Below are 72,089 nucleotides of genomic sequence, written 5' to 3'. Positions count from 1 at the left end.
GTGCAGTGACCCAGTGATGGCAACCTCGCCAGCCACCACGGTGCAGTGACCCAGTGATGGCAGCCTCGTCAGCCACCACGGTGCAGTGACCCAGTGATGGCAGCCTCGCCAGCCACCACGGTGCAGTGACCCAGTGATGTCAGCCTCGCCAGCCACCACGGTGCAGTGACCCAGTGATGGCAGCCTCGCCAGCCACCACAGTGTAGTGACCCAGTGATGGTAGCCTCGCCAGCCACCACGGTGCAGTGACCCAGTGATGGCAGCCTCACCAGCCAACACAGTGCAGTGACCCAGTGAAGGTAACCTCGCCAGCCACCACGGTGCCGTGACCCAGTTCTGGCAGCCTCGCCAGCCACCACGGTGCAGTGACCCAGTGATGGCAGCCTCGCCAGCCACCACGGTGCAGTGACCCAGTGATGTCAGCCTCGCCAGCCACCACGGTGCAGTGATCCAGTGATGGCAGCCTCGCCAGCCACCACGGTGCAGTGACCCAGTGATGGCAGCCTCGCCTGCTACCACAGTGCAGTGACCCAGTGATGGCAGCCTCGCCAGCCACCACAGTGCAGTGACCCAGTGATGGCAACCTCGCCAGCCACCACGGTGCAGTGACCCAGTGATGACAGCCTCGCCAGCCACCACAGTGCAGTGATACAGTTCTGGCAGCCTCGCCAGCCACCACAGTGCAGTGACCCAGTGATGGCAGCCTCGCCAGCCACCACAGTGCAGTGATCCAGTGATGGCAGCCTCGCCAGCCACCAAAGTGCAGTGACCCAGTGATGGCAGCCTCGCCAGCCACCACAGTGCAGTGACCCAGTGATGGCAGCCTCGCCAGCCACCACGGTGCAGTGACCCAGTTCTGGCAGCCTCGCCAGCCACCACAGTGCAGTGACCCAGTGATGACAGCTTCGCCAGCCACCACAGTGCAGTGACCCAGTGATGACAGCCTCGCCAGCCACCACAGTGCAGTGACCCAGTGACGACAGCCTCGCCAGCCACCACAGTGCAGTGACCCAGTGATGGCAGCCTTGCCAGCCATCACGGTGCAGTGACCCAGTGATGGCAACCTCGCCAGCCACCACGGTGCAGTGACCAAGTGATGGCAGCCTCGCCAGCCACCACGGTGCAGTGACCCAGTGATGGCAGCCTCGCCAGCCACCACGGTGCAGTGACCCAGTGATGGCAGCCTCGCCAGCCGCCACGGTGCAGTGACCCAGTGATGACAACCTCACCAGCCACCACAGTGCAGTGACCCAATGATGGCAGCCTCGCCAGCCACCACGGTGCAGTGACCCACTGATGGCAGCCTCGCCAGCCACCACAGTGCAGTGACCCAGTGATGGCAACTTCGCCAGCCACCACGGTGCAGTGACCCAGTGATGGCAGCCTCGCCAGCCACCACAGTGCAGTGATCCAGTGATGGCAGCCTCGCCAGCCACCAAAGTGCAGTGACCCAGTGATGGCAGCCTCGCCAGCCACCACAGTGCAGTGACCCAGTGATGGCAGCCTCGCCAGCCACCACGGTGCAGTGACCCAGTTCTGGCAGCCTCGCCAGCCACCACAGTGCAGTGACCCAGTAATGACAGCTTCGCCAGCCACCACAGTGCAGTGACCCAGTGATGACAGCCTCGCCAGCCACCACAGTGCAGTGACCCAGTGACGACAGCCTCGCCAGCCACCACAGTGCAGTGACCCAGTGATGGCAGCCTCGCCAGCCATCACGGTGCAGTGACCTAGTGATGGCAACCTCGCCAGCCACCACGGTGCAGTGACCAAGTGATGGCAGCCTCGCCAGCCACCACGGTGCAGTGACCCAGTGATGGCAGCCTCGCCAGCCACCACGGTGCAGTGACCCAGTGATGGCAGCCTCGCCAGCCGCCACGGTGCAGTGACCCAGTGATGACAACCTCACCAGCCACCACAGTGCAGTGACCCAGTGATGGCAGCCTCGCCAGCCACCACGGTGCAGTGACCCACTGATGGCAGCCTCGCCAGCCACCACAGTGCAGTGACCCAGTGATGGCAACCTCGCCAGCCACCACGGTGCAGTGACCCAGTGATGGCAACCTCGCCAGCCACCACGGTGCAGTGACCCAGTGATGACAGCCTCGCCAGCCACCACGGTGCAGTGACCCACTGCTGGCAGCCTGGCCAGCCACCACGGTGCAGTGACCCAGTGATGACAGCCTGGCCAGCCACCACGGTGCAGTGACCCAGTGCTGGCACCCTGGCCAGCCACCACGGTGCAGTGACCCAGTGATGGCAACTTCGCCAGCCACCAAGGTGCAGTGACCCAGTGATGACAACCCCAGGTGGTGTTGGTATTATATTAGCCTCGAAAATGGACAAAAATGTCGTGACAAGAATCTTCGTTATACGATGACCAGCTACCTGGATTTTTTTGGTCATTAGACCAAAATCTCCCACGCCATAAAAATTTTCAATACCACATCATGTGATGTCGATATTTTGGCATGTGGAAATATGAGAAGGAACGGTATGATGGGATACGACAAAAATAAATGAATCTGATTCATAATTCAAGGTAACATGACTATTGTTATTACCGATTCACAGATTCGTTCACATGTAGTGAAGGCTATTTTTTTTTAGTTTTTTTATCACTGTTCAATCAGGCTGTCGCTGACTGTGCTCTCTTCACCTGAGGGACATCAAACTATTACCAGCATTGAAACGGGTCCCGAAGCCCCGTCCAAGAGTCAGGTCCTGGAGTCAGGTCCAAGAATCAGGTCCATGAGTGAAATCCTGGGGTCAGGTTCAAAAGTCACGTCCTGGAGTCAGGTCCAAAAGTCAAGTCCTGGAGTCAGGTCCAAAATTCAGGCCTGGAGTAGGTCCAAAATTCAGGCCTGGAGTCAGGTCCAATATTCAAGTCCTGGAGTCAGGTCCATGAGTCAAGTTCTGGAGTCAGATCCAAGGGTCAGGTCCTAGAGTCAGGTCCGGGAATCAAGGCCAGGAATCTCATCCAGGAGTCTTAGTCCATGAGCCAGGCCGAGAACAGTCATCACCAGAAAATGCTATGTTATCCTACCCGGAAGGATAATTAGCGGGTCACCACCAGTCGAAGCTACTCCTCCTACTGCTGCTGCTGCTGCTGCTGCTGCTGCTGCTGTTGCTACTCCTCCTGCTGATGCTTCTCCTCCTCTTGCTGATCCCCCTACTGCTCCTCCTCCTACTGCTGCTGCTGCTGTTCCTCCTCCTCCTGTTGATGCTCCTCCTGCTGCTTCTACTGCTGCTCCTTCTGCTCCTCCTGCTGCTCCTTCTGTACCTCCTGATGCTCCTCCTGTTCCTCCTGCTGCTCCTCCTGTTCCTCCTGCTGCTCCTCCTGTTCCTCCTGCTACTGCTGCTGCTCCTCCTGCTACTGCTGCTGCTTCTCCTGCTATTGCTGCTGCTCCTCCTGCTACTCCTGCTGCTCCTCATGCTACTCCTGCTGCTGCTCCTGCTACTCCTCCTGCTGCTACTGCTGCTCCTGCTGCTACTGCTGCTCCTCCTGCTGCTGCTGCTGCTGCTGTTCCTCCTCCCGCCGACGTAGCATCACTTAAGTACACTGGTGATCTACTATTAAAAAGTTCACTTAGCCAGATAAGTAAAATGGTCGTCGCCAGAGTCGTGCCTCGCGGCTGCGGCCAATTTCGACTATAATTATTTGTGGAGGATGTTTGTTTTTTGTGGACAAAAGAATCATTGTGTGTGTTTATTATTCTTGCTTATTATAAATGTTTTATAGATTTTGGTGTCCTTTGTCATTATTAATCTTTTTCAGGTGTGGTTGATGGGTATCTTTTTGAGGTGTCTTTGAAGGGGTATCTTTTTGAGGTGTCTTTGAAGGGGTATCTTTTTGAGGTGTCTTTGAAGGGGTATCTTTCTGAAGTGCTTTTGAAGGGGTATCTTTTTGAGGTGTTTTTGAAGGGGTATCTTTCTGAAGTGCTTTTGAAGGGGTATCTTTTTGAGGTGTCTTTGAAGGGGTATCTTTCTGAAGTGCTTTTGAAGGGGTATCTTTTTGAGGTGTCTTTTAAGGGGTATCTTTTTGAGGTGTCTTTGAAGGGGTATCTTTTTGAGGTGTCTTTGAAGGGGTATCTTTTTGAGGTGTCTTTGAAGGGGTATCTTTTTGAGGTGTCTTTGAAGGGGTATCTTTTTGAAGTGCTTTTGAAGGGGTATCTTTTTGAGGTGTCTTTGAAGGGGTATCTTTCTGAAGTGCTTTTGAAGGGGTATCTTTTTGAGGTGTCTTTGAAGGGGTATCTTTCTGAAGTGTTTTTGAAGGGGTATCTTTTTGAGGTGTCTTTGAAGGGGTATCTTTCTGAAGTGCTTTTGAAGGGGTATCTTTTTGAGGTGTCTTTGAAGGGGTATCTTTCTGAAGTGCTTTTGAAGGGGTATCTTTTTGAGGTGTCTTTGAAGGGGTATCTTTCTGAAGTGTTTTTGAAGGGGTATCTTTTTGAGGTGTCTTTGAAGGGGTATCTTTCTGAAGTGCTTTTGAAGGGGTATCTTTTTGAGGTGTCTTTGAAGGGGTATCTTTCTGAAGTGCTTTTGAAGGGGTATCTTTTTGAGGTGTCTTTGAAGGAGTATCTTTTTGAAGTGCTTTTGAAGGGGTATCTTTTTGAGGTGTCTTTGAAGGGGTATCTTTCTGAAGTGCTTTTGAAGGGGTATCTTTTTGAGGTGTCTTTGAAGGGGTATCTTTCTGAAGTGCTTTTGAAGGGGTATCTTTTTGAGGTGTCTTTGAAGGGGTATCTTTCTGAAGTGCTTTTGAAGGGGTATCTTTTTGAGGTGTCTTTGAAGGGGTATCTTTTTGAAGTGCTTTTGAAGGGGTATCCTTTTGAAGTGTCTTTGAAGGGGTATCTTTTTGAGGTGTCTTTGAAGGGGTATCTTTCTGAAGTGCTTTTGAAGGGGTATCTTTTTGAGGTGTCTTTGAAGGGGTATCTTTTTGAAGTGCTTTTGAAGGGGTATCTTTTTGAAGTGTCTTTGAAGGGGTATCTTTTTGAGGTGTCTTTGAAGGGGTATCTTTCTGAAGTGCTTTTGAAGGGGTATCTTTTTGAGGTGTCTTTGAAGGGGTATCTTTTTGAACTGTCTTTGACGTGGTATCTTTTTGAAGTATCCTTGAAGTGGTTGCCTGATTTTTTCTCTCTTTTTACCTTCAATCATTCGATTTTATTTCATTCATTGTGTGAAGACTCGTTTGATCTGCTTCAGGTAATATCACTACCAGTATCACCATCACCCATCACCACCACCATCACTCGTCACCATCAATATCACTATCACCTACCAATGCCATCCACCAGCACACGCCAACAGCAGTGTCACCACTCACCACCATCCATCAGTCACCACCACCAATAACCCCACTATCCATCACCACACACTACCACCATCACCACTAATAACACCACCACAATCACGACTAACACCACAATCATCACTACTAATAACACCACCACCATCACCACTAAAAACACGAACACCATCACCCTAACACCACCACCATCACCACTAACACCATCACCATCACCACTAATAACATAACCCATCACAACTAATAACACCACCACCATCACCACTAATAACACCATCACCATCACCGCTAATAACATAACCCATCACCACTAATAGCACCACCACCATCACCACTAATAACACCACCACCATCACCACTAATAACACCACCACCATCACCACTAATAACACCACCACCATCACCACTAAAAACATGAACACCATCACCACTAACACCACCACCATCACTACTAACACCACCTCCATCACCACTAATAACACCACCACCATCACCACTAATAACATAACCCATCACCACTAATAACACCACCACCATCACAACTAATAACATAACCCATCACCACTAATAACACCACCACCATCACCACTAATAACATAACCCATCACCACTAATAACACCACCACCATCACCACTAATAACATAACCCATCACCACTAATAACACCACCACCATCACCACTAATACCACCACCATCACCACTAATAACATAACCCATCACCACTAATAACACCAACACCATCACCACTAATAACACCACCACCATCACCACTAATACCACCACCAACACCACTAATAACATAACCCATCACCACTAATAACACCACCACCTTCACCACTAATAACACCATCACCACTAATAACACCACCACCATCACCACTAATAACATAACCCATCACCACTAATAACACCACCACCTTCACCACTAATAACACCATCACCACTAATAACACCATCACCACTAATAACACCACCACCATCACCACTAATAACATAACCCATCAACACTAATAACACCACCACCTTCACCACTAATAACCCCATCACCACTAATAACATAACCCATCACCACTAATAACACCACCACCATCAACAATAATAACACCACCACCATGACCACTAATAACACCACCACCATCACCACTAACACCACCACCATCACCACTAACACCATCATCACCACTAACACCACCACCATCACCACTAACACTACCACCACCACCACTAACACCACCACCATCACCACTAACACCACCACCGTCACCACTAACACCACCACCACCATCACCACTAACACCGCCACCATCACCACTAACACCACCACCATCACCACTAACACCACCACCATCACCACTAACACCGCCACCATCACCACTTACACCACCACCATCACCACTAACACCACCACCATCACCACTAACACCACCACCATCACCACTAACACCGCCACCATCACCACTTACACCACCACCATCACCACTAACACCACCACCATCACCACTAACACCGCCACCATCACCACTAACACCACCACCATCACCACTAACACCACCACCATCACTAACACCACCACCATCACCACTAACACCGCCACCATCACCACTAACACCGCCACCATCACCACTAACACCACCACCATCACCACTAACACCGCCACCATCACCACTAACACCGCCACCATCACCACTAACACCGCCACCATCACCACTAACACCACCACCATCGCCACTAACACCGCCACCATCACCACCTACACCACCACCATCACCAGTAACACCACCACCACCACTAACACCGCCACCATCACCACTAACACCACCACCATCACCACTAACACCGCCACCATCACCACTAACACCGCCACCATCACCACTAACACCACCACCATCGCCACTAACACCGCCACAATCACCACTAACACCGCCACCATCAAAACTAACACCACCACCATCACCACTAACACCACCACCATCACCACTAACACCACCACCATCACCACTAACACCACCACCATCACCACTAACACCACCACAATCACTACTAACACCACCATCACCACTAACACCACCACCATCACCACTAACACCGCAATCACCACTAACACCGCCACCATCACCACTAACACCACCACCATCACCACTACACCGCCACCATCACCACTAACACCACCACTATCACCACTAACACCATCACCACTAACACCACCACCATCACCACTAACACCACCACAATCACCACTAACACCGCCACCATCACCACTAACACCACCACCATCACCACTACACCGCCACCATCACCACTAACACCATCACCACTAACACCACCACCATCACCACTAACACCACCATCATCACCACTAACACCGCCACCATCACCACTAATACCACCTCCATCACCACTAACACCACCACCATCACCAATAACACCACCACCATCACCACTAACACCACCACCATCCCCACTAACACCACCACCATCACCACTAACACCGCCACCATCACCACTAACACCACCACCATCACCACTAACACCACCACCATCACCAATAACAACGCCATCACCACTAATACCACCTCCATCACCACTAACACCACCATTATCACCACTAACACCACCATCACCACTAACACCACCATCACCACTAACACCACCACCATCACCACTAACACCACCACCATCACCACTAACACCGCCACCATCACCACTAACACAACCACCATCACCACTAACACAACCATCACCACTAACACCACCACCATCACCACTAACACCACCACCATCACCACTAACACCACAACCAACACTACCACCATCACCACTAACACCACCACCATCACCAATAACACCACCACCATCACCACTAACACCACCACCATCACCACTAACACCACCATCATCACCACTAACACCACCACCATCACCACTAACACCACCACCATCACCACTAACACCACCACCATCACCACTAACACCACCACTATCACCACTGTTACAAAAAACGCGATTCTAAAAGCTTAGAGATCTCCAGTGAATACTAGAAAGGACTGCCCTTCTAGCATCCAGCCTGTTACTGGGTTTTCGTAACAAGTAGTCAGTATCCTTGTCCAATTATCCATTAAAATTCAGCATGGTTCAATAGTGCTTTAGGATTACAACTGGTAGGCTACTAACTAGAGAAATTAAAATTTAATAAATTTATTAAGTAGTAAGTTGTCTAGAGGTATATTATCAAAGTAAATTAAATCACAGCAATCAAAATAAAATCAATCTCTCGAGTTCAATATTATTGTGCTGAAAGCACATATCACATTTATAATTCTTAAGTACCGTCAGGTACATTAACATTTAATAAGATATTACAAATATGTACAAGTAAGTGTGTGTATGCGTGTAAGTGCTCTTAAGTAGTTAGCTATGTCTCAAGACTCGAATAAGACTTAAACAAGTGACTGACAAAGTCCTCAAATAAACTAACTTCTTGACCGACTGGCAACTCGAACAGTCTGCTTGAACAACAAAGAATGCTAAGCCCAATAGCAATGCAATATCAAGCGACTGCGACACAGAATCAGGAACTGGAAAATAATATAACGACACTAAGTAGGGACCATCTGCAGATCCTCCACAAGTTACAAAACTCCCATAATACTGAATCTTTGTTCAGCATAGGTAAAACTGTGACTGTGACAATACACAGGAACCAGTACAAAATTAGGTCAGAAGCTATAGCTAAGGACCTGAGATGTTCAGAGTGTCTATGTGACACACAACCTCAGTACAACGTCGAAAATCACTAAGTCTTTATAATGTTCTGTGAACAAAGTTCTACAGAACTAACAAGAATAATGAGACAGACAATCTGTCCAACTACCAAGCGAGTCTCCAGCAGACTGACAATTTCACGAGATGTGAGGACACCCCCCCCTCGATCACGTGATAGCTACGTGGACAACTGCAGCTCAGAAGCCGGCAGTATAACGAGCGACAAGCGATAATTACAGTAGTTTGACAATCAAGACTAACTGAGCACATTTTATATACATCCTAACAACATAAGTCAAATAAGAATATAAAGCAATATATTTACGATTTAGCTATTATCGCAAATATAAGCAATATAAAATTATATGAAAAGGTAATATACATTACATATATACATAATAATCATTGTAACCCATTCAGGGGTTGCAACAACCACTAACACCGCCACCATCACCACTAACACCACCACTATCACCACTAACACCACCACCATCACCACTAACACCACCATCATCACCACACACCACCACCGTCACCACTAACACCGCCACTATCACCAGTAACACCGCCACCATCACCACTAACACCACCACCATCACCAATAACACCACCACCATCACCACTAACACCACCACCATCACCACTAACACCACCACCATCACCAATAACACCACCACCATCACCACTAACACAACCACCATCACCACTATCATGTGGAGTTCGATACGTGGATTAGGTAAGAAATACTCACGTAGGCTGTTATTACGTATAATTGCGATATGTGGAGAGAGCCCGCAGCCGTTACCTTGCCTCCTTGGTCACACCCGTAATACTGACTAGCCGCCCACAGTACCCTATGTGAGGGGGCCTTTGATACTGCTGAGGTCAGCACAATATGAATTCAGATAGTGACTCAGGCAGAGACGGTTGGTCGTTGAGTCAATGATACACTGGTTACTGGTAACTGGTTACTACTACTGAGAGCTCGGCGACGCTAGCGTATGTCGTCCCGACATACAACTAATACAAACTAGAGATGGCAGGTATACGGCTTGGGCTGATTCTATACAATGTCAAAGTACACAACAATTAAACATTATAACCTACATAAGTATAACATTGGAATGGAAGCTTACGTAACTAAAACTGTAATGCAATACAAAGTATACTATAGTACAACTTAAAACTCAACAAATGAACAACGAACTCAACATTGAGAGTACAAGTGATAAAAATAAAAAAAAATTTTGATCGATCGATCTGTATTCATGTGATCTACGAATTCTGAGGAAGGAATATATACAAAGAAAGAGTTTTAACAGAAAGGCAGATTCGGTGCACGCAAATCTAGACTGGTAACTCTCAGAATGCGGAGAGAACATGAACACAAAAAAAAAATTCTTGAATACTTCAACAACAAGGAAGGAAGCAGTGAAGTCTCTACCTTGGATAGAAAAGGTTAGGGAAGTCCGACCTCGGACACGCATGTGAGAACCAGATACTCCACTAAGGGAGGACACAGGAGTCGGTTCTACGAGAAGGACATGTCGTAACTTCTTATCCTTAAACAAACTAGACCTAATAATATTGACTTGCGCACCAGAGTCCATGAACAAATGAACAGGCGCATTATAAACAGATGCTTGCACTATAGGGCCTATGGTTGCATTGGAAGTTATGTGCAAACAAAAAGGTGGATTGTCATCAGAAAAGACTTTTTCTACTCCATCCCCAAAAGCATCTATGTCAGAGACATGTGAAGCAACATCATCAGCAGGGTTGTCATTCTCGAGACTGCTTAAGGCTTCAAAGGAATTGTGAACGGGGATGGTGTACTCATTATCACCTACTGTCACCATGGGACGGTTTGACTGGGGCGCTCGAATTCCCCCGAATTGGAAGAACGAGCCTGGTTCTGGTTAGTTTGAGTGAAAGAATGAGCCTGGTTCTGGTTATTTTGAAAACCACGAGATCTGTTTCCTCTACGGGTTCTGCGGTTGGAACGACCACGGAAAGACCTAGAGTACTGAAGGTTATAGAGAGCATTACACTCAGATGTGTCATGTCCATGTATTCTATGATAAGTACAGTAGGGAAGATCTGAGTACTCATCATCAGTACGACGTCTCTTAGGGTAACTATCAGGACAATTAATTGCAATATGGCCACGGAAACCACAGTTGTAACAATTCCGCCGACTATGGTTACTGAATGTACTATGAATACTACGAGGTGTATAACGACTCTGTACACTGGTTCTTGGTGATCTCTGAGATGGTTGACGACCACGATTTGTCTCTGTGGCGCAAACAAGAGGTGGTGCAGACTGAGGCATATTTGTGACATTACTTTTAATACAAGGGAAAGTACCCTGGGGGCACAAGGAACGTACATGATTTAAGGCTGTAAGTGGTTCCATCGTTACAGTTGGAGGATGAGCCTCATAAGCACACACAGAAGCAGGCGGCAAAAGCTGCTATTTTAGCTATTGATTCTGTAAATGGTTTAGCCTCTTCAGGGAGAAAAGATGATGATTGGACAGCATTGATAAATGATGATAAAAGTTTGTCTAATCTAACAGCAAATGCACTCAACGATTCATTACTCATGGGTGTAGCATTCACTAGTTCTCTAAGAACGACATATGGATCAGCTGTTTTTACTGGGACAAGGAAAGAACGAATCAGTTCCTCATATTGTGACCACTTAGTAAGATTCCTGAAGTCTCGTATATCAAGGAGATCAACAACGTGAACAGCAGCAGGAGATCGATAAAGAGCTTCTTTAGCAAGTCTGATAAGGCTTTCCTCTGAAGGAGGACCTTCACCTAGAGCACTAGCACGAGAACGAATGGCTGCAAACCATGCTTCAAGACTATGTACATGGCCATTGAATAAAGGTAACGCATCAAGGGAATCACGAGTATAACTATAATATCTCGGTGTCTGAGTCGGTCTGTCAGTCGGTAAGGAACTGTGAGGACTGATGACAGGGCCAGCAGTAGCCTGAGAGGTCTGAGTGTCGACATTCACTAAAGTATCACTTGACGGTATGTGAGACATAATGGCAAAGTAGCACGAGAACAAATAAGGCAAAAATAATGAACAATAAAAATGATATAAAATTCTAGAATTGAAATAAAAAAAATATACAACTAATTCTGCAGAAGTAAAAAAAAATGTCTAAGATACACTGCAAGAGGAAGGAAAACTCAATTTAAAGGACTATTGGCCAAAATAAAAAATTTACATTGAAATATACAAGTAAAAATATTACTGGAGACTGAATTAAATGCAAAATGAGCTGTCTTTACTCTTGCTAATAAAGAAATTAATTAAATTTTTAAATCAATGTGAAAGTATAAAATAAAATTATTAAATTGTTAACTGGGAAATTTAAGTATTTTCTAAGAATGCATAGACAAAATTAAAATATAATTCATAAAAATATCAATAAAAGAAAATAATTCACTGCAGAACAAGTTTAACAAATAAAGTGTAAAAATAATCACTGCAGTAATAAAGTGTCACTGGGAAAACTCAGGTTAAATGATAAAATTAAATTATGAAGATCAAAAAAAAAATAAACTGATTGAACACTTTAACTCTTAATTGTAAATTAGACAAAACAATTTACTCAAGCAGAGTAAAGAAAACACTTTACGTTAAAGGTAAGTAAAATTTCATCAAGAGTGAATTTGTTCAAAGAAATATAAAAAATAATAATAAAATAAAACACAGGTAGGTTAACACTTACAGTGGTGGGGCACACAACAGTATTAGTTTATTCTTACAACAAAATCCTGCTGTGACTGATACAACAAAATCTTGCTGTGACTGATACGACAAAAATTTGCTGGCAAAAATAATGGTACACAGTCTGCGAAAAAATTAGAGGAATGAGACACTGCTTGCATACGAAAAAAAAAAAACACACATAGAAATAAATGGATAATTTAGTATACTGGGGTGAATATCACTGCATGAAATACAATGATAATTACTGGAGAATACAACGCTGAAAGAATACAATAAAAAAATGAATCACTTCACACAGGGTGACTGACTGGTACACTACACAATAATACTTACTACAGACAGGAGTAGCATAAAGAAAAACACAGAATAAAAAAATATAAGATAAATGAAAACACTGAAAAATATTGTAAAAATAATGAGTCAAAGAAATACTGCGTTTACACTGAAAAACACAAGGTTTAGAGTACACAAGAAATTTACTATAAAGGTCTCACACACGCAAATGTCTTTAAATGCAAGAAAATGTCTCAAGAAAATTATCACTGGAGTCTGGAGTAGTAGACGGGATGACGAGTGATGAGGAGAAGGTTTTATCCTTTGGGCGGGTGGTGTTTCCTCCTCCACTCACACTGTTGTCGTGAAGAAATGTGCTTTCTAGGCGAACTCACATAACTGGCTTTATCGTTGGCACCAGCTACAATCTCTTGACCAATTATGTGAGCCAAAACAGTACTAGGACCCGGTACAAGGGTGCAAACAACCACAAGTAGATGGGTGGATGGCTGGTGGTGGTGGTGGTGGTGGTGGTGGTGGTGGTGGGAGAGAGTGGTGGTGGGAGAGAGTGGTGGGTGGACGCTGGGGCTCTGCCGCGCACCCCACTCACCCACGAAGGTGGCTTAACCCACTCTATGCCACAGGAATGGTGAAAACCACTCTTAGCATCCAACAGGGAGCACAAAGCGATATAGACAATACTTCAGAGGAACTTGGGTTACTTCTTACTGCGTGGCTTACTTCTCTCTCTCAGCTGGGGTAGAAGCTGGGTTGGCTGACTGGCTTACCCCACGAGAATGGCTGACTGGAAGACGTGTAACGATGCACAAAGCACGGAGGAGCAGTTGGATGACAGGAGACAGGCTGGATGATAGGCTGACTGGCGTTCACTTCCACAGTCTGGCTTACTGACTGGCTTAATTGCAAAATCCGGGTCAACCCCTCGGAGATTGAAGCAATTAGCACACGAACTAAGCCAGGAAGCTTGAAACGGCTGCAACAGGCTTGCAGGCTGGTGGTTTGAGGGGAGTGAGGCTGCTGGCTGGAGGTGGTGCGAGAGGGTAGTGGCTGGTGGGTGACGATTCACCTTTGACCCTGCCGCTACTCACAAACAGCCTTCTAACGCCTTGAATTACCCTTAAAAACGTAAATCCACGCTCCACACCGCTGTCACCATTTATCATGTGGGAGTTCGATACGTGGATTAGGTAAGAAATACTCACGTAGGCTGTTATTACGTATAATTGCGATATGTGGAGAGAGCCCGCAGCCGTTACCTTGCCTCCTTGGTCACACCCGTAATACTGACTAGCCGCCCACAGTACCCTATGTGAGGGGGCCTTTGATACTGCTGAGGTCAGCACAATATGAATTCAGATAGTGACTCAGGCAGAGACGGTTGGTCGTTGAGTCAACGATACACTGGTTACTGGTAACTGGTTACTACTACTGAGACCACTAACACAACCATCACCACTAACACCACCACCATCACCACTAACACCACCACCATCACCACTAACACCACCACCAACACCACCACCATCACCACTAACACCACCACCATCACCACTAACACCACCACCATCACCACTAACACCACCATCAACACCACTAACACCACCACCATCACCACTAACACCACCACCATCACCACTAACACCACCACCATCACCACTAACACCACCACCATCACCACTAACACCGCCACCATCACCACTAATACCACCTCCATCACCACTAACACCACCACCATCACCAATAACACCACCACCATCACCACTAACACCACCACCATCCCCACTAACACCACCACCATCACCACTAACACCGCCACCATCACCACTAACACCACCACCATCACCACTAACACCGCCACCATCACCACTAATACCACCTCCATCACCACTAACACCACCACCATCACCACTAACACCACCACCATCACCACTAACACCACCATCATCACCACTAACACCACCACCATCACCACTAACACCACCACCATCACCACTAACACCACCACCATCACCACTAACACCGCCACCATCACCACTAACACAACCACCATCACCACTAACACAACCATCACCACTAACACCACCACCATCACCACTAACACCACCACCATCACCACTAACACCACCATCACCACTAACACCACCACCAACACCACCACCATCACGACTAACACCACCACCATCACCACTAACACCACCACCATCACCACTAACACCACCATCATCACCACTAACACCACCACCATCACCACTAACACCACCACCATCACCACTAACACCACCACCATCACCACGAACACCGCCACCATCACCACTAACACCACCACCACTAACACCGCCACCATCACCACTAACACCACCACCATCACCACTAACACCACCACCATCACCACTAACACCACCATCATCACCACACACCACCACCGTCACCACTAACACCGCCACTATCACCACTAACACCGCCACCATCACCACTAACACCACCACCATCACCACTAACACCACCACCATCACCACTAACACCACCACCATCACCACTAACACCACCACCATCACCACTAACACCACCATCATCACCACTAACACCACCACCATCACCACTAACACCACCACCATCACCACTAACACCACCACCATCACCACGAACACCGCCACCATCACCACTAACACCACCACCACTAACACCGCCACCATCACCACTAACACCACCACCATCACCACTAACACCACCACCATCACCACTAACACCACCATCATCACCACACACCACCACCGTCACCACTAACACCGCCACTATCACCACTAACACCGCCACCATCACCACTAACACCACCACCATCACCACTAACACCACCACCATCACCACTAACACCACCACCATCACCACTAACACCACCACTATCACCACTAACACCGCCACCATCACCACTAACACCACCACTATCACCACTAACACCACCACCATCACCAATAACACCACCACTATCACCACTAACACCACCATCATCACCAATAACACCACCACCATCACCACTAACACCACCACTATCACCACTAACACCACCACCATCACCACTAACACCACCATCACCACTAACAACACCACCATCACCACTAACACCACCACCATCACCACTAACACCACCACCATCACCACTAACACCGCCACCATCACCACTAACACCACCATCACCACTAACACCACCACCATCACCACTAACACTACCACCATCACCACCAACACCACCACCAACACCACCACCATCACCACTAACACCACCACCATCACCACAAACACCACCATCACCACTAACACCACCACCAACACCACCACCATCACCACTAACACCACCACAATCACCACTAACACCACCACCATCACCACTAACACCACCATCACCACTAACACCACCACCATCACCACCAACACCACCACCACCACCACCATCGCCACTAACACCACCACCATCACCACTAACACCACCACCATCACCACTAACACCACCACCATCACCACCAACACCACCACCACCACCACCATCACCACTAACACCACCACCATCACCACTAACACCACCACTAACACCACCACCATCACCACTAACACCACCATCATCACCACTAACACCACCACCATCACCACTAACACCACCACCATCACCACTAACACCACCACCATCACCACTAACACCGCCACCATCACCACTAACACCACCACCATCACCACTAACACCGCCACCATCACCACTAACACCACCACCATCACCACTAACACCACCACCATCACCACTAACACCACCACCATCACCACTAACACCACCACCATCACCACTAACACCACCATCACCACTAACACCGCCACCATCACCACTAACACCACCACTATCACCACTAACACCACCACCATCACCAATAACACCACCACTATCACCACTAACACCACCATCATCACCAATAACACCACCACCATCACTAACACCACCACTATCATCACTAAAACCACCACCATCACCACTAACACCACCACCATCACCACTAACACCACCACCATCACCACTAACACCACCACTATCACGACTAACACCACCACCATCACCAATAACACCACCACCATCACCACTAACACCACCACCATCACCACTAACACCACCACCATCCCCACTAACACCACCACCATCACCACTAACACCGCCACCATCACCACTAACACCACCACCATCACCACTAACACCGCCACCATCACCACTAATACCACCTCCATCACCACTAACACCACCACCATCACCACTAACACCACCACCATCACCACTAACACCACCATCATCACCACTAACACCACCACCATCACCACTAACACCACCACCATCACCACTAACACCACCACCATCACCACTAACACCGCCACCATCACCACTAACACAACCACCATCACCACTAACACAACCATCACCACTAACACCACCACCATCACCACTAACACCACCACCATCACCACTAACACCACCATCACCACTAACACCACCACCAACACCACCACCATCACCACTAACACCACCACCATCACCACTAACACCACCACCATCACCACTAACACCACCATCATCACCACTAACACCACCACTATCACCACTAACACCACCACCATCACCACTAACACCACCACCATCACCACGAACACCGCCACCATCACCACTAACACCACCACCACTAACACCGCCACCATCACCACTAACACCACCACCATCACCACTAACACCACCACCATCACCACTAACACCACCATCATCACCACACACCACCACCGTCACCCCTAACACCGCCACTATCACCACTAACACCGCCACCATCACCACTAACACCACCACCATCACCACTAACACCACCACCATCACCACTAACACCACCACCATCACCACTAACACCACCACTATCACCACTAACACCGCCACCATCACCACTAACACCACCACTATCACCACTAACACCACCACCATCACCAATAACACCACCACTATCACCACTAACACCACCATCATCACCAATAACACCACCACCATCACCACTAACACCACCACTATCACCACTAACACCACCACCATCACCACTAACACCACCATCACCACTAACAACACCATAATCACCACTAACACCACCACCATCACCACTAACACCACCACCATCACCACTAACACCGCCACCATCACCACTAACACCACCATCACCACTAACACCACCACCATCACCACTAACACCACCACCATCACCACCAACACCACCACCAACACCACCACCATCACCACTAACACCACCACCATCACCATTAACACCACCATCACCACTAACACCACCACCAACACCACCACCATCACCACTAACACCACCACCATCACCACTAACACCACCACCATCACCACTAACACCACCATCACCACTAACACCATCACCACCAACACCACCACCACCACCACCATCACCACTAACACCACCACCATCACCACTAACACCACCACCATCACCACTAACACCACCACCATCACCACCAACACCACCACCACCACCACCATCACCACTAACACCACCACCATCACCACTAACACCACCACTAACACCACCACCATCACCACTAACACCACCAACATCACCACTAACACCACCACCATCACCACTAACACCGCCACCATCACCACTAACACCACCACCATCACCACTAACACCGCCACCATCACCACTAACACCACCACCATCACCACTAACACCACCACCATCACCACTAACACCACCACCACCACCATCACCACTAACACCACCACCATCACCACTAACACCACCACTATCACCAATAACACCACCACCATCACCACTAACACCACCACTATCACCACTAACACCACCACCATCACCACTAACACCACCACCATCACCACTAACACCACCACCATCACCACTCACACCACCATCATCACCACACACCACCACCGTCACCACTAACACCACCACTATCACCACTAACACCGCCACCATCACCACTAACACCACCACTATCACCACTAACACCGCCACCATCACCAATAACACCACCACCATCACCACTAACACCACCACCATCACCAATAACACCGCCACCATCACCACTAACACCGCCACTATCACCACTAACACCGCCACCATCACCAATAACACCACCACCATCACCACCAACACCACCACCATCACCAATAACACCACCACCATCACCACTAACACCACCACTATCACCACTAACACCACCACCGTCACCAATAACACCACCACCATCACCACTAACACCACCACCATCACCACTAACACCACCACCATCACCACTAACACCACCACCATCACCACTAACACCACCACCATCACCACTAACACCACCATCATCACCACTAACACCACCACCATCACCACTAACACCACCACCATCACCACTAACACCACCACTATCACCACTAACACCACCACCATCACCACTAACACCACCACCATCAACACTAACACCACCACCATCACCACTAACACCACCACCATCACCACTAACACCACCACCATCACCACTAACACCGCCACCATCACCACTAACACCACCATCATCACCACACACCACTACCTCTTCCATATGATTAATATGTATCTACTGAGTCTTCTAATGAGTTTTATTAGTAAATGAGAGTTATATAGAACCCGTGTGGGGTGAGGGGTGAGTGGTGGAGGGAGGGTCATGATGGGGAGGAGGAGGGAGGATGGGGAGGCAGTAATGAGGAGGAAGGGGTGACGGTGTGGAGGTAGGGGTGACGGCGTGTGGGCAGAATTAAGGATAGGGGGGTGAGGTTGAGGGTTGAAGGATAGGGGGTAAGCTGGGGGGGAGTAGGGGGATGTAGGAGGTGAAGGTCGGTGAGGTTAGTGAGAGTTTGGTAAGAGAAGGAGGGAGGAATAGAGGAGATGGAGAGGGAGGGAGGGAGGGAGAGGAGAAAGCTAGTGGGTTGTGGTGGTGTTTTGAGAGAGAGAGGGGGCGAGGTGGAGGAGGAAGATGATGGTGGAGTGTTGGAGATGGGGAGGGGGTGTTGGTAGGATGATGAGAGGGGTGTTGCAGGGGGAGAGGGAAGGAGAGGTGTTGGAGAGGTGTTGGAGAGGTGTTGGAGAGGTGTTGGAGAGGTGTTGGAGAGGTGTTGGAGAGGGAAGGAGAGGTGTTGGAGAGGGGACTATCAAACAGACTATCCTCGACCCGTTTTCTTTGTCACAAATCATCAATCATTCTTAAAAAAATCGTAAAATATCTTTCACTATACCCATATATTTACAAGTGTAGATGATATGTAGGGATACAAGGTATACCCAGCCAGGTGTGGCAGGGAAGGTATACCCAGCCAGGTGTGGCAGGGAAGGTATACACTGCCAGGTGTGGCAGGGAAGGTATACACAGCCAGATGTGGCAGGGAAGGTATACCCAGCCAGGTGTGGTAGGGAAGGTATACCCAGCCAGGTGTGGTAGGGAAGGTATACCCAGCCGGGTGTGACAGGGAAGGTATACCCAGCCGGGTGTGACAGGGAAGGTATACACTGCCAGGTGTGACAGTGAAGGTATACACAGCCGTGTGTGGCAGGGAAGGTATACCCAGCCAGGTGTGACAGGGAAGGTATACACAGCCAGATGTGGCAGGGAAGGTATACACAGCCAGATGTGGCAGGGAAGGTATACACAGCCAGATGTGGCAGGGAATATATGCACAGCCAGATGTGGCAGGGAAGATATGCACAGCCAGGTGTGACAGGGAAGATATGCACAGCCAGGTGTGACAGGGAAGGTATACACACAGCCAGGTGTGACAGGGAAGGTATACACAGCCAGGTGTGGCAGGGAAGGTATACACTGCCAGGTGTGACAGTGAAGGTATACACAGCCAGATGTGGCAGGGAAGGTATACACAGCCAGATGTGGCAGGGAAGATATGCACAGCCAGGTGTGGCAGGGAAGGTATACACAGCCAGGTGTGACAGGGAAGGTATACACACAGCCAGGTGTGACAGGGAAGGTATACACACAGCCAGGTGTGGCAGGGAAGGTATACCCTGCCAGGTGTGGCAGGGAAGGTATATATAGTCAGATGTGACAGGGAAGGTACACACACAGCCAGGTGTGGCAGGGAAGGTATACACAGCCGAGTGTGGCAGGGAAGGTATACACAGCCAAGTGTGGCAGGAAGGTGTACACAGCCAGGTGTAGCAGGGAAGGTGTACACAACCAGGTGTAGCAGGGAAGGTTTACACGCAGCCAGGTGTAGCAGGGAAGGTATATATAGCCAGATGTGGCAGGGAAGGTATACATACAGCCGGGTGTGGCAGGGAAGGTATACACAGCCAGGTGTGGCAGGGAAGGTATGCACAGCCAGGTGTGGCAGGGAAGGTATACACACAGCCAGGTGTGGCAGGGAAGGTGTACACAGCCAGGTGTAACAGGGAAGGTATACACAGCCAGTTGTGGAAAGGATGGTATATACAGCCAGGTGTGGCAGGGAAGGTATACACACAGCCAGGTGTGATAGAGAAGGTATACATAAAGCCAGGTGTGGCAGTGAAGGTATACACACAGCCAGGTGTGGCAGGGAAGGTATACATACAGCCAGGTGTGGCAGGGAAGGTATACACACAGTCAGGTGTGGCAGTGAAGGTATACACAACGCCAGGTGTGGCAGGGAAGGTATACATGCAGCCAAGTGTGGCAGGGAAGGTATACACACAGCCAGGTATGGCAGTAAAGGTATACACACAGCCAGGTGTGGCAGTGAAGGTATACACTAAGCCAGGTGTGGCAGGGAAGGTATACTCTCTTCCGAAATGAAAAACTCTGGTATCCTTTCATAGCAGTTGGGATAATTGCCAATAATTATCCCTACGTGCGAGTTTTGTCAAGTAGCAGCCGGTACCCTTCCTAGGAGGTACCATCCACCCTCCTGGGTACCTATGTAGTACCATCCACTCTCCTGGGTACCTAGGTAGTATCATCCACCCTCCTGGATGCCTAGGAGTACCATACACCCTCCTGGGTACCTCAGGAATACCCTCCACCCTCCTGGGTACCTAGGGGGTACCATCCACCCTCCTTGGTACCTAGGGAGTATCATCCATCCTCCTGGGTGCCCAGGAGTACCATCCACCCTCCTGGGTGCGTAGGAAGTGTTATTCACCCTCCTGGGCACCTGGGGAGTACCATCCACCCTCCTGGGTACCTAGGTAGTACCATCCACCCTCCGGAGAACCTAGGAGTACCATCAATCCTCCTGAGTGCCCAGCAGTGCCAGCCACCCTCCTGGGTGCCAAGGTAGTATGGATCTTGCCTTCACTACTTCACCCTCTAGTTTATTCCACTTCCTGACAACTCTAAGGCTAAAGGAATACTTCCTAACATCCCTTCTCATTCGTATATTTGTCCAATCCCTTTTACCCTCCTGGCGTGTGTCCACTATTTTAATGGGTGTCTAGTGACTACCCACTAAACTACTGGATGTTTAGAGAGTTCCTACTGCCCTACTCTGTACCTAGGGAGTGCCCGCCACTCTCCTGGGTCTCCTATTTCATAGAAGGTAAGTAGAAAGCCGAAATGAGCATTTCCTTCAAGAGAAGAACTGAAGCTCGTCCACAGCCACATCAGGAGGAAAGTGACAGTAAAAGATCAGGTGATAATGGTAGAGGAAGAGGTGGATGTTGGAGATAAATGGTATAAAATACCGACACGATGGAAAAATAAACACATACAGGATTAATATGATTCTTTATTGATTACGTTTCAAGTCAAGTCACAAGCTGATCTACCTGGGTAGATCTCGTGTACTCTTTACGCAGCCAGATCTGTTTGTGACTTGATTAAGCCGACTGTGTGGGAGCTATACTTCATTTGTGTTTATTTTTCCCAGAGTGGAGGATTAGTGGAGAATAGCAGCAGATCGCAATGGAGTTAGATAACAATTTTACACTAATTATAATCTTTAAAAACATTGATATATATTTTCTTTTAAAGGGAGAAAATAAAAAGATTCATTTTTTGTTTATCTGTTGGTAACTTTCCAGCAGCTCCTCCTGGATTAGTCACACTTGTCCCAGGAAACCACAGAGGTTGTATATGATTCAGAAAAGCGATCTGCGAAGCCCGAATTCCTTTTCCGATTAGTTTCGGAGATTAGTCTGGGTTGCCCCTGAGCATTCTAAATGAAGACGTCCCAGGCTTACCAATAATTGACGGGGAGCGTAGCTAACCTTCATAATGTGCGTAAAAATATTTCATGCCCCCTTCAAGTACGCAAGATGCGTGACGTTGCACCTAGGCGTGTTGCTCGCTTGTCGTTCTGTGTAGACGCTCTGGTGGCTCTATGCAAAAGCCGTGTGCTCCTAGCTTTTTAGCTCACTTGTCTCAGGTAGCAGCTGCAATAGAGAGGATAACTATCTTGTAGTCTAACCTTCTCATCGACAGCTAATTATGTGAACTGGCGCGTCACGAGAAGTGGAGGTCCTGGTATTTCTGGTGCCTCGGTAAGATCATGGAAATGTGCCGTCACCCCACCCACTGTCAAATGCGCACAGCCCCTTTTCTCTCCGGTACACAGCCTCTGCCTCGGCAAAACACACTCGACACACACTCTTTAAAACCTTTAGTGATTGTTCTGACCTTCAAGTAAGAACAGAGTTGAAAAAAAAATCAAATACATTTTTAACTAGAGTTATGTGATAAAGAATCCCAAATAAATTGCAAATAAAACAATGATTTTTTAAACTCTATCGCATACACAAATTAGATAAATTAAAACCACCAATAAATTAATTTATAAATGTATACATTCCAGCTTAATAAAGGAATAACAGTGCCAGCTAGAAAATTTTCAGTTAATGCTGGAGGTTTCAGGTCTGAATATCAAAATGGTATACGATACCGACAGGTTGGTAGGTAAGACACAGTCAACAGTCAGGAAACTTCATTTCGAGATGTTTCGCCTACACAGCAGGTTTCAGGTCTATTAGTTTTTCTATTAAAACTTGATCCTTTTGGCCTTCCTTGATGCAAAGTCATCACTGTCATCACAGGAAATTTTCCACAAAACCTCTCGTTTAATGTTGATGACAAAAAGACCAATGATGCAAGTCTTGTTGAGGAAAAGGATTTATATACACTTCAGGATATTTATTAAAGGAAACGTTTCACCACGAGTGGCTTCTTGTTGAGCATCAGCTTAGGAATACTTTTCTCCACTCTAGTCACCGTCAATGGATGAGTGACAATAACTCTGGGTGACCCAGATGTTGGGATAGCTCTTGTGAACTGCTGTTCATGGCTAAATATCAAGCAGCTCAAGTGCTCTTAAGCTCGGTGATAGTAGCTGATGTAAATTCCTTAACTGCTGTGCTAGCGCCCTACCATCTAGATCAACCTGGTCTCCACAGCTTAAGGTGCTGCTGAGTCTTTCTGATTACTTTGTCAGCTCCTCGTTTGTCAAGTTTTCGAAGTGTGAGAAAACTTTAAACTTGTCCCTCACTTACCTCAAGGTCTGCAATCGTTCCTGAAGTGATGAGACGGCAGCATCCACCACCACGATGAAAATAGTCATCACAAAAGTGGTAAGTGCATTGATAATGGGCTAATCAGGGAACTCACAGCAGAAAAATACCCAACTCCCAAAATTATTGATTGTTCTAGATATTGTAAAATTTCAGCTTATTACAAATTTTACCCCGAGAAAGACTAAATTATCACTAAATGAGGTATTTTATCCAAAAGAGGAAGCGTATTTCCCTATCTGGGATGGTGGAGAAATCTTCGTAATAATTCCGTTTCTCCTGTGAATAGGGTAGATTGTCTTAAGAGATGGCAATTCTAAGTAATAGTAACTCCAGCTATGACAGAACGAAATTTTCGAAACTTATGTGACTGATGAACCCTTCATGAAATACTTAACTATCCTCATGGCCCTACTGTAGTCTCCCAGCTATGGCCCTACTGTAGTCTCCCAGCTATGGCCCTACTGTAGTCTCCCAGCTATGGCCCTACTGTAGTCTCCCAGCTATGGCGCTACTGTAGTCTCCCAGCTATGGCCCTACTGTAGTCTCCCAGCTATGGCCCTACTGTAGTCTCCCAGCTATGGCCCTACTGTAGTCTCCCAGCTATGGCCCTACTGTAGTCTCCCAGCTATGGCCCTACTGTAGTCTCCCAGCTATGGCGCTACTGTAGTCTCCCAGCTATGGCCCTACTGTAGTCTCCCAGCTATTGCCCTACTGTAGTCTCCCAGCTATGGCCCTACTGTAGTCTCCCAGCTATGGCCCTACTGTAGTCTCCCAGCTATGGCCCTACTGTAGTCTCCCAGCTATGGCCCTACTGTAGTCTCCCAGCTATGGCGCTACTGTAGTCTCCCAGCTATGGCCCTACTGTAGTCTCCCAGCTCAGTTTGACACATTTCAACATCTTATATGACCCACCACACTGAGTGCTGGAATATGACAAGGAAATATAATATTTGTCCCTACTGTGTAATTTAGAATACGGCAGCAGCATTCTGCTGATGTATCCAGTTTTGCTAAATAAAAAGAAAAGCGTCCTAAGCGGCCGTCTGTACGCCATTGTGCCCAGGACCGCCATTGCTTATTTTTTGGGACAATGATAGGTCAACACACATCGATTTGATAACTGGAAGTCATGAGATTCTATATCAGAATTACCATTTATACACGATTATTTCTGTACTGTACATAACACCAGTGATGTCTGAACTCTGTATCAGTGTTAGCTTGGTTCAGCTTTAGTACTGACCAACATCACCAACACAGGTGCGTTGGTGAAGATAACTTCCACAGGTGCGCACAGGTGGTTCAGAGCCATAGGTGTTTAGGGGCCACCCTTGAAGCCTCCTTGAACACACAGGTGTCAAAGCTTCGCACTGGTGGACTGTTGCGCATACTAATGCTCAGACTGTTGCGCATACTAATACACAGGTTCCTGTGTATACTTTTCTTGCTCAGACTGTTATCTGCACTCATGCACACAATGTTGTGTATAATCACTATAGTCTCTAATATTTAATCCCAAGGTTGAGTGAGCGCATTCCTGTGCATGTGTCGGATACAGCCTCTGGCGTTCGTCGGGTATAGCCAGACGTGCGTCGGATACAGGCTGTCGCAACGGAAGTCAAGTCGTTGAATGTCGCACTCCCTCCCCCCCCCATCTTCCTCCTCACTCCCTCCAAATACAATCCTCCCTCCCCATCCCCTACCATCCCTCCCTCCCTCCCATCCCACAATCGACCCAGTCATTCCATCGGCGGGTTTATATGCAGACCGAAAAAACTAGCTGAGTAGCTCTATAAATCAATCTCTGGTTCTTTTTTGCCTCCTGCATCTGTTGCTGAGATGTGTGTGACCGGAAGTTATACTCAGATAATGGCAACCAAATATAAATGCCCACATAAGTATAATAATGATGACAAAAACAATAACAGTAATAATAATAATAATAATAATAATAATAATAATAATAATAATAATAATAATAATAATAATAATGATAATAATGATAATAATAATAATAATGAGCAATTAAGATTATTATTACTATTATTTATTACTATTATAAAACTAGCATAAATAATAATAAGAATAATAAATTATTATTAACAATAATAATAATAATAATAAAGGTAATAATTATTATTAAATTAAGGAAACAAGGCACAATAATATTAATAGACAATGCCCATATTAATGTCTCGTACAGGCCTTTTTATTTTTTGGAGTGGGTAAAAAAGAATGGATGTAGTGTGACTGGTGGTGTGGCTGGGGCAGGGGAACCCAGACCTGGCCAACCCAATTATCAAGAGGGCGTATGTAACACTGTAATTAATTCGCCTCGGGGCCAACAGCCCCATTCTAGATTACGTTCTATTAACCTGGAATGAGATTATATTCGATAATTATTCAATTACGCTCCTGCGAAGTTATTTCTCTCGGGAATCTCAAGGTTTGGGATGAGGTGTAGTGTGTGTGTGTGTGTGTGTGTACTCACCTAGTTGTACTCACCTAGTTGAGGTTGCGGGGGTCGAGTCCGAGCTCCTGGCCCCGCCTCTTCACTGATCGCTACTAGGTCACTCTCCCTGAGCCGTGAGCTTTATCATACCTCTGCTTAAAGCTATGTATGGATCCTGCCTCCACTACATCGCTTCCCAAACTATTCCACTTACTGACTACTCTGTGGCTGAAGAAATACTTCCTAACATCCCTGTGATTCATCTGTGTCTTCAGCTTCCAACTGTGTCCCCTTGTTACTGTGTCCAATCTCTGGAACATCCTGTCTTTGTCCACCTTGTCAATTCCTCTCAGTATTTTGTATGTCGTTATCATGTCCCCCCTATCTCTCCTGTCCTCCAGTGTCGTCAGGTTGATTTCCCTTAACCTCTCCTCGTAGGACATACCTCGTAGGACATACCTCTTGTTGCAAACCTTTGCACTTTCTCTAGTTTCTTCACGTGCTTGGCTAGGTGTGGGTTCCAAACTGGTGCCGCATACTCCAATATGGGCCTAACGTACACGGTGTACAGGGTCCTGAATGATTCCTTATTAAGATGTCGGAATGCTGTTCTGAGGTTTGCTAGGCGCCCATATGCTGCAGCAGTTATTTGGTTGATGTGCGCTTCAGGAGATGTGCCTGGTGTTATACTCACCCCAAGATCTTTTTCCTTGAGTGAGGTTTGTAATCTCTGACCCCCCAGACTGTACTCCGTCTGCGGCCTTCTTTGCCCTTCCCCAATCTTCATGACTTTGCACTTGGTGGGATTGAACTCCAGGAGCTAATTGCTGGACCAGGTCTGCAGCCTGTCCAGATCCCTTTGTAGTTCTGCCTGGTCTTCGATCGAGTGAATTCTTCTCATCAACTTCACGTCATCTGCAAACAGGGACACCTCAGAGTCTATTCCTTCCGTCATGTCGTTCACAAATACCAGAAACAGCACTGGTCCTAGGACTGACCCCTGCGGGACCCCGCTGGTCACAGGTGCCCACTCTGACACCTCGCCACGTACCATGACTCGCTGCTGTCTTCCTGACAAGTATTCCCTGATCCATTGTAGTGCCTTCCCTGTTATCCCTGCTTGGTCTTCCAGTTTTTGCACCAATCTCTTGTGTGGAACTGTGTCAAACGCCTTCTTGCAGTCCAAGAAAATGCAATCCACCCACCCCTTTCTCTCTTGTCTTACTGCTGTCACCATGTCATAGAACTCCAGTAGGTTTGTGACACAGGACTTCCCGTCCCTGAAACCATGTTGGCTGCTGTTGATGAGATCGTTCCTTTCTAGGTGTTCCACCACTCTTCTCCTGATAATCTTCTCCATGATTTTGCATACTATACATGTCAGTGACACTGGTCTGTAGTTTAATGCTTCATGTCTGTCTCCTTTTTTAAAGATTGGGACTACATTTGCTGTCTTCCATGCCTCAGGAAATCTCCCTGTTTCGATAGATGTATTGAATATTGTTGTTAGAGGTACACATAGCGCCTCTGCTCCCTCTCTCAATACCCATGGGGAGATGTTATCTGGCCCCATTGCCTTTGAGGTATCTAGCTCACTCAGAAGCCTCTTCACTTCTTCCTCGGTTGTGTGCACTGTGTCCAGCACTTGGTGGTGTGCCCCACCTCTCCGTCTTTCTGGAGTCTCTTCTGTCTCCTCTGTGAACACTTCTTTGAATCTCTTGTTGAGTTCTTCACATACTTCACGGTCATTTCTTGTTGTCTCTCCTCCTTCCTTCCTTAGCCTGATTACCTGGTCCTTGACTGTTGTTTTCCTCCTGATGTGGCTGTACAACAGTTTCGGGTCAGATTTGGCTTTCGCTGCTATGTCATTTTCATATTGTCTTTGGGCCTCCCTTCTTATCTGTGCATATTCGTTTCTGGCTCTACGACTGTTCTCCTTATTCTCCTGTGTGTGTGTGTGTGTGTACTCACCTATTTGTACTCACCTATTTGTGGTTGCAGGGGTCGAGTCCTAGCTCCTGGCCCCGCCTCTTCACCGGTTGCTACTAGACCCTCTCTCTCCCCGCTCCATGAGCTTTATCAAACCTCGTCTTAAAACTGTGTATGGTTCCTGCCTCCACTACGTCATTTTCTAGGCTATTCCACTGCCTTACAACTCTATGACTGAAGAAATACTTCCTACTATCTCTCTGACTCATTTGTGTCTTCAACTTCCAATTGTGGCCTCTTGTTTCTGTGTCCCCTCCCTGGAACATCCTGTCCTTGTCCACCTTGTCTATTCCACGCAGTATTTTATATGTCGTTATCATGTCTCCCCTGACCCTCCTGTCCTCCAGTGTCGTCAGGCCGATTTCCCTTAATCTTTCTTCATAGGACATTCCCCTTAGCTCTGGAACTAACCTTGTTGCAAACCTTTGTACTTTCTCTAGTTTCTTGACGTGCTTTATCAAGTGCGGGTTCCAAACAGGTGCTGCATACTCCAGTATGGGCCTGACATACACGGTGTACAGTGTCTTGAATGATTCCTTACTAAGGTGTCGGAATGCTGTTCTCAGGTTTGCCAGGCGCCCATATGCTGCAGCAGTTATCTGATTGATGTGTGCTTCCGGAGACATGCTCGGTGTTATACTCACCCCAAGATCTTTCTCCTTGAGTGAGGTTTGCAGTCTTTGGCCACCTAGCCTATACTCTGTCTGTGGTCTTCTGTGCCCTTCCCCTATCTTCATGACTTTGCATTTGGCAGGATTAAATTCGAGAAGCCATTTGCTGGACCAGGTGTCCAGTCTGTCCAGGTCTCTTTGAAGTCCTGCCTGGTCCTCATCAGATTTAATTCTCCTCATTAACTTCACATCATCTGCAAACAGGGACACTTCTGAGTCTAACCCTTCCGTCATGTCGTTCACATATACCAAAAATAGCACTGGTCCTAGGACCGACCCCTGTGGGACCCCGCTCGTCACAGGTGCCCACTGTGATACATCATTACGTACCATGACTCGTTGTTGCCTCCCTGTCAGGTATTCTCTGATCCATTGCAGTGCCCTTCCTGTTATATGCGCCTGATGCTCTAGCTTCTGCACTAATCTCTTGTGAGGAACTGTGTCAAAGGCCTTCTTGCAGTCCAAGAAGATGCAATCAACCCACCCCTCTCTCTCTTGTCTTACTTCTGTTATTTTATCATAAAACTCCAGAAGGTTTGTGACACAGGATTTGCCTTCCGTGAATCCGTGCTGGTTGGCATTTATACTCCTGTTCCGTTCCAGGTGCTCCACCACTCTCCTCCTGATAATCTTCTCCATAATTTTGCATACTATACACGTCAATGACACAGGTCTATAGTTTAGTGCCTCTTTTCTGTCTCCTTTTTTGAAAATGGGAACTACATTTGCTGTCTTCCATACCTCAGGTAGTTGCCCAGTTTCCAGGGATGTGTTGAAGATTGTGGTAAGTGGTACGCACAACATATCTGCTCCCTCTCTAAGGACCCATGGAGAGATGTTGTCCGGTCCCATTGCCTTTGAGGTATCGATGTCCCTTAGCAGTTTCTTCACCTCCTCCTCATCTGTATGTATGTCGTCCAACACTTGTTGGTGTATTCCTTGTTGGTGTCCCCATCTGGTCTGTCCCCCCAGAGTCCTTCCTGTCTCTACTGTAAATACTTCCTTAAATCTCGTGTTGAGCTCCTCACATACCTCTTGATCGTTTCTTGTGAGTTCCCCACCTTCTTTCCTCAGCCTTATCACCTGGTCCTTGACTGTTGTCTTCTTCCTAATGTGGCTATACAGCAGTTTCGGGTCAGATTTGACTTTCGATGCTATGTCGTTTTCATACTGTCTCTGGGCCTCCCTCCTTATCTGCGCATACTCGTTTCTGGCTCTTCTACTAATCTCCTTGTTTTCCTGGGTCCTATGCCTCCTGTACCTTTTCCATTCTCTGTTGCACTTAGCTTTTGCCTCCCTACACCTTCGGGTAAACCAAGGACTCGTCTTGGTCTTCCTATTATTTCTGTTTCCCTTGGGAACAAAACTTTCCTCTGCCTCCTTGCACTTTGTTGCCACATATTCCATCATCTCGTTTACTGATTTTCCTACCATTTCTCTGTCCCACTGAACCTCCTGCAGGAAGTTTCTCATACCTGTGTAGTCCCCCCTTTTATAGTTTGGCCTGTCCCCTTCAGTTCCTGTTACCTTCTCCACTTGTAACTCTACTATATAGTCAAAACTCAGAACCACATGATCGCTAGCTCCAAGGGGCCTCTCGTAAGTGATGTCCTCGATGTCTGAACTGCTCAGGGTGAACACAAGATCCAGTCTTGCTGGCTCATCCTCCCCTCTCTCTCTGGTTGTGTCCCTGACATGTTGATGCATGAGGTTTTCAAGTACCACATCCATCATCTTTGCTCTCCATGTTTCGGGACCCCCATGTGGCTCCAGGTTTTCCCAGTCGATCTCCCTGTGGTTGAAATCGCCCATTACCAGTAACTTTGCTCTGCTCGAGTGAGCTCTTCTTGCCACCTCAGCCAGTGTGTCCACCATCACCCTGTTGTTTTCTTCGTACTCCTCTCTTGGCCTCCTGCAGTTCTGTGGTGGGTTATACATCACTCCAATGACTACTTTATGTTCTCCGGACTGAATTGTACCTACAATGTAGTCTCTTTCTCCAATCATGTCCATGCCTTCCATTTCCTCAAATCCCCATTGGTGTTTTATGAGCAGTGCAACCCCTCCTCCCCCTCTACTCCTTCTATCCTTCCTCAGGATCTGATATCCTGTTGGGAAGATTGTGTCTGTTATTATCTCAGCAAGTTTTGTTTCTGTGACTGCTATGATGTCTGGGGATTTTTCACTGATTCTTTCATTCCACTCCTCATGTTTATTCATTATTCCATCCGCATTTGTGTACCAAACCTTTAGTTTCTTTTCTATCATTGTGGTCATGCAAGTATATTGGGGTTGGGGGAGGGAGAGCCTTGGTGGGGGCCTATATGGGGCTGTGGTGTAGGTGGGGTATGTGTTAATGGGGGTGGGGTCAGAATGCCCATAAGGGACAGCTGTTGGGGTGAGGTTTGTGATATGGGGGTTGGTGGCAGAGGGAACAGTGAGTGGGTTGGAGTATAGGTTGCTCAGTTGCGTTGGGAATGTCGCGGGTGGGGTCTTTTGGTGGGAGATTCTGTGGGGTGTGTTTGCCCTTCCTCCTGTGTCTGGGTCCTGCTCATTTTCATTGCTTCTCGTTCCTCCTTGCGTCTCTGTACCCTCTCTTTCAGTGTAGTCCTTTCTTCTTGTGTTCTGTCGCGGTCGAGGTATACTCTCTGGTACCCCTCTTTGTCTCTCAGTCTTGCTTTCTCTTGCAGAATCCTGATTCGAACTGATTCTTCCTTGAAAGTTACTCTGACAGGCCGTATCCTTCCACTCGCAAACCACCCAATTCTCTGAAAATTTGTCACCTGGGTCATATTGCCCTCCCCTATTGTTTTCATGATGCCTTCAATCATTTTTTTCTCCTCCTGTTTTATTTCTTCAAAGTTGGCCCCCTTGGCTTCTTGGAGCCCGTACACAAAAACTGACCTCGCCCTTTCCTCCTCCCACTGAGTCTCCATCTGCTTCCTCTGAGGCATTTTGTTTCCTTCCATTGGCATGTTCTTGCCTTCAGTCCCTGTCATATCTGAAACATCTATTCTTAGTGGACTGTCTTTCCTGGCCAGCTGTCCCTTGCTACTGCAGTTGGCTGTTAGAACCTCTGCATATAACAAACCTTCATTTTCTTCGGACCTGTCGCTTGATCTTAGTGTGCTCATCGTCTTTTCCCTGGCCCCACGTGGGTCTGATAGGTCCTTCGTGTACGGCATGTCTCCGTTGTTGCTTACCATCCCCTTGTCTGCGCCTGACTCTGAATTTCCATCATTGTCTTCAGACCTGTCGTTTGATCTCAGTGTGCTCGTCGTCTTTTCCCTGGCCCCACGTGGGTCTGATAGGGCCTTCCTGTACGGCATGTCTCCGTTGTTGCTTACCATCCCCTTGTCTGCGCCTGACTTTGAATTTCCTGATGTCACGTCTGAATTGTCATTTGTCTCTCTAATCTGTTTCAGGCTTTGCAGTTTCTCTTCTAAGCACTGTATCCTAGCTTCTGCTGCTAAGGCCTGTACTTCCCACTTCCTGCACTCTTCAGCTATCCGCTCCTCCATTTTCTTACCAAGCTCTACTATCTTCCTTCCCCACTCTTCCTCCCTTTTTTGGAGCTCTAACTCCCAGTCTTTCCTCCCTGGTTCTTCTACCAGATCTCTGGTTTTCCGTCCTCTAAGGCCACCCATATTTTTTTTTTTTTTTTTTTTTTTTTTTTTTTTTGTTACCGCAGACAGAAGGCTAGAGGAGGGGGGGGTGGGGGGGGGAGAGAAAGGGTAGAGAGAGAGAGAGGAGAGAGAAAGGGTAGAAAGAGGGAGAGAGAGGAGAGAGTATAGGGGTGAGGGATAAGACCAAGGGGGAGAGAGAGAAATGTGAGGGGGGAGAAAGTGTAGAGAGAGGGAGAAAGAGAGGGAGAGGGAGAGGGAGAGAAAGAGAGAGGGAGAAAGGAGGGCGAGGGAAAAGGCTATGAGAGAGAGAAATGGAGAGATGGAGAGAGGAGCCTATAGAGAGAGAGGAGGGTGAGAGATTGGGTTATGGGAGTGAGGGAGAGAGGGAGAGAGAGAGAAAGAGAGAGAGGAAGAGAGAGAGGGAGAGAGAGAGAGAGAGAGAGAGGGAGAGAGAGAGGGAGAGAGAGAGGGAGAGAGAGAGGGAGAGAGAGAGGGAGAGATAGAGAGAGGGAGAGAGAGGGAGAGAGAGGGGGAGAGTGAGTGAGAGAGAGAGGGAGGGGGAGAGAGAGGGAGAGAGAGAGGGAGGGGAAGAGGGAGAGGGGGAGAGAGGGAGAGAGAGAGGGAGAGAGAGAGGGAGAGAGAGGGAGAGGCTGTTTTTACCACACTTAAGATCCCAACAGAACGAGGTGAGGAGTCCACACGCACAACCTGGCTATGGGAAAGAGGTAATTGGCCAGCCCTTTGCTCTGAGCTCGCCACCACCGACTGGAATGCTCTTCTCCATGGGGATGTTGACAACCAAGTGAAAGCCTTCACTGGACACATCCTTAATCTGCAACAAGAACACATTCCTCACCGGCAATATGTGACAAAGCCTACAGATCAGCCTTGGTTTGGCTTTCGTTGTAGAGAGGCTAGCTACTGCTAAGTACAAAGCATGGCGAAGGTATAAGAGACATCCTAACCACCTATAACAGGAACTTGCACATGCAAGGGTATATGGTATATGTGGTATATGTGGTATAGGCTCCAAAACCTGGTGGTCCCTGGTCAAGGACAGACAAGGTTATCTGCCTGATGAACTTATTCCACCTCTAAATCGACAGGATGGGACCACCTCTACTAGTAGTCAAGAGAAGGCGGACCTCTTTGCTGAACACTTTGCTACCAAAATGCAAGTTCCTGATCCAGCAAGGGACCCTCCTTGGCTAGCTGCAAGAACTGTGTCAAAACTGTCAGTGGTGACAATAAGGCAGGAGGAGGTGCATTTCCTTCTTAAATCACTTGACCAAGAAAAGGCTGTGGGCCCAGACAAGTTGAGCCCAAGATTGTTGAGAAGATGTGCAGACCAGCTAGCAGCACCTCTAACTCGCATCTTTCAGCACTGCCTAGTACAGTGCAAATGGCCCTCTCCATGGAAAGGAGGCAAATGTAGTCCCTGTTCACAAAAGAAGAGCAGAGCAGAAATCAGCAACTACAGACCAGTGTCACTCCTGTCAATCACTGGTAAGATCCTTGAGACAATAATCTCAAGACAAATGACAGATTTTTTTGACTACCACTCACTACTTTGTGATCGTCAATATGGCTTCAGGAAAGGTTACTCTGCTGCTGATCTGTTGTTAAACCTCCACTAAGTGGCACCAGTCACTGGATGAATCCAAAGTCAGCTGTGTGGTAGCACTGGACATTGCTGGCGCTTTCGACCGGGAGTGTGGCACCAGGGCCTCTTAGCAAAAACTTCAAGCACTGGGAATTGCAGGCTCTACGCTATGTCTCCTCAGTGATTACCTTCATGGTAGATCTCTAAGTGTAGTCCTCAATGGAACGGAATCAGCAAGACATCCTATTGGGGCAAGCGTTCCACAAGGAAGTGTGCTGGGTCCACTGTTATGGAATGTCTACTTCAACGACCTTCTTCATCTCATCCCAGAATCACATGCATATGCAGACGACTGTACACTGACATTCACTTATCCAAGAGAAGAAATGCCAGCTGCTCTAAGCTACATCAATCACCAGCTGAGAGCCTATATCAGCTTGGGGAAATAGATGGCAAGTAACATTTGCACCTGAAAAAACGCAAATGATGTTCGTCTCTAGGCACCATGATGGTAATGCTGGCGCAGTAGTAAGGATGAATGGGACGATGTTGGCACCTGGAGAAGAAGTTGATATCCTTGGGGTGAAATTTGACTCCAAACTAACCATGAAGAACCATGTTGTAAATCTTGCAAACAAGGCAGCCAGGAAGCTTACAGCACTTCGCCGTATCTCGCATCTGCTTGACAGTAGGGGTTGCAAGATCCCGTCACGAGGCACAAGTACGCTCACACCTTGAGTATGCTCCACTTTCTTGGTTTGCCTGCCCCCTCTCATCTGCGACTGCTTGACAGAGTAGAGAACAGAGCAAGACGTCTCATCTCTCGCCTGGACCCATCCTGGATAGATCTGTCATTTCAGCAGAGCCTTCAACATAGGAGGGATGTGGGTGGCCTTACTGTTATGTACAAGGCCAATATTGTCAAAATACCACACTTGGATCCACTTCGAGGACAGCGTGAAACAAGCTTTTATGCCACAAGACGGGCAGAAAGCAGCAACTTCACTCTGGCTGTACCCTTCTCCAGAACATCACTCCATCTGAGATCATACATACCCAGGATGACTCGAGTATGGAACACATTCGTACAGCATAATGATGTCAACGAGATAACGTCAGTTGATCAAATGAAAATGCTGGCCCACAGATGGCTCCAACTTCATCCTGTTCCCTACTTGTATGTCTCATAACAAAATGCTTTCAAATGAGCTGATGTAGGTAACAGCTCTTGGCTTGCCAATAAAGCAGGAATCCTTAACCTGTAAATAGCTGTCAATAAAGCTAGGATCCTAACCTTGTCAAACCCTGTAAAAAAAAAAAAAAAAAAAAAAAAAAAAAAAAAAAAAAAGGGTGAGTGGGAGAGAGTGGGAGAGAGGGAGAGAGAGGGAGAGAGGGAGAGAGAGGATGAGAGAGAGAGAGAGAGAGAGAGAGAGAGAGAGAGAGAGGGAGAGAGAGAGAGAGAGCAGGAGAGAGAGAGAGAGAGCAGGAGAGAGAGAGAGGGAGAGAGAGGGAGAGAGAGGGAGAGAGAGGAGAGAGGGAGAGTGAGAGAGGGAGAGAGAGGAGAGAGAGAGAGAGAGGGGAGAGAGAGGGAGAGAGGGAGGGAGGGGGAGAGAGAGAGGGGGAGGGAGAGAGGGAGAGGAGAGAGAGAGAGAGAGAGGGGAGAGAGAGTGAGAGAGAGAGAGAGAGAGAGAGAGAGTAGAGAGGGAGAGAGAGAGAGAGAGAGAGAGAGAGAGAGAGAGAGAGAGAGAGAGAGAGAGAGAGAGAGAGAGAGAGAGAGAGAGAGAGAGAGAGAGAGAGAGAGAGAGAGAGAGAGAGAGAGCGAGAGAGAGGGAGAGAGAGAGAGAGAGGGAGAGAGAGGGAGAGAGAGGGAGAGAGAGTGAGAGAGAGAGAGAGAGGGAGAGAGGGAGAGAGAGGGAGAGAGAGGGAGAGAGAGGGAGAGAGAGGGAGAGAGAGGGAGAGAGAGGGAGAGAGGGAGAGAGGGCTTCAGCCACTGCCAGTCTACTTGACAGTGCACATACCATCCCTGATCCTACACCTGTCAGCACACCTGCCGATACTATTCTAGAATCTGGTAGTAGTGCTTCGACAGCAAGCTCTGAGCCAGGAGTTTCTCCACCAGAGAACGGTGCAGTTAGTGATCAGGGAACTATCACTGCACCTGATCACCTGCTACGCCGAAGTACGAACAGCAGGGACACATCTGTCAGAACTGGTAGAGGGCGGGGTAGAGGACGTGGAGGAGGACGTGGTGGAGGAAGACATCTACAGCCGTCTCACCCTCCACTAACACAGTTCCAGCGGCAGAATCCGAGGACAAATCTGCGAAACACAGGAGGTACAACAAATCCTAGTCCACCCTCCCAGGCACCTAGGCTGTGCTCTCGCTGTCACCTGGAAGGCACTCTGCCAACTACTGCCTGCGAGATACCAGGTGTAACTACTGCTACAAGAAAGGACATAAGGAGGACCAGTGTCGGAAGAAAAAGGAACTTGACAGACAGGGCCACCTGTTTAGAGACCTGTTCTCAGAACAAACCAGCAGGATCTCTGAATTTGTAAACACTCTCACGTCACCCACTTAGCTACTCCCATCCCAGCCCATCAGGTGGGATTGGGCCTTATACAAGACCACAGACCTACATCCCTGCAGCTGCCTCAGTACCCCTCCCCTCCTCAAGGGCAGGCACCTTACATTCCCTACACACCCACCACCTCAAGCTGACCACTTCATCATGAGGAGCCAGTCTATCAGCATCCTGTCGGCCAACATTAGAGGTTTCATTACTAATGTTGGAGAGCTCACATAGCTTTGTGAGCACTCGACGTCCCGACATGATAGCTGTTGTTGAAACATTTTTGGATGACAGGACTCCAGAAAATTTTGCAAGAATTGCTGGCTTTACACCTCATGGATGAGAAGAGACAGGCAAGGGCAAGGAGGTGGTGTTGCTGTGTGCTTCTCTAAAAGTGTTCATGCCCAGCACATAGATGTTGCCACCCCTACACATCTTGAAATGATGTTCTTCAAGCTCTGTATAAACACTAGTACCTCTGTACTAGCATGTGCAATGTACAGACCTCAGTGGCAACATGCAGACCCTATCAACTTCCTAATGGAAAATATTGACTCCCCTTCTGCTACAACACAACTGTCAACATATTATAATTGTTGGTGACCTCAACCAGCACCTTATACAGAGGGACTTTGATGACCTTCTTGCAGTGTTTGACATGAGAAACTTTGTTGATTTCCCTACTCATATCTCTGGCTCCTCCCTTGACCCAGTAGTGAGTGATCTGGCAGAAGGCATAGTCACTTGTCAACCCCCTCGGTACGTGGATCGTCTGACCACAAGGCTGTTTTTACCACACTTAAGATCCCAACAGAACGAGGTGAGGAGTCCACACGCACAACCTGGCTATGGGAAAGAGGTAATTGGCCAGCCCTTTGCTCTGAGCTCGCCACCACCGACTGGAATGCTCTTCTCCGGGGATGTTGACAACCAAGTGAAAGCCTTCACTGGACACATCCTTAATCTGCAACAAGAACACATTCCTCACCGGCAATATGTGACAAAGCCTACAGATCAGCCTTGGTTTGGCTTTCGTTGTAGAGAGGCTGCTACTGCTAAGTACAAAGCATGGCGAAAAGGTATAAGAGACATCCTACCACCTATAACAGGAACTTGCACATGCAAGCCTGTAGGCATATGGGTGGGTGATGTTCAAAAGTGGGCCATTACTAAATGGGAGGTGGACACTAAAAGAAAGTTAGCATCAGGTAGGGTAGGCTCCAAAACCTGGTGGTCCCTGGTCAAGGACAGACAAGGTTATCTGCCTGATGAACTTATTCCACCTCTAAATCGACAGGATGGGACCACCTCTACTAGTAGTCAAGAGAAGGCGGACCTCTTTGCTGAACACTTTGCTACCAAAATGCAAGTTCCTGATCCAGCAAGGGACCCTCCTTGGCTAGCTGCAAGAACTGTGTCAAAACTGTCAGTGGTGACAATAAGGCAGGAGGAGGTGCAGAGAGCGAGAGAGAGCGCGCGAGAGAGAGAGAGAGAGAGAGAGAGAGAGAGAGAGAGAGAGAGAGAGAGAGAGAGAGAGAGAGAGAGAGAGGGAGAGAGAGAGAGGGAGAGAGAGAGAGGGAGAGAGAGAGAGAGAGAGAGAGAGAGAGAGAGAGAGAGAGAGAGAGAGAGAGAGAGAGAGAGAGAGAGAGAGAGAGAGAGAGAGAGAGAGAGAGAGAGGAGAGAGAGAGGGAGAGAGGGAGAGAGAGAGGGAGAGAGAGAGACAGAGAGACAGAGAGAGAGAGAGAGAGAGAGAGAGAGAGAGAGAGAGAGAGTAGTGAGTGATGATCGAGTAGGGGGAGGGAGGGAGGGAGCGAGGGAAGAAAAGTAGGGAGTGAGGGTCTGTGGGGGGTCTGTGGGTGGGGCGGTCAGATTCCAAGGATCAGCTGTGTGTACTCACCTAGATGTGGTTTCAGGGGTCGAGACCCAGCCCCTCCCGGCCCACAGTGTGTATGTGTGTGCGCGCTTCATGTGTGTGTGTGGGCACGTCAGTTGTTTATATGTCCCAGAAATACAACTCACTTCTGTGTACCCGTAATACTAATGAGATACCATTAACACTGAGAGTAGTTCTAATAATTATAATACTAGCGTGTGTTAACAAGTCACTCTTTCACTACCTTTTTACTACATGTGTACCCAATACTTGCTTCTCAGATTGTACTGTCTTTGTGTCCTAAAACATTATCTCTCGAAACTGTTGTCAGGGCTGTAGTCCCATTAGTCCTTGCTCCTACAAATTTTATCTTCCTACTACTGCTAGGTGTTTTGTGTATGATAATCGCCCTGGAGCAGGGTTAAAGATAGCCAGCTACCAGTGTCCGCCGGGCCGGTTCTACCCTCAGACTTCCCGCCACCACAAACAAGTGATTTGTACGTTACTCAGAGGGGACGTCCATCCAGATGCCTGATGTACGATGCTCGCTGTACGATGCTCGTTGTATGATGACTCGTACACCTCGCCCTTCCGCCTCTGACTTCTTCGGCTATACTTATCTCTTGCCCTTTTGAGTCCTCATTTACCACACTTATCACTTGTATACTGCTACTTTTATAATTTTCACTCCACTTTTGGTAAGTACCCTACTTATTTGTGATGACACCCAACCTGTTATGGCGGCCTACTCCCTCAGGCCTACTGCTGCCACCACCTCTGCTTATATATATTTATGTATACATATATATATCCCCTTTCTGGCTAGCTTGTTCACGCTGTGTGATACATCACATTTTGTCGTTACCACCCTCTCTTAATTTTATTTGGTCTTTTCTCTTTAGTCACTCGCTTTGTACTTTGTATATATGTAACAATGTGGCAACAGGTGCCCACTAGGCCTCAACGAACTGGCACTTTGAAATTTTGTTGTATAATTTCAGGCTTTCTCTCGCCTTAACTTTATTTATTTTTTCTAATACATTGGTTATCACTTGTAGGGTTGTTCACTGACGTTGTCACTAACACTGGATGCTTCTAGCTGCTAAAACACGCCCTAAAAGCACTAAGATCCTCGGAGCCTGGCGCTTGTGACCCACTACACTGTCTCTACACTGTGTGTGTGTGTGTGTGTGTGTGTGTGTGTGTGTGTGTGTGTGTGTGTGTGTGTGTGTGTGTACGTGTGTGTACCCACCTAATTGTGGTTGCAGGGGTCGAGACTCAGCTCCTGCCCCCGCCTCTTCACTAGACGCTACTAGGTCCTCTCTATCCCTGCTCCATGCATGTGTGTGTGGAACTTGCCTCCACTGCATCACTCTCCAAATTGTTGCACTTCCTGACGACTCTGTGGCTGAAGAAATACTTCCTAACATCCCTGTGACTCATCTTAGTTTTCAACTTCCAACTGTGACCCTTGTTACTGTGTGCCATCTCTGAAACATCCTATCGTTATCCACCTTATCAAATCTCGGTATTTTATATGTCGTTATCATGTCCTCTCTTACCCTCCAGTCCCGGGGTCTGTCACAGTGGGATAACTTGCAATACCATGAAGGAGTTGGTCTCCTTGTCCCACTGCACAGCTTCCTCGATGAACGTCGCTTTCAGCTCCTACAGCATCTCTCGAGTGTTCTTGGACACTCTCCTTCACTAGTTCACTGGATGCAGTATAGGAAGACAGAAATGTAGGTAATACAACCTGCATTGCCTTGGGAGCCCCTATACCTCCCAGTTGCACAGAAAGAGTTACTGATTCCATTGGCGATCATCCAGTGACAGATTCAGTGCCTTCCTAAAGATGGATCTCAAGAGACGTTTAGCCAGCCAGTGGTTGGTTAAACGTTTCCAGAATAAAGATACCAGAATGTTTCACAAGTGTTTCATTTATCAACTTGTCGATTTTCTAAACTATTTATTCACATAATTTTTTTTGCAAGATAAGATAAAGTGCAGGAACTGACAAAGAGTAATGAGTAAGAAAACGAAGGGTAAAAATGTAAGGTGTGTTGCAATGACGGTTTCAGGCGTGTAGTGTGGCTGTGTCCCAGGTGTGTGTAGTGTGGCTGTGCCCCAGGTGTGTGTAGTGTGGCTGTGCCCCAGGTGTGTGTAGTGTGGCTGTGCCCCAGGTGTGTGTAGTGTGGCTGTGCCCCAGGTGTGTGTAGTGTGGCTGTGTGTTCCAGGTGTGTGTAGTGTGGCTGTGCCCCAGGTGTGTGTAGTGTGGCTGTGCCCCAGGTGTGTGTAGTGTGGCTGTGCCCCAGGTGTGTGTAGTGTGGCTGTGCCCCAGGTGTGTGTAGTGTGGCTGTGCCCAATGTGTGTGTAGTGTGGCTGTGTTCCAGGTGTGTGTAGTGTGACTGTGTTCCAGGTGTGTGTAGTGTGGCTGTGTGCCCCAGGTGTGTGTAGTGTGGCTGTGTCCCAGGTGTGTGTAGTGTGGCTGTGTTCCAGGTTTGTGTAGTGTGGCTGTGTGCCCCAGGCGTGTGTAGTGTGGCTGTGTCCCAGGTGTGTGTAGTGTGGCTGTGTCCCAGGTGTGTGTAGTGTGGCTGTGTTCCAGGTGTGTGTAGTGTGGCTGTGTCCCAGGTGTGTGTAGTGTGGCTGTGCCCCAGATGTGTGTAGTGTGGCTGTGTTCCAGGTGTGTGTAGTGTGGCTGTGTTCCAGGTGTGTGTAGTGTGGCTGTGTGCCCCAGGTGTGTGTAGTGTGGCTGTGTTCCAGGTGTGTGTAGTGTGGCTGTGTCCCAGGTGTGTGTAGTGTGGCTGTGTCCCAGGTGTGTGTAGTGTGGCTGTGTCCCAGGTGTGTGTAGTGTGGCTGTGTTCCAGGTGTGTGTAGTGTGGCTGTGTTCCAGGTGTGTGTAGTGTGGCTGTGTCCCAGGTGTGTGTAGTGTGGCTGTGTCCCAGGTGTGTGTAGTGTGGCTGTGCCCCAGGTGTGTGTAGTGTGGCTGTGTCCCAGGTGTGTGTAGTGTGGCTGTGTCCCAGGTGTGTGTAGTGTGGCTGTGTTCCAGGTGTGTGTAGTGTGGCTGTGTCCCAGGTGTGTGTAGTGTGGCTGTGTCCCAGGTGTGTGTAGTGTGGCTGTGTTCCAGGTGTGTGTAGTGTGGCTGTGTCCCAGGTGTGTGTAGTGTGGCTGTGCCCCAGGTGTGTGTAGTGTGGCTGTGCCCCAGGTGTGTGTAGTGTGGCTGTGCCCCAGGTGTGTGTAGTGTGGCTGTGCCCCAGGTGTGTGTAGTGTGGCTGTGTGTTCCAGGTGTGTGTAGTGTGGCTGTGCCCCAGGTGTGTGTAGTGTGGCTGTGCCCCAGGTGTGTGTAGTGTGGCTGTGCCCCAGATGTGTGTAGTGTGGCTGTGCCCCAGGTGTGTGTAGTGTGGCTGTGCCCAATGTGTGTGTAGTGTGGCTGTGTTCCAGGTGTGTGTAGTGTGGCTGTGTTCCAGGTGTGTGTAGTGTGGCTGTGTGCCCCAGGTGTGTGTAGTGTGGCTGTGTCCCAGGTGTGTGTAGTGTGGCTGTGTTCCAGGTTTGTGTAGTGTGGCTGTGTGCCCCAGGTGTGTGTAGTGTGGCTGTGTCCCAGGTGTGTGTAGAGTGGCTGTGTCCCAGGTGTGTGTAGTGTGGCTGTGTTCCAGGTGTGTGTAGTGTGGCTGTGTCCCAGGTGTGTGTAGTGTGGCTGTGCCCCAGATGTGTGTAGTGTGGCTGTGTTCCAGGTGTGTGTAGTGTGGCTGTGTTCCAGGTGTGTGTAGTGTGGCTGTGTGCCCCAGGTGTGTGTAGTGTGGCTGTGTTCCAGGTGTGTGTAGTGTGGCTGTGTCCCAGGTGTGTGTAGTGTGGCTGTGTCCCAGGTGTGTGTAGTGTGGCTGTGTCCCAGGTGTGTGTAGTGTGGCTGTGTTCCAGGTGTGTGTAGTGTGGCTGTGTTCCAGGTGTGTGTAGTGTGGCTGTGTCCCAGGTGTGTGTAGTGTGGCTGTGTCCCAGGTGTGTGTAGTGTGGCTGTGCCCCAGGTGTGTGTAGTGTGGCTGTGTCCCAGGTGTGTGTAGTGTGGCTGTGTCCCAGGTGTGTGTAGTGTGGCTGTGTTCCAGGTGTGTGTAGTGTGGCTGTGTCCCAGGTGTGTGTAGTGTGGCTGTGCCCCAGATGTGTGTAGTGTGGCTGTGTTCCAGGTGTGTGTAGTGTGGCTGTGTTCCAGGTGTGTGTAGTGTGGCTGTGTGCCCCAGGTGTGTGTAGTGTGGCTGTGTTCCAGGTGTGTGTAGTGTGGCTGTGTCCCAGGTGTGTGTAGTGTGGCTGTGTCCCAGGTGTGTGTAGTGTGGCTGTGTCCCAGGTGTGTGTAGTGTGGCTGTGTTCCAGGTGTGTGTAGTGTGGCTGTGTTCCAGGTGTGTGTAGTGTGGCTGTGTCCCAGGTGTGTGTAGTGTGGCTGTGTCCCAGGTGTGTGTAGTGTGGCTGTGCCCCAGGTGTGTGTAGTGTGGCTGTGTCCCAGGTGTGTGTAGTGTGGCTGTGTCCCAGGTGTGTGTAGTGTGGCTGTGTTCCAGGTGTGTGTAGTGTGGCTGTGTCCCAGGTGTGTGTAGTGTGGCTGTGCCCCAGATGTGTGTAGTGTGGCTGTGTTCCAGGTGTGTGTAGTGTGGCTGTGTTCCAGGTGTGTGTAGTGTGGCTGTGTGCCCCAGGTGTGTGTAGTGTGGCTGTGTTCCAGGTGTGTGTAGTGTGGCTGTGTCCCAGGTGTGTGTAGTGTGGCTGTGTCCCAGGTGTGTGTAGTGTGGCTGTGTCCCAGGTGTGTGTAGTGTGGCTGTGTTCCAGGTGTGTGTAGTGTGGCTGTGTTCCAGGTGTGTGTAGTGTGGCTGTGTCCCAGGTGTGTGTAGTGTGGCTGTGTCCCAGGTGTGTGTAGTGTGGCTGTGCCCCAGGTGTGTGTAGTGTGGCTGTGTCCCAGGTGTGTGTAGTGTGGCTGTGTGCTCCAGGTGTGTGTAGTGTGGCTGTGTCCCAGGTGTGTGTAGTGTGGCTGTGTGCTCCAGGTGTGTGTAGTGTGGCTGTGTCCCAGGTGTGTGTAGTGTGGCTGTGTCCCAGGTGTGTGTAGTGTGGCTGTGCCCCAGGTGTGTGTAGTGTGGCTGTGTTCCAGGTGTGTGTAGTGTGGCTGTGTTCCAGGTGTGTGTAGTGTGGCTGTGTTCCAGGTGTGTGTAGTGTGGCTGTGTTCCAGGTGTGTGTAGTGTGGCTGTGTCCCAGGTGTGTGTAGTGAGGCTGTGCCCCAGGTGTGTGTAGTGTGGCTGTGTTCCAGGTGTGTGTAGTGTGGCTGTGTTCCAGGTGTGTGTAGTGTGGCTGTGTCCCAGGTGTGTGTAGTGAGGCTGTGCCCCAGGTGTGTGTAGTGTGGCTGTGTTCCAGGTGTGTGTAGTGTGGCTGTGTTCCAGGTGTGTGTAGTGTGGCTGTGTTCCAGGTGTGTGTAGTGTGGCTGTGTTCCAGGTGTGTGTAGTGTGGCTGTGTCCCAGGTGTGTGTAGTGAGGCTGTGCCCCAGGTGTGTGTAGTGTGGCTGTGTTCCAGGTGTGTGTAGTGTGGCTGTGTCCCAGGTGTGTGTAGTGAGGCTGTGTCCCAGGTGTGTGTAGTGTGGCTGTGTCCCAGGTGTGTGTATTGTGGCTGTGTCCCAGGTGTGTGTAGTGTGGCTGTGTCCCAGGTGTGTGTAGTGAGGCTGTGTCCCAGGTGTGTGTAGTGTGGCTGTGTCCCAGGTGTGTGTAGTGTGGCTGTGCCCCAGGTGTGTGTAGTGTGGCTGTGTCCCAGGTGTGTGTAGTGTGGCTGAGTGCTCCAGGTGTGTGTAGTGTGGCTGTGTCCCAGGTGTGTGTAGTGTGGCTGTGTGCTCCAGGTGTGTGTAGTGTGGCTGTGTCCCAGGTGTGTGTAGTGTGGCTGTGTCCCAGGTGTGTGTAGTGTGGCTGTGCCCCAGGTGTGTGTAGTGTGGCTGTGTTCCAGGTGTGTGTAGTGTGGCTGTGTTCCAGGTGTGTGTAGTGTGGCTGTGTTCCAGGTGTGTGTAGTGTGGCTGTGTTCCAGGTGTGTGTAGTGTGGCTGTGTTCCAGGTGTGTGTAGTGTGGCTGTGTTCCAGGTGTGTGTAGTGTGGCTGTGTTCCAGGTGTGTGTAGTGTGGCTGTGTTCCAGGTGTGTGTAGTGTGGCTGTGTTCCAGGTGTGTGTTGTGTGGCTGTGCCCCAGGTGTGTGTAGTGTGACTGTGTCCCAGGTGTGTGTAGTGTGGCTGTGTCCCAGGTGTGTGTAGTGTGGCTGTGCCCCAGGTGTGTGTAGTGTGGCTGTGTCCCAGGTGTGTGTAGTGTGGCTGTGTCCCAGGTGTGTGTAGTGTGGCTGTGCCCCAGGTGTGTGTGGTGTGGCTGTGCCCCAGGTGTGTGTAGTGTGGCTGTGCCCCAGGTGTGTGTAGTGAGGCTGTGTCCCAGGTGTGTGTAGTGTGGCTGTGCCCCAGGTGTGTGTAGTGTGGCTGTGTCCCAGGTGCGTGTAGTGTGGCTGTGTCCCAGGTGTGTGTAGTGTGGCTGTGTCCCAGGTGTGTGTAGTGTGGCTGTGCCCCAGGTGTGTGTAGTGTGGCTGTGCCCCAGGTGTGTGTAGTGTGGCTGTGTGCTCCAGGTGTGTGTAGTGTGGGTGTGCCCCAGGTGTGTCTAGTGAGGCTGTGCCCCAGGTGTGTGTAGTGTGGCTGTGCCCCAGGTGTGTGTAGTGTGGCTGTGTGCTCCAGGTGTGTGTAGTGTGGCTGTGCCCCAGGTGTGTGTAGTGTGGCTGTGTGCTCCAGGTGTGTGTAGTGTGGCTGTGCCCCAGGTGTGTGTAGTGAGGCTGTGCCCCAGGTGTGTGTAGTGTGGCTGTGCCCCAGGTGTGTGTAGTGTGGCTGTGCCCCAGGTGTGTGTAATGTGGCTGTGCCCCAGGTGTGTGTAGTGTGGCTGTGCCCCAGGTGTGTGTGGTGTGGCTGTGCCCCAGGTGTGTGTGGTGTGGCTGTGCCCCAGGTGTGTGTAGTGTGGCTGTGCCCCAGGTGAGCGTAGTGTGGCTGTGCCCCAGGTGTGTGTAGTGTGGCGGTGTGTTCCAGGTGTGTGTAGTGTGGCTGTGCCCCAGGTGTGTGTAGTGTGGCTGTGCCCCAGGTGTGTGTAGTGTGGCTGTGCCCCAGGTGTGTAGTGTGGCTGTGCCCCAGGTGTGTGTAGTGTGGCTGTGACCCAGGTGTGTGTAGTGTGGCTGTGCCCCAGGTGTGTGTAGTGAGGCTGTGCCCCAGGTGTGTGTAGTGTGGCTGTGCCCCAGGTGTGTGTAGTGTGGCTGTGCCCCAGGTGTGTGTGGTGTGGCTGTGCCCCAGGTGTGTGTGGTGTGGCTGTGCCCCAGGTGTGTGTAGTGTGGCTGTGCCCCAGGTGTGTGTAGTGTGGCTGTGCCCCAGGTGTGTGTAGTGTGGCGGTGTGTTCCAGGTGTGTGTAGTGTGGCTGTGCCCCAGGTGTGTGTAGTGTGGCTGTGCCCCAGGTGTGTGTAGTGTGGCTGTGCCCCAGGTGTGTGTAGTGTGGCTGTGCCCCAGGTGTGTGTAGTGTGGCTGTGCCCCAGGTGTGTGTAGTGTGGCTGTGCCCCAGGTGTGTGTAGTGTGGCTGTGCCCCAGGTGTGTGTAGTGTGGCTGTGCCCCAGGTGTGTGTAGTGTGGCTGTGCCCCAGGTGTGTGTAGTGTGGCTGTGCCCCAGGTGTGTGTAGTGTGGCTGTGCCCCAGGTGTGTGTAGTGTGGCTGTGCCCCAGGTGTGTGTAGTGTGGCTGTGCCCCAGGTGTGTGTAGTGTGGCTGTGCCCCAGGTGTGTGTAGTGTGGCTGTGCCCCAGGTGTGTGTAGTGTGGCTGTGCCCCAGGTGTGTGTAGTGTGGCTGTGCCCCAGGTGTGTGTAGTGTGGCTGTGCCCCAGGTGTGTGTAGTGTGGCTGTGCCCCAGGTGTGTGTAGTGTGGCTGTGCCCCAGGTGTGTGTAGTGTGGCTGTGCCCCAGGTGTGTGTAGTGTGGCTGTGCCCCAGGTGTGTGTAGTGTGGCTGTGACCCAGGTGTGTGTAGTGTGGCTGTGCCCCAGGTGTGTGTAGTGTGGCTGTGCCCCAGGTGTGTGTAGTGAGGCTGTGTGCCCCAGGTGTGTGTAGTGTGGTTGTGCCCCAGGTGTGTGTAGTGTGGCTGTGCCCCAGGTGTGTGTAGTGTGGCTGTGCCCCAGGTGTGTGTAGTGTGGCTGTGTGCCCCAGGTGTGTGTAGTGTGGCTGTGCCCCAGGTGTGTGTAGTGTGGCTGTGTGCCCCAGGTGTGTGTAGTGTGGCTGTGCCCCAGGTGTGTGTAGTGTGGCTGTGCCCCAGGTGTGTGTAGTGTGGCTGTGCCCCAGGTGTGTGTAATGTGGCTGTGCCCCAGGTGTGCGTAGTGTGGCTGTGCCCCAGGTGTGTGTAGTGTGGCTGTGCCCCAGGTGTGTGTACTGTGGCTGTGCCCCAGGTGTGTGTAGTGTGGCGGTGTGCCCCAGGTGTGTGTAGTGTGGCTGTGCCCCAGGTGTGTGTAGTGTGGCTGTGCCCCAGGTGTGTGTAGTGTGGCTGTGCCCCAGGTGTGTGTGGTGTGGCTGTGCCCCAGGTGTGTGTAGTGTGGCTGTGCCCCAGGTGTGTGTAGTGTGGCTGTGCCCCAGGTGTGTGTAGTGTGGCTGTGCCCCAGGTGTGTGTAGTGTGGCTGTGCCCCAGGTGTGTGTAGTGTGGCTGTGCCCCAGGTGTGTGTAGTGTGGCTGTGTGCCTCAGGTGTGTGTAGTGTGGCTGTGCCCCAGGTGTGTGTAGTGTGGCTGTGTGCCCCCGGTGTGTGTAGTGTGGCTGTGCCCCAGGTGTGTGTAGTGTGGCTGTGTGCCCCAGGTGTGTGTAGTGTGGCTGTGCCCCAGGTGTGTGTAGTGTGGCTGTGTGCCCCAGGTGTGTGTAGTGTGGCGGTGTGTTCCAGGTGTGTGTAGTGTGGCGGTGTGTTCCAGGAGTGTGTAGTGTGGCGGTGTGCCCCAGGTGTGTGTAGTGTGGCTGTGTACCCCAGGGGTGTGTAGTGTGGCGGTGTGTTCCAGGAGTGTGTAGTGTGGCGGTGTGCCCCAGGTGTGTGTAGTGTGGCTGTGTACCCCAGGGGTGTGCAGTGTGGCGGGTACCCCAGGTGTGTGTAGTGTGGCGGTGTGTTCCAGGTGTGTGTAGTGTGGCGGTGTGCCCCAGGTGTGTGTAGTGTGGCTGTGTACCCCAGGGGTGTGTAGTGTGGCGGTGTGTTCCAGGAGTGTGTAGTGTGGCTGTGTGCCCCATGTGTGTGTAGTGTGGCTGTGTACCCCAGGGGTGTGCAGTGTGGCGGGTACCCCAGGTGTGTGTAGTGTGGCGGTGTGTTCCAGGTGTGTGTAGTGTGGCGGTGTGCCCCAGGTGTGTGTAATGTGGCTGTGTACCCCAGGGGTGTGCAGTGTGGCGGGTGCCCCAGGTGAGTGCAGTGTGGCGGTGTGCCCCAGGTGTGTGTAGTGTGGCTGTGTACCCCAGGGGTGTGCAGTGTGGCGGGTGCCCCAGATGTGTGTAGTGTGGGGGTGTGTTTCAGGAGTGTGTAGTGTGGCGGTGTGCCCCAGGTGTGTGTAGTGTGGTTGTGTACCCCAGGGGTGTGCAGTGTGGCGGGTGCCCCAGGTGTGTGTAGTGTGGCGGTGTGTTCCAGGAGTGTGTAGTGTGGCGGTGTGCCCCAGGTGTGTGGAGTGTGGCTGTGTACCCCAGGTATGTGTAGTGTGGCGGTGTGTTTCAGGAGTGTGTAGTGTGGCGGTGTGCCCCAGGTGTGTGGTGTGTGGCTGTGTACTCCAGGAGTGTGTAGTGTGGCGGTGTGTTCCAGGAGTATGTAGTGTGGCGGTGTGCCCCAGGTGTGTGTAGTGTGGCTGTGTACCCCAGGGGTGTGCAGTGTGGCGGGTGCCCCAGATGTGTGTAGTGTGGGGGTGTGTTCCAGGAGTGTGTAGTGTGGCGGGTGCCCTAGGTGTGTGTAGTGTGGCTGTGTGCCCCAGGTGTGTGTAGTGTGGCGGGTGCTCCAGATGTGTGTAATGTTGTGGCGTGTTTCAGGCCTTGGTGTTTAGCAGTGTGCCACAGATGTGGAGTGCATCAGTGTCCTCCAGATCTGAAGTGTAGTGGTGTGGGCGGTGGCACCTCCCCTCACAACCAGCCCACAAGCACAATAAAGCTACCAAGACTGAAGCTCTCTATCTCTGGCCCTTAGTCAGGACCAGGGTAATTAGTGTCATTTATGACTGCGACCCTGGGATGTAAGGCATAAAAGAGACATAAAACTGGCCTCAGAATGTAATAATGTGAAGGAGGATTGCCCAGTTGTAAACACAGCACGACGCGACGATACCACCACCTTATATCTTCCACCTCTCCTGCTACTGTGTGTTTATAACTCCTGGTGGCTCCGGGGATCAATGCTCCCGTGTCTCACTCTCAGAATAAGCCTCCTCCTTAACTGTAAAAGAAATGTTACATGAATAAGAAACACTAAGAAACGAAGGGAATTAAAGAGCGTATGCTTGATGTTTGTATAAGTTGGTAAAACTCACCTTCCATCTGAAGTCTTCGTAAAAAAGAAAGAAAGAACTAGCAGTCCAGGAAGAGGGCAAAAGAGTTAGCAGATTTCCGTTATATATATATATATATATATATATATATATATATATACCGTTACATATATGCACCATATTATGTAATAAAATATACCTATTGGTAAAAAAGAATGAAAAGATGGGGTGGTAGGGGAAGTGGAATATTGAAACGGCTTCAGGAAGAAATCTAAATATTTTTCCCTGAAGCCTTTTTATCCACTTCTCCGAGACTATGGGTCCCACAATTTACACCAGAGTTGGACCCCATCCTATATATATATATATATATATATATATATATATATATATATATATATATATATATATATATATATATATATATATATATATATATATATATATATATATATATATATATATATATATATATATATATATATATATATATATATATATATATATATATATATATATATATATATATATATATATATATATATGCAATAAGATCACAGTAAACAGGTGATTTCAGAATATGCAAAACAACCACTCTGAAAGAATAGAGAAATTCCAAGCGCTTTCGTGACTACTCACATTATCAAGGAAGTATTATAGTTCCTTGATAATGTGAGTAGTCACGAAAGCGCTTGGAATTTATCTGTTCTTTCACAGTGGTTGTTTTGCATATTCTGAAATCACCTGTTTACTGTGATCTTATTGCATACACACATATATATATATATATATATATATATATATATATATATATATATATATATATATATATATATATATATATATATATATATATATATATATATATATATTGTTCTCCCTTGTTTTTCCTCATAATAAATATTTCTCCATTCTTTCCTTTTCAATTTAGGAGTCGTCTTCTTAAAACCACGGGAAAGATAACCACTCGAACCATTAACAAAAGACTGTTTAAACTCGCTATAAATCTTATTCTCTGCACCATAGTGTAATCAGGGGTTCGATCTTCTCCAAATTCTCTGTATAATGCAACAAAGTTACCTAGAAAGGAGTGGCGCTCCTCGCTTGTATTTGCGGTGCATCTATCACTTGGCTTATGCAAATACGTAGTGAGACGTCCATCATCGTCTTCCAATATGCAAAATTTCAGTCTGAATTATTTTTATTTTTCCACTCACCCTGCGCTTGAACCCACTCTGAGCTCTTTAGGTTAAGTCCATTATTTACAACTTTTAATGGCCAAAGAAGAGGAAGTAGAAGAAGAGGAAGAAGAAAACAAGAAATAAAAAGAAAAGACAAAGGAAAAGAATAAGAGGAAGAAGAAAAAAAAATTCTTCTGATTATTAACAGGAACAACAACTGTGAGGAGCTTAGCCCAACCGTCTCGACTCTCCAGAGGAACGAACCCGTATCTTCTCGTCTGGGAGGTAAATCCACTACTGCACCACTGATCACCAACACATGGAGTCAGGCTTACAGGAGGCGCCGTATATGCGGGGCTCTCCTGTTCTTATAAAACGTTAATACTGGAGAGTGAAGGAGCCTGTTGTGTAGGCGAAACGTTTCAGCAATGAAGATACGATACAACGTTTCCCTCAGCTGTACCCAGTTAATAGAGTCAAAACAAACCCGTGTGACTACTACTACTACTGTTACTACACTTCTATTACTATTACTACGACTACTACCACTACGACTACTACCACTACGACTACTACTACTACTACCACTACGATTACTACTACTGCTAATACTACTGTTACTACTACTACTACTACTACTATTAGTACTACTACTACTATTACTAGTAGCAGTCTCAAGACTGTTATGCTTCTTTTTTTGCAAATACATAATGACATCTATTTTTCAGTAGTATTGGTAGAAATAGATATAGTTGTGATAGTACAAGTAGTTGTGATAGTAATTCAAGAAATAATAGTAATTCTAGCAATAGAAGTAGCAGTAACAGTAGTGGCACCGTAAGCAGCAGTAACAGTAGTTGCACCGTAAGCAGCAGTAACAGTAGTGGCACCGTAAGCAGCAGTAACAGTAGTGGCACCGTAAGCAGCAGTAACAGTAGTTGCACCGTAAGCAGCAGTAACAGTAGTGGCACCGTAAGCAGCAGTAACAGTAGTGGCACCGTAAGCAGCAGTAACAGTAGTGGCACCGTAAGCAGCAGTATAAGTAGCAATGAAATAGTAGGAATATATAAGTAACGGTGATGCACTTACAAATATTGATTAAAACAACTGAAAAATATATGAAGGAAAAGTAACAAAGTCTGTTTTAAGGTCATTATAAATACTGTCTTATGGGTACGACTTAGATCTTGCTAGCATGGGCCAGTAGGCCTGTTGCAGTGCTCCTTCTTTCACAAGTTCTTATGAGACAGATAATACAACAAGCAGGACTAAACCTTAATTCTTTTCATTAAAATTACGTAGAGAAATCTTTTAAAATGAGTCATTTCCCTGTCTGCCATCATCTTGTGGTGCGCCATCTCGTGGAAGTGGTCAGAGGAAGGGGGAAGGAGGAGGGGAAGAAGCAATGGCTTGTGTATCCCCCCCCTTCCCCTCATCCTCCTGCGTTATGTAAATTATATACATTTATTAGGTGAGTATGTTATTAAGTATGAAAAATGCTTTTAAAATATTGGCATTATGTATAGCGTTGGATTGGGCAGGGCATGATTGCAGACTCAGCAATAATCACGACAAAGATTATGAATGGGCTGCTACTGCCTTGTTATCAGTTGATCACCTGCTTTGTTATCGCATTTCTCTCTTAGTTTTTATTACACTGTTGGATTTACAGGGTAATAGCTGTTGTCCTAGCACAGGTCATTTCAATGCCCAACTGTATCTAAGATATACTATCACCACACAAGACGCCACCCACCCACAACATGTCGACTAACACCCTGGTACATGTGCCTCTTAAGTGAACAGAGAGCAACAGGTGTAAAGCGACTTGGTCGTAAGTCTCTCAAGATTGACCCCGGCTCCTTTGGTTGTGAGCCGAATGAGCTGCCACTGAGTTACAAGCCAGGCTGTGAGGAATGCCTCGTCGTATAATATATAGTAAATACGTGTTCCAGAAAGCAACATCCCTCACAGCCTTCAGAATCTTCTGTTACAGTGGAGTGTTAGGCTCGCCATACATATTTATATATATTAGGCTAAACTAAATTACGATTGTTATAATAAGGTTAGGTAAGTTTTCTATAGTTCTTTTGGTACAAAATTATTAACATATTAATTATTAATATGAATGAAAAAATATATATTTAAACATACAAGAGAAAATTTTAGAAAGGACTTAATTTTAAATGAGTTCTTGCTAATTGACCACTTTTACCTATTCGGCACGACATATATATGTATATGCGTGTATGTTGGTTTATACTTTACATTTCGAGCTACAGTTGCGGTCTCCAGCAGAATTACAAGGGAACAAGGTATACACAATATGCACAAAGGTTACATGACGTAAATCACAGAACTAGGTCAGAATAATCAAGTTCAGGTGCAGAAATCAAGTTGGATGTAGGAACAAGCACCTTCAGGGTAAGGATGGCAATAGCATCGGGTTTCCACTGGCCTTGTGTGCAGTTTTACTTTATAAATTAGATTGTGAAGCAATCATAGCCGCTTCAGTGATTTTTCTCTTATTCGTGATTTTTCCTCTATATTTAGTAACAGCAGCATCCCAGTTAATATTATGGTTATCGCTCTAGACATGCTGGAAAACTGGTGTAACTCTCTCTTTTGTCTATCTTTTACGTCTAGTTACTCCGGTAATTACGTTAAATTTCTGTCTGTTCCTTGTATACCTGTTTTCAGTCTTTGCAATGAATTTTATAAACTCTGCTGCTTCATAATTAGAGTTTTTATGCAATTATCCGAAGGTATTCAATGCTTCCTTGAGGTTTTAAATATATATATATATATATATATATATATATATATATATATATATATATTTAATGTTTGGTTCACGTTTTATTTTACTTAGATATTAAAAAAATAGCTGGAAACAGATACTGATTAAAAAATTAATTCGTTTCACTTTTTTTTTTATTTTCCATTACTATTCGTGTCAACTTGTATTATAAATGGTATACAACACTGAGCCTTGACTCAGTCCTCAGTCCTACCAACTATGGGTGTTCCCCGGCAAACACTGAGTCTGTGGGGGTCATTCACAGAGTTGCATTTTAACGTGTTGAGGCTCCAAACAATGTCAATTTTACCCTCCATGGAAGGTTCTTTGATGGTTGTGAAGGGCCCGGTGGCCTGGTGGCTAAAGCTCCCGCTTCACACACGGAGGGCCCGGGTTCGATTCCCGGCGGGTGGAAACATTTCGACACGTTTCCTTACATCTGTTGTCCTGTTCACCTAGCAGCAAATAGGTAACTGGGTGTTAGTCGACTGGTGTGGGTCGCATCCTGGGGGACAAGATTAAGGACCAATTGAAATAAGTTAGACAGTCCTCGATGACGCACTGACTTTCTTTGGTTATACTGGGTGGCTAACCCTCCGGGGTTAAAAATCCGAACGAAATCTTATCTTATCTTACAGGGAATTTTAGAAATCCTTTGTTTCCATCGATTAAATCTCGTTGTCTCTCATTTCACCATTCACTCCATCACCGTCTTGCCATGGCCGCGCCGACGTTACAGCTGAGATGCCCCTCCAGCCTGCACTATCTCTACCCCTCCTTCAGAGTGGAGACACTGTACTTCCCACCTCCAGGACTCAACTCGGGCTAACTGGTTTCCCCTGAATCATTTCACAATTATTTCCTCTCTTGTACTCCAACAGCGCGTCAAGTCATAAAAACCCATTTGCCTCCACTCACTCCTATCTAACACACTCACACACGCCTATTTGACATCCAAGTCCCTCGAGTTCAAAACCTCTCTTTTACTACCTCCCTCCAACTTTTCCTAGGACATCCCTTACCCTTCTTTCCTACAGTTACAAATTTATGCACCCTCGGAAATCATCCTATTTTGCTCAATCCTCTCTAAATGTCCAAACCACCTCAGTAACCCCTCAGACCTCTGGATAATACGCTTAGCAACCCTCGTGCCTTCCTACCCTGCAAATGCTCACGATGCATCTTGCGCATGCACACACACACACACACACACGCACACACACACACACACACACACACACACACACACACACACACACACACACACACACACACACACACACACACACACACACACAAGGACCTTAATTTAATATTTATAGTTCCACCTCCTGTGTTTGTTACAATGTCTCGCAACTCTCCTGTTATGTCTTTTATTATCTTTCTTGCTCTATTTAATGTCTTTTTCCTCTGTTTAATGTTTTTTTTTCTGGTTGTTTCCTCTGTTGGCTATATGTTGTTTTGACACTGGTCAAGTGTAGAATATTTCTGGTATTAGCCCTGTTTATGTTGGTAATGTGTTGCCAGACTAACCAAGTTGCGATGTAAGTCTCCAACCCGCCAGCACCAACAGTCTTGCTGATCAAGAAGTCTCTTTTAGTCTAACAATGATGGGTTCATTTTCTGACTTTCTGCATGTTGTCGAGTGTCAGGTGTTGAACCTCGGCTGAACTTACCTGGGTAAGCAGTGTGTTGAGTAAGGTTAATAAATTCCTGTTTTGTGTGTGGTGGTAAGACCTTCCTTCACTCCCGTGTTTTATGTAGTCAGACCTTCCTTCACTCCCGTGTTGTGTGTAGTCAGACCTTCCTTCACTCCCGTGTTGTGTGTGGACAGACCTTCCTTCACTCCCGTGTTTTATGTAGTCAGACCTTCCTTCACTCCCGTGTTGTATGTAGTCAGACCTTCCTTCACTCCCGTATTGTATGTAGTCAGACCTTCCTTCACTCCCGTATTGTATGTAGTCAGACCTTCCTTCACTCCCGTATTGTATGTAGTCAGACCTTCCTTCACTCCCGTATTGTATGTAGTCAGACCTTCCTTCACTCCCGTATTGTATGTAGTCAGACCTTCCTTCACTCCCGTATTGTATGTAGTCAGACCTTCCTTCACTCCCGTATTGTATGTAGTCAGACCTCCTTCACTCCCGTATTGTATGTAGTCAGACCTTCCTTCACTCCCGTATTGTATGTAGTCAGACCTTCCTTCACTCCCGTATTGTATGTAGTCAGACCTTCCTTCACTCCCGTATTGTATGTAGTCAGACCTTCCTTCACTCCCGTATTGTATGTAGTCAGACCTTCCTTCACTCCCGTATTGTATGTAGTCAGACCTCCTTCACTCCCGTATTGTATGTAGTCAGACCTTCCTTCACTCCCGTATTGTATGTAGTCAGACCTCCTTCACTCCCGTATTGTATGTAGTCAGACCTCCTTCACTCCCGTGTTGTATGTAGTCAGACCTCCTTCACTCCCGTATTGTATGTAGTCAGACCTTCCTTCACTCCCGTATTGTATGTAGTCAGACCTTCCTTCACTCCCGTATTGTATGTAGTCAGACCTCCTTCACTCCCGTATTGTATGTAGTCAGACCTTCCTTCACTCCCGTATTGTATGTAGTCAGACCTTCCTTCACTCCCGTATTGTATGTAGTCAGACCTTCCTTCACTCCCGTATTTTATGTAGTCAGACCTTCCTTCACTCCCGTATTGTATGTAGTCAGACCTTCCTTCACTCCCGTATTGTATGTAGTCAGACCTTCCTTCACTCCCGTATTTTATGTAGTCAGACCTTCCTTCACTCCCGTATTGTATGTAGTCAGACCTTCCTTCACTCCCGTATTGTATGTAGTCAGACCTTCCTTCACTCCCGTATTGTATGTAGTCAGACCTTCCTTCACTCCCGTGTTGTGTGTAGTCAGACCTTCCTTCACTCCCGTATTGTATGTAGTCAGACCTCCTTCACTCCCGTATTGTATGTAGTCAGACCTTCCTTCACTCCCGTATTTTATGTAGTCAGACCTCCTTCACTCCCGTATTGTGTGTAGTCAGACCTTCCTTCACTCCCGTATTGTATGTAGTCAGACCTCCTTCACTCCCGTATTGTATGTAGTCAGACCTTCCTTCACTCCCGTGTTTTATGTAGTCAGACCTTCCTTCACTCCCGTGTTGTGTGTAGTCAGACCTCCTTCACTCCCGTGTTTTATGTAGTCAGACCTCCTTCACTCCCGTGTTTTATGTAGTCAGACCTCCTTCACTCCCGTATTGTATGTAGTCAGACCTTCCTTCACTCCCGTGTTGTGTGTAGTCAGACCTCCTTCACTCCCGTATTGTATGTAGTCAGACCTCCTTCACTCCCGTATTGTATGTAGTCAGACCTCCTTCACTCCCGTGTTTTATGTAGTCAGACCTTCCTTCACTCCCGTGTTTTATGTAGTCAGACCTTCCTTCACTCCCGTATTGTATGTAGTCAGACCTTCCTTCACTCCCGTGTTTTATGTAGTCAGACCTTCCTTCACTCCCGTATTGTATGTAGTCAGACCTTCCTTCACTCCCGTGTTGTGTGTAGTCAGACCTTCCTTCACTCCCGTATTGTATGTAGTCAGACCTCCTTCACTCCCGTGTTTTATGTAGTCAGACCTTCCTTCACTCTCGTGTTTTATGTAGTCAGACCTCCTTCACTCCCGTGTTTTATGTAGTCAGACCTTCCTTCACTCCCGTATTGTATGTAGTCAGACCTCCTTCACTCCCGTATTGTATGTAGTCAGACCTTCCTTCACTCCCGTGTTGTGTGTAGTCAGACCTTCCTTCACTCCCGTATTGTATGTAGTCAGACCTCCTTCACTCCCGTGTTTTATGTAGTCAGACCTTCCTTCACTCTCGTGTTTTATGTAGTCAGACCTCCTTCACTCCCGTATTGTATGTAGTCAGACCTTCCTTCACTCCCGTGTTGTGTGTAGTCAGACCTTCCTTCACTCCCGTATTGTATGTAGTCAGACCTCCTTCACTCCCGTGTTTTATGTAGTCAGACCTTCCTTCACTCTCGTGTTTTATGTAGTCAGACCTCCTTCACTCCCGTATTGTATGTAGTCAGACCTTCCTTCACTCCCGTGTTGTGTGTAGTCAGACCTTCCTTCACTCCCGTATTGTATGTAGTCAGACCTCCTTCACTCCCGTGTTTTATGTAGTCAGACCTTCCTTCACTCCCGTGTTTTATGTAGTCAGACCTTCCTTCACTCCCGTGTTTTATGTAGTCAGACCTTCCTTCACTCTTGTGTTTTATGTAGTCAGACCTCCTTCACTCCCGTGCTTTATGTAGTCAGACCTTCCTTCACTCCCGTGTTGTATGTAGTCAGACCTTCCTTCACTCCCGTGTTTTATGTAGTCAGACCTCCTTCACTCCCGTGTTTTATGTAGTCAGACCTCCTTCACTCCCGTGTTTTATGTAGTCAGACCTTCCTTCACTCCCGTGTTGTATGTAGTCAGACCTTCCTTCACTCCCGTGTTTTATGTAGTCAGACCTCCTTCACTCCCGTGTTTTATGTAGTCAGACCTTCCTTCACTCCCGTGTTGTATGTAGTCAGACCTTCCTTCACTCCCGTGTTTTATGTAGTCAGACCTTCCTTCACTCCCGTGTTGTGTGTAGTCAGACCTTCCTTCACTCCCGTATTGTATGTAGTCAGACCTCCTTCACTCCCGTGTTTTATGTAGTCAGACCTTCCTTCACTCTCGTGTTTTATGTAGTCAGACCTCCTTCACTCCCGTGTTTTATGTAGTCAGACCTTCCTTCACTCCCGTATTGTATGTAGTCAGACCTCCTTCACTCCCGTGTTTTATGTAGTCAGACCTTCCTTCACTCCCGTGTTTTATGTAGTCAGACCTTCCTTCACTCCCGTGTTTTATGTAGTCAGACCTTCCTTCACTCTCGTGTTTTATGTAGTCAGACCTCCTTCACTCCCGTGCTTTATGTAGTCAGACCTTCCTTCACTCCCGTGTTGTATGTAGTCAGACCTTCCTTCACTCCCGTGTTTTATGTAGTCAGACCTCCTTCACTCCCGTGTTTTATGTAGTCAGACCTCCTTCACTCCCGTGTTTTATGTAGTCAGACCTTCCTTCACTCCCGTGTTGTATGTAGTCAGACCTTCCTTCACTCCCGTGTTTTATGTAGTCAGACCTCCTTCACTCCCGTGTTTTATGTAGTCAGACCTTCCTTCACTCCCGTGTTGTATGTAGTCAGACCTTCCTTCACTCCCGTGTTTTATGTAGTCAGACCTTCCTTCACTCCCGTGTTGTATGTAGTCAGACCTTCCTTCACTCCCGTGTTTTATGTAGTCAGACCTTCCTTCACTCCCGTGTTGTATGTAGTCAGACCTTCCTTCACTCCCGTGTTGTATGTAGTCAGACCTTCCTTTACTCCCGTGTTTTATGTAGTCAGACCTTCCTTCACTCCCGTGTTGTATGTAGTCAGACCTTCCTTCACTCCCGTGTTTTATGTAGTCAGACCTTCCTTCACTCCCGTGTTGTATGTAGTCAGACCTTCCTTCACTCCCGTGTTTTATGTAGTCAGACCTTCCTTCACTCCCGTGTTTTATGTAGTCAGACCTTCCTTCACTCCCGTGTTTTATGTAGTCAGACCTTCCTTCACTCCCGTGTTGTATGTAGTCAGACCTTCCTTCACTCCCGTGTTTTATGTAGTCAGACCTTCCTTCATTGCCGTGTTGTGTGTAGTCAGACCTTCCTTCACTCCCGTGTTGTGTGTGGACAGACCTTCCTTCACTCCCGTGTTGTGTGTAGTCAGACCTTCCTTCACTCCCGTGTTGTATATGCTAGGATTAAGAAGTAAGAGAGAACCAGTTGGCGGAAATGAGGATAAACCAGCTAATGGGGGTCCAAGAAGGTTCTAGGGAAGAGTGGTTGCTGGTAGCGAGGGATCAAAGGCCCGCCTCTCAACAACTCTGTAACTGTCTGGGGGCGCCGCCCCCTGAGAGTCTCTTCAGGGGGTGAGGAGTAGCTGGAGTGGCCGATAGAAGGACGTGAACGTGCTTACCTGCTGTTCCAGCTAATGAGCAGACTGACGTATTTGTTGTCATGTTCACTGACCTGGGTCACCTCATGTAGTGATCATGGTTTCCTTCAATATGGTGACTTTAGTTCACCATAAATGGCGACCATGATTCCCCATGTATGGTGATCATGATTTCCCATGTATGGTTATCATGATTCCCCATGTATGGTGATCATGATTCCCCATGTATGGTGATCATGATTCCCCATGTATGGTGACCTGGGTTCCCTCATGTACTGTGACCTGAGTTTCCCATGTATGGTGACCTGGGTTTTCCAATGCATTGGGACTTGAGTTTCCAATGTACTATTACCTGTAATTCTCATGGAATACAAATCGCAGTGAGAATTTTTTGGATTGTGAGCCTAGCTCATAGTGGCCTCCGGGAGCTGTATTCTTTGGTACCTTGAAAATCAAAATCTAATTTACCAACAGGTATCGAGTACTACTAGAAAAGCATTTCAGTATCACCGTACGACGTCCTGGAATCTCTATGCTTTATACTTAGAGGGTATGGGAGATCAAGGAACATTGTGAGACATATTCTCTTCTTAGTTGTGAAAAGAATATTACTGCTGCGTATGAAGTGAGTTATTTATCTCCCATGACCTCATACCTGGACGCTTCCGAAGACCCTTCCTGTGGGCAGTGGATAGGGTCCCTTATCTGCCTGGGGCTCATAATGACCTTGGCTCATTTACTCCAGCGTTATTCAGCTCATGTATCGACGGTTAAGGGTTTTAGTACGGTTGGTATTGTGTACCAATAGAGATCTCAGTGTTCTCTCTGAAACTCCAAGCTTCTCTCGCTACTCTCATAGTGAATGTTAGTTATAATAGTTTACTCGGCCTCCCAGAGCACGTTTTTGGTCCAGTATAGTATGCCACTGAGCATCCCGGGGCTCAGAAAATTTAGGAGTGATTTTGTTATCTATATTTTAGGCTCAAACATGTTGGTGCCTGAAGCATGTCAATATACCACATAATATACATATGAAGAGGAAAAGCCTGTTGTTTCAAATGCGTTGTACAGCCGAGTGTAGTGTTATGGGTCCTTCAAACAAGCAAAAAGGTATATAAAGCTTGGAAGAAAGTGGGTATCTGACTTTCTTATTCCACAGTAATCGTAGCTGAGACAATTCTCTTCCGACTGAGAATAGGACATATAAATCTCACCCGTGAACACTTGCTTGCCATGAATCCTTCTTCTTGTGCAGCTTAAGAGATAAAGTTAGTCAAGTAAAGATTAATAACATACTTTAGGATCCACCATAATGATTTAGTTATGGGTTTTATAAACACTGAGGTATCTGCCGAGACCTCGGTGATATTTTAGGAAAACACTTTTAACTTGCTTAATATGACTTGCTTAAACTATTGTTTGCTTGGTTAAGTAATTTTAGGTCATCTTATATGTGTTATCATTAATGTGTTGCTGTTTGCTGCGAACCAACGTATATATTTAGAGTACAGAACTTTGAATGACTTATTGGTTCCAACTCATTTTAATTTCCTCATCTAGCCGGTCCCTTGCCCTCCTCCTACAAGAGTCATCACAGACACAGATAACAACCCAAGACTGCCACTGATGCTCAGTACGAAGCCGTCGATTTGTCTGACATTATCCCCGCTGTCGGGAGTCACAAAATGTGGCTTGATTCACCACTAGAGTCCGCTAATACTTCAACGTGGACGATAAATCTATCGCTAAGTGAGAGGAGAACTTGAGCGGAGCAAAATAATGTGCACTAAGTACATACCACGGACTCTGATTCGACTAGCGAGGGTGAAGATTCAGAGTCACCGCTCAGAGACCAAGAGCAAGTGGGGGACCAATCAGGTTGTTCGTGCTGCTGCGGGGAGCCAGTCCAGGGCCTGGACGGGGAACAAGCGCTGGCCTGCCCTCAAGAGGTCTCCGGGGAAACATGCTGAAAGTCGGGTCAGAGTGGTTGAGTTACTATGGGCGGACGCTCGACACATTTCACAATAATTCGTCAGTATTACAGTAGTTAGAGAGGTAATGTGATGTACCCTGGGGAGACGCTCTCCTCTGCTGTGGCTACTGCTGCTCAAGTGAGAGGGAGAGAGAGAGGGCTGAAGTTAGGGGGAACTGTGGTGATGGTGGGAGAGAGAGAGAGAGAAAGAGATAGAGAGAGAGAGAGAGAGAGAGAGAGAGAGAGAGAGAGAGAGAGAGAGAGAGAGAGAGAGAGAGAGAGAGAGAGAGAGAGAGAGAGAGAACGGTGAGGGAATTAGAGAAGAATTGAGGAATTAGAGTTGTGAGGAAGAAAGCTGGTAAGACACTTGTCTGGTGGAAGGAGATTTCTATGTGCTGGAATAAAGCTTAAGGGAGACTTTTAAATGCTTGTGCTCGTTGCTGTCCCTGTGATTGTTGCTGCTACAATGCTTGTTGTTGTCCCTGTGATTGTTGCTGCTACAGTGCTTGTTGCTGTCCCTGTGGTTGTTGCTGCTACAGTGCTTGTTGCTGTCCCTGTGATTGTTGCTGCTACAGTGCTTGTTGCTGTCCCTGTGGTTGTTGCTGCTACAGTGCTTGTTGCTGTCCCTGTGATTGTTGCTGCTACATTGCTTGTTGCTGTCCCTCTGATTGTTGCTGCTACAGTGCTTGTTGCTATCCCTCTGATTGTTGCTGCTACATTGCTTGTTGCTGTTCCTGTGATTGTTGCTGCTACAGTGCTTGTTGCTGTCCCTGTGATTGTTGCTGCTACAGTGCTTGTTGCTGTGCCTGTGATTGTTGCTGCTACAGTGTTTGTTGCTGTTCCTGTGATTGTTGCTGCTACAGTGCTTGTTGCTATCCCTCTGATTGTTGCTGCTACATTGCTTGTTGCTGTTCCTGTGATTGTTGCTGCTACAGTGCTTGTTGCTGTCCCTGTGATTGCTGCTGCTACAGTGCTTGTTGCTGTCCCTGTGATTGCTGCTGCTACAGTGCTTGTTGCTGTCCCTGTGATTGCTGTTGCTACAGTGCTTGTTGCTGTCCCTGTGATTGCTGTTGCTACAGTGCTTGTTGCTGTCCCTGTGATTGCTGCTGCTACAGTGCTTGTTGCTGTCCCTGTGATTGCTGTTGCTACAGTGCTTGTTGCTGTCCCTGTGACTGGTATCCTAGTGTGATTGAGTGAGATGTGATCCCCCGAGGAAGAATGGTCTGTGAAGGTATGAGAGAGGAGGTCCTTCGGAAGGAGTGAGGGGCTGGATGTCTTAAGGTAGGGTGGCGGTGTCTTATTAAGGTTAGGTGGGAGTGTATTAAGGTTGGATGGGGGTGTTTTAAGGTAGAGTATCCTAGGGATAAGAAGCGTGAGATGTGGAGATCCGTGAGCTGAGAGGTGAGAGTCGTTAATACAAGTTTCTTCCTGTCATTAAGAGCTGGGAGGTGGTGTCTTCCTTACTGCCCTGGGGCCGCAGCCGCAGCCGCAGCCCTTCTTTTATTCTTTACCCCCGTCTCTTCGTTCTCCTCCTGCTTCCTACTTTGCTTCCTGCTCCTCCTGCTAAATCATCTATTCTTCCTCATCCTCGAACACCCTTCCTGCCCCTCTTTCTCTCATTCTTCTTCTTCTTCTTCTTCTTCTTCTTCTTCTTCTTCTTCTTCTTCTTCTTCTTCTTCTTCTTCTTCTTCTTCTTCTTCTTCTTCTTCTTCTTCACCTCTTCCTCTTCCTCCTCCTTTTCCTCCTCCCACAAATCCTTCTACTAGCAGTCTTTTTACTCCAACTCATCCTTCTACAACTCTTCCTCTCTCAACTCATCCTTCTTCAACTCTTCCTCCTCCTACTCGTCCTCCAACTCCTCCTCCTCATCAGGTTCGTGTATCCTGGTCGACGCGGAGGCTGAGTTCCTCATCTCTGTAATACTTTGTGGTCTGGCAGTCAGCTGTGATGGTGATTTACGATGTTTATTTCAAGCGCCTCTCGTCACCTCGCAGCCACTCACAGGGACACTCGTTATGAAGTCCCTTTGAGTCTGAACTCTGGCTCTATACCCGAGACGGAACTCTAGCCTCTAGATCAGAGGCGTCCAACGTGCGGCCTGCAGGACGAATGTGGCCCACATGACAGAGGAGTGTGGCCCATCTCAGATATCTAGCACTTTGTTTCACATGACTAGCTAGCACACCTGAACTATGTAACAGGTCGGTAGGGAAAAAACATCTCTCCGGCACTCTTTTTACAATTAACAAACTAAGCTTTCCCTTTATTATCACTAAAAAAAGTTCCTGCGGCCTGCACACACAGGGATTTCTAGTCAGGTGGCCCATTAAAAAATAGATGCAGTTCGCTTGTTGCGCGATCCAAGAAAGGTATCCCCCGTGTTCTGTAAATCCAACTTCATGATGCACACACATACAGACCAAGTAATCTCCTGAGTTTCTGCCTCCATGTAGGTTATTACTGAGCACTGATAAATGTTTATTACACTTTAGTTATTCATATATATATATATATATCTATATATGTATATATATGTATATATATATATATCTATATATGTATATATATGTATATATATCTATATATGTATATATATATGTATATATATCTATATATGTATATATATCTATATATGTATATATATATATATATATATATCTATATATGTATATATATATATATATCTATATATGTATATATATATATATATATATATCTATATATGTATATATATATATATATATATATGCAAAACAACCACTCTGAAAGAATAGAGAAATTCCAAGCGCTTTCGTGCTCACATAATGTGAGTAGTCACGAAAGCGCTTGGAATTTCTCTATTCTTTCACAGTGGTTGTTTTGCATATTCTGAAATCACCTGTTTACTGTGATCTTATTGCATATATATATATATATATATATATATATATATATATATATATATATATATATATATATATATATATATATATATATATATATATATATATATATATATATATATATATATATATATATATATATATATATATATATATATATATATATATATATATATTTTTTTTTTTTTTTTTTTTTTTTTTTTTTTTTCAGTAAGTTGGCCGTCTCCCACCGAGGCAGGGTGACCCAAAAAAGAAAGAAAATCCCCAAAAAGAAAATACCTTCATCATCATTCAATACTTTCACCACACTCACACATTATCACTGTTTTTGCAGAGGTGCTCAGAATACAACAGTTTTGAAGCATACACATATAAAGATACACAACATATCCCTCCAAACTGCCAATATCCCAAACCCCTCCTTTAAAGTGCAGGCATTGTACTTCCCATTTCCAGGACTCAAGTCCGACTATATGAATATATATATATATATATATATATATATTATATATATATATATATATTATATATATATATATATATTATATATATATATATATATATATATATATATATATATATATATATATATATATTTAATATATTTATAGATGGGGTTGTAAGAGAAGTAAATGCGAGGGTCTTGGCAAGAGGTGTGGAGTTAAAAGATAAAGAATCACACATAAAGTGGGAGTTGTCACAGTTGCTCTTTGCTGATGACACTGTGTTCTTGGGAGATTCTGAAGAGAAGTTGCAGAGATTGGTGGATGAATTTGGTAGGGTGTGCAAAAGAAGAAAATTGAAAGTGAATACAGGAAAGAGTAAGGTTATGAGGATAACAAAAAGATTAGGTGATGAAAGATTGGATATCAGATTAGAGGGAGAGAGTATGGAGGAGGTGAATGTATTCAGATATTTGGGAGTGGACGTGTCAGCGGATGGGTCTATGAAAGATGAGGTGAATCATAGAATTGATGAGGGGAAAAGGGTGAGTGGTGCACTTAGGAGTCTGTGGAGACAAAGAACTTTGTCCTTGGAAGCAAAGAGGGGAATGTATGAGAGTATAGTTTTACCAACGCTCTTATATGGGTGTGAAGCGTGGGTGATGAATGTTGCAGCGAGGAGAAGGCTGGAGGCAGTGGAGAAGTCATGTCTGAGGGCAATGTGTGGTGTGAATATAATGCAGACAATTCGTAGTTTGGAAGTTAGGAGGAGGTGCGGGATTACCAAAACTGTTGTCCAGAGGGCTGAGGAAGGGTTGTTGAGGTGGTTCGGACATGTAGAGAGAATATAGCGAAACAGAATGGCTTCAAGAGTGTATCAGTCTGTAGTGGAAGGAAGGCGGGGTAGGGGTCGGCCTAGGAAAGGTTGGAGGGAGGGGGTAAAGGAGGTTTTGTGTGCGAGGGGCTTGGACTTCCAGCGGGCATGCGTGAGCGTGTTTGATAGGAGTGAATGGAGACAAATGGTTTTTAATACTTGACGTGCTGTTGGAGTGTGAGCAAAGTAACATTTATGAAGGGATTCAGGGAAACCGGCAGGCCGGACTTGAGTCCTGGAGATGGGAAGTACAGTGCCTGTACTCTGAAGGAGGGGTGTTAATGTTGCAGTTTAAAAACTGTATAGTGTAAAGCACTCTTCTGGCAAGACAGTGATGGAGTGAATGATGGTGAAAGTTTTTCTTTTTCGGGCCACCCTGCCTTGGTGGGAATCGGCCAGTGTGCTAATAAAATAAAAATAAATATAAATATATATATATATATATATATATATATATATATATATATATATATATATATATATATATAATATATATATATATAAATATATATATATATATATATATATATATATATATATATATATATATATATATATATATATATATATATATATATATATATACATATATATAGTAGGTTGGTAGACAGCAACCACCCAGGGAAGCACTACCGTCCTGCCAGATGACTGTGAAACAGAAACCTGTAACTGTTTTGCATGATGGTAGGATTGCTGGTTTCTTTTTCTGTCTCATAAACATGCTAGATAACAGGGATATCTTGTTACTCCTACTTACACTTTGGTCACACTTCACAGACACGCACATGCATATATATATACATACATCTAGGTTTTTCTCCTTTTTCTAAATAGCTCTTGTTCCTCTTTATTTCTTCTATTGTCCATGGGGAAGTGGAAAAGAATTTTTCCTCCGTAAGCCATGCGTGTCATATGAGGCGACTAAAATGCCGGGAGCAATGGGCTAGTAACCCCTTCTCCTGTAGACATTTACTAAAAAAGAGAAGAAGAAAAACTTTAAAAAACTGGGATGCTTAAATGTGCGTGGATGTAGTGCGGATGACAAGAAACAGATGATTGCTGATGTTATGAATGAAAAGAAGTTGGATGTCCTGGCCCTAAGCGAAACAAAGCTGAAGGGGGTAGGAGAGTTTCAGTGGGGGGAAATAAATGGGATTAAATCTGGAGTATCTGAGAGAGTTAGAGCAAAGGAAGGGGTAGCAGTAATGTTGAAGGATCAGTTATGGAAGGAGAAAAGAGAATATGAATGTGTAAATTCAAGAATTATGTGGATTAAAGTAAAGGTTGGAAGTGAGAAGTGGGTCATAATAAGCGTGTATGCACCTGGAGAAGAGAGGAATGCAGAGGAGAGAGAGAGAGATTTTGGGAGATGTTAAGTGAATGTATAGGAGCCTTTGAACCAATTGAGAGAGTAATTGTGGTAGGGGACCTGAATGCTAAAGTAGGAGAAACTTTTAGAGAGGGTGTGGTAGGTAAGTTTGGGGTGCCAGGTGTAAATGATAATGGGAGCCCTTTGATTGAACTTTGTATAGAAAGGGGTTTAGTTATAGGTAATACATATTTTAAGAAAAAGAGGATAAATAAGTATACAAGATATGATGTAGGGCGAAATGACAGTAGTTTGTTGAATTATGTATTGGTAGATAAAAGACTGTTGAGTAGACTTCAGGATGTACATGTTTATAGAGGGGCCACAGATATATCAGATCACTTTCTAGTTGTAGCTACACTGAGAGTAAAAGGTAGATGGGATACAAGGAGAATAGAAGCATCAGGGAAGAGAGAGGTGAAGGTTTATAAACTAAAAGAGGAGGCAGTTAGGGTAAGATATAAACAGCTATTGGAGGATAGATGGGCTAATGAGAACATAGGCAATGGGGTCGAAGAGGTATGGGGTAGGTTTAAAAATGTAGTGTTAGAGTGTTCAGCAGAAGTTTGTGGTTACAGGAAAGTGGGTGCAGGAGGGAAGAGGAGCGATTGGTGGAATGATGATGTAAAGAGAGTAGTAAGGGAGAAAAAGTTAGTATATGAGAAGTTTTTACAAAGTAGAAGTGATGCAAGGAGGGAAGAGTATATGGAGAAAAAGAGAGAGGTTAAGAGAGTGGTGAAGCAATGTAAAAAGAGAGCAAATGAGAGAGTGGGTGAGATGTTATCAACAAATTTTGTTGAAAATAAGAAAAAGTTTTGGAGTGAGATTAACAAGTTAAGAAAGCCTAGAGAACAAATGGATTTGTCAGTTAAAAATAGGAGAGGAGAGTTATTAAATGGAGAGTTAGAGGTATTGGGAAGATGGAGGGAATATTTTGAGGAATTGTTAAATGTTAATGAAGATAGGGAAGCTGTGATTTCGTGTATAGGGCAAGGAGGAATAACATCTTGTAGGAGTGAGGAAGAGCCAGTTGTGAGTGTGGGGGAAGTTCGTGAGGCAGTAAGTAAAATGAAAGGGGGTAAGGCAGCCGGGATTGATGGGATAAAGATAGAAATGTTAAAAGCAGGTGGGGATATAGTTTTGGAGTGGTTGGTGCAATTATTTAATAAATGTATAGAAGAGGGTAAGGTACCTAGGGATTGGCATAGAGCATGCATAGTTCCTTTGTATAAAGGCAAAGAGGATAAAAGAGAGTGCAAAATTATAGGGGGATAAGTCTGTTGAGTATACCTGGTAAAGTGTATGGTAGAGTTATAATTGAAAGAATTAAGAGTAAGACGGAGAATAGGATAGCAGATGAACAAGGAGGCTTTAGGAAAGGTAGGGGGTGTGTGGGCCAGGTGTTTACAGTGAAACATATAAGTGAACAGTATTTAGATAAGGCTAAAGAGGTCTTTGTGGCATTTATGGATTTGGAAAAGGCGTATGACAGGGTGGATAGGGGGGCAATGTGGCAGATGTTGCAAGTGTATGGTGTAGGAGGTAGGTTACTGAAAGCAGTGAAGAGTTTTTACGAGGATAGTGAGGCTCAAGTTAGAGTATGTAGGAAAGAGGGAAATTTTTTCCCAGTAAAAGTAGGCCTTAGACAAGGATGTGTGATGTCACCGTGGTTGTTTAATATATTTATAGATGAGGTTGTAAGAGAAGTAAATGCGAGGGTCTTGGCAAGAGGCGTGGAGTTAAAAGATAAAGAATCACACACAAAGTGGGAGTTGTCACAGCTGCTCTTTGCTGATGACACTGTGCTCTTGGGAGATTCTGAAGAGAAGTTGCAGAGATTGGTGGATGAATTTGGTAGGGTGTGCAAAAGAAGAAAATTAAAGGTGAATACAGGAAAGAGTAAGGTTATGAGGATAACAAAAAGATTAGGTGATGAAAGATTGGATATCAGATTGGAGGGAGAGAGTATGGAGGTGAATGTATTCAGATATTTGGGAGTGGACGTGTCAGCGGATGGGTCTATGAAAGATGAGGTGAATCATAGAATTGATGAGGGAAAAAGAGTGAGTGGTGCACTTAGGAGTGTGTGGAGACAAAGAACTTTGTCCTTGGAGGCAAAGAGGGGAATGTATGAGAGTATAGTTTTACCAACGCTCTTATATGGGTGTGAAGCGTGGGTGATGAATGTTGCAGCGAGGAGAAGGCTGGAGGCAGTGGAGATGTCATGTCTGAGGGCAATGTGTGGTGTGAATATAATGCAGAGAATTCGTAGTTTGGAAGTTAGGAGGAGGTGCGGGATTACCAAAACTGTTGTCCAGAGGGCTGAGGAAGGGTTGTTGAGGTGGTTCGGACATGTAGAGAGAATGGAGCGAAACAGAATGACTTCAAGAGTGTATCAGTCTGTAGTGGAAGGAAGGCGGGGTAGGGGTCGGCCTAGGAAAGGTTGGAGGGAGGGGTAAAGGAGGTTTTGTGTGCGAGGGGCTTGGACTTCCAGCAGGCATGCGTGAGCGAGTTTGATAGGAGTGAATGGAGACAAATGGTTTTTAATTCTTGACGTGCTGTTGGAGTGTGAGCAAAGTAACATTTATGAAGGGATTCAGGGAAACCGGCAGGCCGGACTTGAGTCCTGGAGATGGGAAATACAGTGCCTGCACTCTGAAGGAGGGGTGTTAATGTTGCAGTTTAAAAACTGTAGTGTAAATCACCCTTCTGGCAAGACAGTGATGGAGTGAATGATGGTGAAAGTTTTTCTTTTTCGGGCCACCCTGCCTTGGTGGGAATCGGCCAGTGTGATAATAAAAAAAAGTAATATATATATATATATATATATATATATATATATATATATATATATATATATATATATATATATATATATATATATATATATATATATTCACTAAGTTTACTTTTATCCCAATACTTCCATATTGGAGATTAAAGTATTCTAGATTGGTGAACAAATTACATGTAGCCTTGATGACCCAGTTAACCAACCAACTAACTTATCTAACCTAGTCTTCAGTTATTATAAGATGCATTTAGTTTCTTGTCTGGTATTCTATAAACAACTCCAAGAAATCTTTAAATATTAGGAAATGTAACAAGAATGTTCCACAATATTTCAAGAGTGTTGAGTGAAATGCGACTCATCCCTTTATCTTCATGAGACACTGAAGATGTTTATCATCTGCACACTGAAGATGTTTATCATCTCCACACTGAAGATGTTTTTCATCTCCACACTGAAGATGTTCACCATCTCCACACTGAAGATGTTCACCATCTCCACACTGAAGATGTTTATCATCTCCACACTGAAGATGTTTATCATCTCCACACTGAAGATGTTCACCATCTCCACACTGAAGATGTTTATCATCTCCACACTGAAGATGTTCACCATCTCCACACTGAAGATGTTCACCATCTCCACACTGAAGATGTTCACCATCTCCACACTGAAGATGTTTACCATCTCCACACTGAAGATGTTTATCATCTCCACACTGAAGATGTTTATCATCTCCACACTGAAGATGTTCACCATCTCCACACTGAAGATGTTCACCATCTCCACACTGAAGATGTTCACCATCTCCACACTGAAGATGTTCACCATCTCCACACTGAAGATGTTTACCATCTCCACACTGAAGATGTTTATCATCTCCACACTGAAGATGTTCACCATCTCCACACTGAAGATGTTTATCATCTCCACACTGAAGATGTTCACCATCTCCACACTGAAGATGTTCACCATCTCCACACTGAAGATGTTCACCATCCCCACACTGAAGATGTTCACCATCTCCACACTGAAGATGTTCACCATCCCCACACTGAAGATATTCACCATCCCCACACTGAAGATGTTCACCATCTCCACACTGAAGATGTTCACCATCCCCACACTGAAGATGTTCACCATCTCCACACTGAAGATGTTCACCATCCCCACACTGAAGATGTTCACCATCTCCACACTGAAGATGTTCACCATCTCCACACTGAAGATGTTCACCATCCCCACACTGAAGATGTTCACCATCTCCACACTGAAGATGTTCACCATCCCCACACTGAAGATGTTCACCATCTCCACACTTAAGATGTTCACCATCTCCACACTGTAGGTGCGTGTATTTTCCGTGTGTAAAGTGTTTCTGTTACTGTATAATTATGGGTATTAAAATTCAAAGGCCTCCATTTTTTCAAATAAATTAACAATATGACAATGGTAATTATCGTCATAAGGGTGTTTTGTTTATCAGGAGCAGTGGAATTTTTTTTCTAATGAACCTGGTCATAAAGAAAAAGTTGTGGGCAAAAAGAAAACGGTAGGAAAGGTTAAGTGACGTTTAACCATCATTTTGGGTTTGTTTTCAATGTGTTTTTTTTGTGGTCACGTCATAATGAGGAGGTTTAAGTCTCTGTGATCTCTTAGTCGTATGATGACTCCCACGTCATATGACTTTTGAATATTTAAGTGAGGCTGTCCGCTGGTTTAATTTCCCCTCCCCCCCCCCCCCCGTGAAGGTTTAATATCAAATAAAAAGATGTGAATTTTAATTTGCTCAAGTGAAAAAAAAAATT

The sequence above is a fragment of the Cherax quadricarinatus genome, chromosome 20 (genome assembly GCF_038502225.1).
Source record: "Cherax quadricarinatus isolate ZL_2023a chromosome 20, ASM3850222v1, whole genome shotgun sequence".
Classification (NCBI taxonomy): domain Eukaryota; kingdom Metazoa; phylum Arthropoda; class Malacostraca; order Decapoda; family Parastacidae; genus Cherax; species Cherax quadricarinatus.
This window is presented reverse-complemented; position numbering follows the sequence as displayed.